Source organism: Rutidosis leptorrhynchoides, chromosome 1, assembly GCF_046630445.1.
Source record: "Rutidosis leptorrhynchoides isolate AG116_Rl617_1_P2 chromosome 1, CSIRO_AGI_Rlap_v1, whole genome shotgun sequence".
Classification (NCBI taxonomy): Eukaryota; Viridiplantae; Streptophyta; class Magnoliopsida; order Asterales; family Asteraceae; genus Rutidosis; species Rutidosis leptorrhynchoides.
The window spans coordinates 53,220,998-53,293,086 of NC_092333.1; the positions used below are offsets into that span (position 1 = coordinate 53,220,998).

General features: G+C 34.3%; 2 protein-coding genes across 2 annotated transcripts; one reads left to right on the forward strand and one right to left on the reverse strand.

Moving 5' to 3' along the window:
- The first annotated feature begins 23,348 nt into the window (after window positions 1–23,348).
- LOC139869431 (BTB/POZ domain-containing protein FBL11-like) lies at window positions 23,349–37,289 on the forward strand. Its single transcript, XM_071857769.1, has 20 exons — window positions 23,349–23,413; window positions 24,336–24,566; window positions 24,654–24,704; window positions 25,620–25,737; window positions 28,363–28,498; window positions 28,670–28,716; window positions 28,920–29,008; window positions 29,076–29,166; window positions 29,889–29,925; window positions 30,041–30,156; window positions 30,730–31,252; window positions 31,971–32,246; window positions 32,453–32,598; window positions 32,909–33,247; window positions 33,396–33,639; window positions 33,736–33,791; window positions 36,099–36,179; window positions 36,367–36,411; window positions 36,507–36,575; window positions 36,765–37,289. The coding sequence occupies exons 1-20, from the start codon at window positions 23,349–23,351 to the stop codon at window positions 36,936–36,938; spliced, it is 2,934 nt and encodes a 977-aa protein (XP_071713870.1). The 3' UTR covers window positions 36,939–37,289.
- An 11,282-nt stretch (window positions 37,290–48,571) lies between these two features.
- Window positions 48,572–49,267, reverse strand: LOC139869577 (secreted RxLR effector protein 161-like). The gene has a single exon (XM_071857778.1). The coding sequence runs from the start codon at window positions 49,265–49,267 to the stop codon at window positions 48,572–48,574; it is 696 nt and encodes a 231-aa protein (XP_071713879.1).
- Between the last annotated feature and the right edge of the window lie 22,822 nt (window positions 49,268–72,089).

Genomic DNA, 72,089 nt, shown 5'->3' on the forward strand with positions numbered 1-72,089 from the left:
CATAAAGTTGTTCATCGTAATGTGACCGAAACTCGGAATATCAAATAATCGTAGATCTCAACCTAGAGAACATATGTTGGTCAATAAATGTCTATCAAGCTAGGTCAGGTCATAGTGTATCACAATCCTAATGCTCGAGATCGACATACAAAAGTTATCCAAAGTTGTTTCAAAAGGTCAATTTTGACAATAGTTCAACAAAACGAGATGTACCTTATATAAGGATTCATTTACTCGGTTGGTAATATTCAAAAATTCAATTTATCAATCTTAGAAACAAGTTGTTTTAAATATTAATTGCAGATTCAAAAGCAATTCCAATTAACGTCAATCATAATTCAGTTGACCATATCTTTTGATTCGTTCATCGAAATTACGTGATTTCTAAATGAAAAGTTATTGATTTTTCGCCAGCTTTCCAAAAACATGCATATCATATACCTTTTATCAGTAATATATGTATTTAATTCATGATTCATCATAAACTGTTTAACGACGAAATTTAGCATACAAGCATGCATAAATATATATACTCGAGCACTAGACATGGATACACAATTAATATATAAAAGATAAAATATGAGTGCTTACGTATCAATATTGAGATTCAGTATTGTAGGAAAGTACGTAGACGTAACGGAGATGATAAACACTAGGTTTGATTCATAAATATACCCCCGAACATTACCCATAACCTCCTTAGCAATAACCTATAATTTCCTTAGCTTTATCCCGCTCGAAAACCATTTTGAAAGTGACACGCTCATAACCTCGTCGTAGTATTTTATGTATAATACTAATTAATAATATTAATAATAATAAGATTAATAATAATATTAATCTTAATAATAATAATAATAATAATAATAATAATTTATATAATATATATATATATATATATATATATATATATATATATATATATATATATATAAGAGAAGAGGTCGAGAGATAGATTGAGTAAAAAAAATGGCAGAAACGATCGAGCTTTATAATCAGACCCCATGCGATCGCATGGGGAATGTGAGGGAATTCCATGCGATCGCATGGATCCCTTTTCCAGCTCACATTGTTTTGATTTCTTCCTCGTCGACATAATATTATAATATAAATATAATAAATAATTTATATATTTAATTATATATTATATTAAATTCATGTACATAGTTGACTTGTAATTTTCATCCCGATAAGTCGTACGTTGTCACTCGACTTCTGTCCCGGTTTTGGTTTTTCGAACGTCCTTTCGTATACTGAGAAAACTTGCATTTTACGTTTTGGGATACGTACCTTTGTCAAAATATAGCCTTAAATTATCCCTAAACTATATCACTCGAAATATAATTTATACATTTGAGTGTTTTGGTCATTTACTTCTATAAATCATCGTCTCGCTATTTGTTAATATATATATATATATATATATATATATATATATATATATATATATATATATATATATATATATATATATATATATATATATATATATATAATATAGTATACATTTTCATTTTGAAATAGTGTTTTACTGTAGCAAAGTTTTTTTATACTGTAGCAAATAGTGATTTTTGAAAACACTGTAGCTTTTCGGGTTCTGTAGTAATTCGAAAATACTGTAGCAAATTAGTGTTTTACTGGTTCATCTTAAACGTTTTAGTTAACTTATCTAAATATTAATCGAATCAATTAATCGAATGTTAATATCGTTTACTAAATAACTTGAAATAATATATATATATATATATATATATATATATATATATATATATATATATATATATATATATATATATATATATATATATATATATATATATATATATATATATGCAAATTAAGTTATATATATATTGTTCGTGAATCTTCGAGAACAGTCAAAGAATAATTGATTACATGAATATAGTTCCAAAACTTTGAGACTCAACATTACAGACTTTGCTTATCGTGTCGAAAACATTAAATCATTTAAAGATAAAGTTTAAATTTGGTCAGAAATTTCCGGGTCATCACAGTACCTACCCGTTAAAGAAATTTTGTCCCGAAATTTAAGTGAGGTCGTCATGGCTAACAATAAAAATATTTTCATGACGAATATGAGTTGATAAATAGAATTTTATCACCGTTGAATAATATGGATAAAACAATCCGATTTCTCGAAGCGTATGAGAGAAGTTATCGTAAAAGAGTGAAATGAAAGAATAGAGATTCGTCTTAACTTTTGACGTAGTTACGATTGATTTTCGGAATTTAAGGAATAGAAAATCTTCATAATCTAAATAAGATTTGATTCTTCGAAATTTGCGAAAATTAGGATTTTCTTTGATTAAATGCGTAATCTGCCTCGATTGCTATGTCTGATATTTCGTTATAAATTGACCTCTTCCGTTTCATTATTTTCACCACTCCTATATCTTCTTCCTCATTTCATACTTCTAAAAGATTGTGAAATGCTTCATCCAGTTCTGATTCTTGATATACTCCTAACTTTCATATCTGTCATTCTTCTTTTTCATCTACCGCCAGAGGAAGTTATTTTCTTCTACTATTACCTTGGGGTTATAGTGTTTTTCATTCTCCCTTGTCTTTATATTGCTATACGCATTGATATACACGGTTTGTAAATTTTGGGGTTGTTATCGGGCTTATATTCTCCTTTATATTTCAGAGTTCCATGCTTTCAATTTCTCTTCCCGATTTTAAGTTAAGCGAATAATGATCCAGAATTCGTAGGTATACATTTCGAAATGAACATAGTTAATGTTCTAAGAAAGAAATTGTAATGACACGATCTTGATTTGTCAAATTACCAGAATATCTGGAAAAGACTGAATCATCAAGAACAGTATTTTCTTGATATATTTAGAGATTAAATAGAACGAAAGAGTTATGTAACATGGTTTATGATGAGGGTGTGATCTGTGAACCTTTGTCACGTTCCATTAGAAACTCAACATGACTTACTGTAATATAATCACTTTGATCAAGTGTCATTATATTATACTAACTCATGCTTCAGTTCCCAACATTACTTCAAAACATCCATTTTTTCGAATTTTTCAGATTTTAGAAACTAAAATAGTTTCTTTTATGATGTAACACATATAACGCGAAGAGGTAATGATTTCAGATAAGAATGGTTTCGAAAAATATCTTCAGAAATATGGAGGATATTTATAATGGGAGATACGATGATATCTTAGAATATTTAAGATAAGATGATGATGAAGAATATTGTCCGCAAAGTTTTTAGAGTAAGGAGCAAGGTATTCGCTAATGATTTCAGCAGACACTGAATCATTTGGATTCTTTGAAGGTAGATTTAGTCTTGTGATTTGTCCACAGCCTCCTTCATGGTCTGCTTAAACCATTTTTCAATTCCAAACCTTCTCTTTTTCTCAGCTTTACCACCATACTATTCTTTATCATCAAACTTTTGACTGTTAAAGTTGTTTACCGTTTTTGCTGCTTTATCAACATTGTTCCAATTTCAGAGAGCTAGTTCATAGTTTGGGATGTTTTTCAGAAACTTCACCTTCGAAGTATGTAAGTCTAGAAGATAGATGTTATCTATATATAACGGTTGTCGTAGAAAATGCTGCGAGGTTCAAAATACTGATTGCTAATTCCCGGTAGTTGGTATGGCAATTACCGTTATGAGATGTGGATGAGTACATGATAGGGTTTCAATGAGTATAAGAATTTTTCGGAAGGTCAAGGTTCAATGAAGTTGTTGGTAAATTTACTGCTAATGTGGTGGAACATAAAAGGTTCCCTGGTAACAAAAATGTATATGTCAAGGTTATAATAAGACTAATCTGAAAAGTCAAAATTGACTGGTTGGAAGTGGGGTAAAAGTGGATACTTTGAAAAAGAAATTGCAAGGTTACTTTCGGTAAAAACAACGCTAAAGGATCTTGCACAGTTTTGAAGTCAAAGTATAGCTTTGAAAGATGTAGTGATCTAAGAATGATGTCATCGGTTCAGAGTTATGACTTGGATTCTGCTCCGTCAATATCAGAATATGTAATTGAATTTGTATGAAAACGATTGTATATCGTTGTGAGCATTGTTAATAATTTTTGAATCAAAGTTGAAGAATGTACAGTATAATATATTAATTGTGAACTTATATATTTCCCGAGTATTTCCTACCCGTTAAAGATTTCACAATTAATATTCTGTACAAAAGAATTTTTATTACCGTCTTTATGAAAATATATGTATGTATATTTTCTTCAGACGCAATACAGATTTAATGAGTTAATAGCATATTAAGCTCATTTGATTTTCGGCTTGACTTAAAAATGATTAATCTCTAAAACATTAAAGATTACATAATCTTTGCGGAGTTTTTCACTAATGAAATCAACACTTCATTATTTATTCTTAGTGATATTCCTCGGTGAAGGATGTTGGTGCTCGTGGAATTTTTGTGAACCTTACAAGGCACATATGATGTTTTCTGGAAAGTTTCGTGTACATCAAAAATGAAAATGTAAAATCAATTATGTAATTGAATAATACACTTGGTTTATTATGAAATGAAATTCATTAAGTTGAAACAGAGATTATAGTTAACAATGGTTAAGTTGTTAAGGAAGGATGTACATCATTGCATATTAGTAATATGAACTAACCGAGTAGTACCTACCAGTTAATATTCACACGTAATAGCTTAGTACGAAAAGATTTATTTTGATTTCAAAATTCATATATATTAAATATACATAAAATTTCTTCAGGGGAAATGAGTTAATACTTCATCGGTTATTGTTGCTGGTATTTTCTTGATAACTACGGTGAATATGACATTGATGCTCGTGGGACAGATTGTGAAGTTGAGGTTTGCGATGCGGATGTTGTTGGTGGTGGTAATCGTACTATTGGTGTTGTTGTCGGTGGTACTGTTGATGCCGGTGATGCTGCTGGTGCTTGTAACCTTTGCACCATATTCTCTAAAGCCACTACCCGAGCGCGAAGCTCGTTGACTTCTTCTACCACACCGGGATGATTGGCGGTTCGGACGAGTGGATGAATAAGATCCAGAATTTGAGAGCGTATATGATTAGGACGAGATATTCTGGAGATGAGAGAGAAAATGGTATTACGAACAGGTTCACCGGTAAGCGCTTCAGGTTCTTCGCCAAGAGGGCAATCTGGTGGATGGAAGGGATCGTCTTCTTCTTGTCTCCAATAATTAAGTAGACTACGAACCCATCCCCAATTCATCCAGAATAGATGATGGCTAATTGGTTGATCCATTCCGGTTATACTGTCTTCGGAATTCAGGTGAATATCCATATCGGAATAGCTGTCAGAGTTTAAGGAATTTGAACTAGATACGGGATCCATCTTGTATAATTAGGGAGATGATTTTTTTTATACGAATTAGATTATAGAATTTAGTTTGGTATTCTTCAATACATAATTTACATATGTATATATAATACCAAATTCCATAAATCACGGAGAAATTTTCGGAAGATGTCAGAAAAAGTTTACAGTAACAGATACGCTAAGATATGAATTTTGTCTATACACTATTCATGCAATCAATGCAGTTCTTTATGTAGCTTGCTTTTATTATTTTCTTTAATTGAGGTGTTTACTGTATTGTGATTTGTTGTACACGTTGTCAAGAATTGTCCTAGTTCTAACTAACTTTAGATAATTGTTTGTTATGTACTTTGGTTTGTTATAGTTCTAAGAATTTTTTAACTTTTCATGCATTTTTAGTTGCACTTCATGTGGACAAGCGACAGATACTGGTCAAAGTCTGTGGTCAATTATCATGATACTTGAATGCTCTGCCCAATTTATGGTACTGTATTAGAAGATCTTATCCTTATTGTAGAGAATATAAGATTAAATTTCAAAATGTTTTAGCAACTTCCCCTTTTACATTTTGGTTGGTGTGCACCAACTAACTTCTCTCTTTGTTAACTTTGGATCTTAATTTTCATTTGTACTAATGTAAGATGGAATAAGGTGAAGACTTAAAAGGTTATTTTATACTACGTAACCTGTTATCTGTTGGAGATATGGAGAACTTTAAACAATTAGAGGGAAGATTCCAGGAAACTCACACGAAGCTTCCACGAAGTTGTTAGGAAACTCACATGTATCTTCCACGAAGTTGTTAGAAAACTCACATGTAGCTTCCACGAAGTTGTGAGGAAATTCACATGTAGCTTCCACGAAGCTGTCAGGAAACTCACATGTAGCCTCCATGAAGCTGTCAGGAAACTCACATGAAGCTTCAAGGAATTGTTTTTAGCTTACTCCTTAAATCATTCTATAAATAGACCCTCTTGTAACTCATTGTAAACACACCACAAATATTCAGTAAATACATTCTCTAGTTGGTCCATGGACTAAAGCAATCACAACGATTGCATATAACCACGTTATCTCTTGTGTCGATTTACATTTCTTGCATTTATAATCTTTCGTTCATTAAGTGGGTTAGTAATCTTGTAGAATTACTATCGGTGAGTGATCTTGTTGAATCACTTGCGTTGTTTTGGGTCCTAATATCCTTACAACTGGTATCAGAGCACAAGGTTTCTTTAAGAGAACGATGGCGGAAGACGGAAAGTTTAGAATCGATCGATTCGATGGGAGAGACTTTGGCTTTTGGAAGATGCAAATTGAAGATTACTTGTATCAAAAGAAGCTACACCAACCCTTGTTAGAGACCAAGCCTGAAAGCATGAACGATGCCGATTGGACGCTTTTGAATCGTCAAGCTTTGGGTGCGATTCGTCTTTCACTTGCTAAGAACGTTGCATACAACGTTGTGAATGAGAAGACGACATTTGCTTACTTGAAAGCACTCTCTAACATGTATGAGAAACCTACCGCTTCTAATAAGGTTTTTCTCATGCGATAATTGTTCAATACGAAGATGAAGGAAGGTATGAGTGCAACGGATCATATCAACGAGTTCAACAACATCATATCGAGGTTAGCATCGGTAGATATTGTGTTTGATGATGAGTTAAAGGCACTAATCTTGCTTTCATCATTACCGGAAAGTTGGTCGGGTACGGTTACCGCAATTAGTACCTCTACGGGAACTACTAAGCTAGTGTTTGAAGGAATAAGGGATTTGATTCTTGGTGAAGATACTCGTAGGAGAAACTCGGGGGAATCGACATCCGGTTCTTTGTTAAGTACCGACAACCGTGGTAGGAAATTTGATAGCGGTGAGAAGAAGGGTAGAAAGAAGTCTAAGAAGAGGTATCCATCGAAAGATAGAAGTGAAGCTGTTTGTTGGGGTTGCAATCAAAAAGGACACTTTCAAATGAATTGTAAAAATGGTCCGGCGAAAGGTGTGAACTTGACCGAGGAAGAAAGTGATGATGCACTTTTATGTAGTGTTGAAAATTCTATGGAGTCTTGGATTTTGGATTCGGGAGCTTCGTTTCATGCTACTCATGTCAAAAGCATGATGAAGAATTTTCGTTCATATCAAGGCAAGGTTAGATTGGTGGACGACAAACAACTCAATATAGAGGCCATTGGAGATGTTGTATTGAAGACTGCTCTTGGCTCTAATTTGACCTTGAAAAACGTAAGGTACATTCCTAAATTAAAAAGGAAACTTATTTTGGTTGGCCAATTAGATGATGAAGGTAACGCGGTTACTTTTGAAAAATGCCAATGGAAGGTGGTTAAGGGTAGTTGTGTCGTGGCTCGTGGACATAAAATGGGAACTCTTTATATGGTTGAAGTGTTTGATGAAGACACGGTGGTTGCTACGGTTAATGTTGAGTCCGAATCAACTCTATGGCACCGAAGACTCGGGCATATGAGTGAGAAGGGTATGAAGATGCTTGTTTCGAGTGGGAGAATTCCAGATTTGAAAAAGGTTGAACTTGAATTTTGCGAACCATGTGTATATGGGAAGCAAAAGAAGGTGACTTTTGGAAAATCGGGAAATGCTCCTAAGTTGAAGAAATTGGAGCTTGTTCATACGGATGTATTTGGTCCAACGAATGTAGAATCACATGGAGGTTCTCGCTATTATGTCACCTTCATTGACGACTCCACTCAAAAGGTATGGGTTTATTTTTTTAAAGCTAAATCTGATGTATTTAATACATTTGTGAAGTGGAAAGCTATGGTAGAAAATGAGACTAATTTGAAAGTCAAGTGCTTGAAGTCGAATAATGGAGGGGAATATGGTAGTCTTGAGTTTAAAGACCATTGTGCAAAGCTCGGTATTAGAATGTTGAAAACGGTACTGGAGACACCGCAACACAATGGGGTCGCCGAACGTATGAATCGTACGTTAAATGAAAGGGCTAAGAGTATGAGACTACATGCCAGTTTGCCTAAGATGTTTTGGGCAGATGCGGTTAATACGGCGGCTTATTTGATTAACAGGGGACCCTCAACACCGTTGGGTTTCCGAATTCCCAAGGAAGAATGGCAAGGTAAGAAGGTGAGTTATAATCACCTTAGGATCTTTGGGTGTAATGCTTATGTGAAGACCAAAGATGCGGATAGAGACAAGCTTGAAGCTAAGTCAAAGAAGTGTACTTTCATAGGTTACGGGTCGGATGAAATGGGTTATCTTTGATGGGATAACGAGGCTAGAAAAGTGATTCGTTCTCGTGATTTTACCTTTGATGAAGGTTCGGTTTATGGCAAACCGGAAATGGAGAGTCCTAAACCGGGTCATGTTACTTTTGATGATGTTTCTATTGATAATCTTGCAGGTTCTAGTGGGAGTACGGGTAACAATGAATTGCCAATTAACGGTGAGGCGTCAGAAAATGCTAATGATGGAAATGATTCGGAAAGCGGTGATGATTCCGAACATAGTGTGAGTTCTAGTGATGAGGAGGACACAAATAAAACCGCTCCAACCATTTCGGTTGCTCCTACACTAAGACGCTCGACTAGAGTGCCCAAACCTAATCCTAGGTATTCTCCATCAGCAAACTACTTGCTCTATACCGATAATGGTGAACCCGAAAGTTACTTTGAGGCAAGGAATACAAAAGAATCCATACAATGGGAGCTTGCCATGAAAGAAGAGATGGAGTCACTGGAGAAGAATAAAACTTGGTCACTAGTGAAGTTACCTCATGATAAAAGGGCATTGTAAAGTAAATGGGTGTATCGAATCAAGAATGAGTTGGATGGCAAGAAAAGGTACAAGGCTCGTTTGGTGGTTAAAGGCTTTCAACAAAAGAAAGGAGTTGACTACCAAGAGATATTTTTATCGGTGGTGAAGATGACTACTATTCGTTTGGTACTTTCTATGGTTGCATCCGAGGACTTACATCTAGAGCAACTAGATGTGAAGACCGCATTCTTACATGGTAACCTTGATGAAGAGATCTATATGAGGCAACCCGAGGGCTTTGAGGTAAAGGGTAAAGAGAAGTGGGTTTGTAAGCTAAAGAAAAGTTTGTATGGATTGAAGCAAGCACCTCGGCAATGGTACTTGAAGTTTGATGAGTTTATGAAGAAGATTGGTTTCTTAAGATGTGAAGCGGATCACTGTTGCTACTTGAAGAAATTCAAGTCTTCTTACATAATCTTATTGTTGTATGTTGATGACATGTTACTTGCAGGTTCCAACATGTCAGAAATCAACAAGTTGAAGGGATTACTTGTAGCGACTCGACAAAATCATCATTGACGGCGCCGTCTACTTAGGTCCCGTTACGTGGTCATAAGTCTTTAAAACAATGTTTGAACAAAAGTATGTCGCATTCATTTCAAAAGTAAAGATGTTTCAAGGTTTACAAGGTAGTTTGACAACTAGTTACATAACAAAGTTTAAAGTACAATTTAAACATATGCGACACAAATGAAAGTAGCCAAAAGATGCTCCACGTATGCATGTTTACTCGACATCCAAGCAAGTATCAAAAGAAATGAGCGGAAGATGTATCACACAAATGTTCAAGGACCTGAGAAAAACATAGAAATCTGTCAACGAAAATGTTGGTGAAATCATAGGTTTGAATAAGTAAGTACAAGTGAACCACAAGATTTGCAACAATGAATTAATAGTAATACATTCCAAAAGTTTGTTTCACGAGCACCCAATTATCAATGCTTAACATTCCTTCCATAGAACCCTATCACAATAGTGTTAGAGCATACACTATTTCTCGAAAATATATGTCATTCGTAAACGGTAGCGAACCGTTTAAATGAGGGTTTGTCAAACCCATATGGCCATATAACATAAGTTCTCGCTTACACCCGGCAAGTGTAACTAATGATAATCGAATTGAGGATTTTTGTTCAAACTCGTATGTAGAATGTTTGTTTTTCTGTACTTGTGTTCACTTAGTAAAAAGAAACGTTTATGTTTTCTCATCCCAAATGTAAGTGCAAAAGAGTAAAAGTGGGACTATGATCTCACCTTGAGCGCAAGAGCAAATAAGTACTTCGACGAGTAATGTGTGCAAAGAACAATGCTAGTCTTGACCTAAACAAATAGGTTGTATCAATAACGATAGTCACGATTGGTCAAAGATGTTCCATTAGTCCTATGGCTCGTTAAGACTCGATCATAATAGCATGTGAATCAAATTGTCATGTTTCATGCAAGGTACAAGTATAAAAGCATGTTAGAACGATTGCAGAAACATTTGGTTAAGTTTGAATAAAAGTCAACTTAGGTCGGGTCAAAGTCAACGAAAAAGTCAACACGTTCGGGTCGGGCCCCGAACTATTTTTCTGAGGTTTTTAATCATATATGAGCATGTTAGAACAAGTTACATGTGAATCGGAGGTCCATAGTATAGCAAACATTTTCCGTAAAATGACCAGCGAAGACAGAAGCCTGCCAGTGTATCTGGACGGCGTCCAGATTGTCTGGACGGCGTCCAGCTTTGAAGGCTGAGACGGCGTCCAAAGATCTGGACGGCGTCCAGCTTTGAAAACTGGGACGGCGTCCAAGGATCTGGACGGCGTCCAAGGATCTGGACGGCGTCCAGGTCCGTATTCAAGTCTGATGCAGAAAACTCCTAAGTACACGAACCAAAAACCAAACTAACACATTTTATGATCCGCAAACAACCAAAACATGTATCTTATATCATCGGAAAGGTATTTTGACGAGGAAAACGAATAGACACATTTCAACGAGTAATTCAACACTTACAACAACCCAAAACCGCATTAAATGTTCATAATCAAAGGTTCAAGTTCTAAAAACGCATTTCATGATTCGGGCAACCAATTTACATGTATGATATGCCGTTTCGAAGGTAATCAAACACACATTGCAACAAAACACTTATCAACAATATTTCATAGCATTTGATACATCAAAAGTTCATATAAAGCTTATCAAACCCTAACCAAAATCTCAAAACCAATAATCATGTTAATGTAAGGTTTTCATGTCTATCAACACACCAAAACGAAGCTAATGAAGTAACTAACACTTTGAACACACAACCATTAACATCTAAACACATTTCATCATCTAAAATCAAAGATTTAGCAAGCTCTTTTTCAAGTTCATGCTAGTTATGTCAATTCACAAGATCGAGCATACAAATCACATATACGACATCACAATGAGCCATAGACACTAATTAACACACCTTTAAGTCAAGAACACTAAAATTATGAAATTTAGAGTTTTTAGAAAGTTACCCAATCGAGATGAAATTAGTATCAAAACGTAGAGAATGAAGAGAGGATTCCAAATATGTAATTTGTTTTGATGTTAGCCTCCAAAATCGGATTTAGATGATGAATTAAGGATTGAATGTTGAGAGGATTTGGAAGTAGTAAAAGATGAGGATGAAAATGAATGGATGAAAGGGGTTTGACCCTTTGACCTAGTCAAGGGTTTGATCCCTTGTCAAGTTTAGTCCCTCAACTTTCGTTCGGGTGCGTGAATTACCTAAACGAGATAATTTAAAACGCGTATTAACAGGAGATGTTATAGTCATATAACGGACTTTAAATAATTAAACGGAAAAGTAAACGGAAAAAGGCGGGATGTTACATTACCTACTCCTTAAAAGAAATTTCGTCCCGAAATTTAAGTAGGCGTAGTAGTCGTTGTTTCTTCCTCGAAATCTTGCGTTTCCGGAGCCGGGAATAAGTGAGGGTATTTCCTTTGCATTTGATCTTGCCTTTCCCAAGTAAACTCGGGTCCCCGTTTGGCATTCCAACGGACTTTAACAATCGGAATTCGGCTTTGTTTCAATGTCTTGACGGAGGTGTCCACAATTTCAACCGGTTCCTCCACAAAATGAAGTTTGTCATCAATAGTAAGTTCCTCGAGAGGGATGACGATATCGGGTTCGGCAAGACACTTTTTCAAGTTAGATACATGGAAGGTAGGATGAACGGAGCTCAATTGAGGTGGAAGATCTAAACGATAAGCAACGGTTCCAATACGCTCCAAGATTTCGAAAGGACCAATATACCTTGGATTTAGCTTCCCGCGTTTCCCAAAACGGATTACACCTTTCCAAGGCGCGACTTTTAATATTACTCGGTCACCGACTTGAAATTCGAGGTCATTACATCGTTTATCGGTATAGCTCTTTTGACGAGTTCGGGCCGTCCTAAGCCTATCTCGGATTTGAACAATTTTCTCGGTGGTTTCGTGAATGAGTTCGGGTCCGGTGATTTGCACGTCGCCTACCTCGGCCCAACAAAGAGGTGAACAACATTTTTGGCCATATAGCGCTTCAAAAGGTGCGGCTTTAATACTCGCGTGATAACTATTGTTGTAAGAGAACTCGGCGAGAGGTAAGTGCTTGTCCCAAGCTTTTCCGAAATCAACCACGCAAGCTCGTAACATGTCCTCTAAGGTTTGAATTGTACGTTCGCTTTGTCCATCGGTTTGAGGATGATATGCGGTGCTCATGTCTAAACGCGTTCCCAATGCTTCTTGTAATGTACGCCAAAATCTAGAAACGAAACGGCCATCTCGGTCGGAGATAATCGATAAAGGTACACCGTGTCGGGCTACGATCTCCTTAATGTAAAGTTGTGCAAGTTTCTCCATTTTGTCCGTTTCTTTATTGGCAAGGAAGTGTGCGGATTTGGTGAGACGGTCAACAATAACCCAAATGGTATCATAACCGCCCGTCGTTTTTGGTAGTTTGGTGATAAAATCCATTGTTATTCTTTCCCACTTCTATTGCGGGATTTCGGGTTGTTGAAGTAGTCCGGACGGTCTTTGGTGTTCGGCTTTGACTTTGGAACATGTCAAACACTTGGAAACATAAGTAGCTACGTCCCTTTTGATGTTCGGCCACCAATATAGTTGTTTAAGGTCGTGGTACATCTTATTGGCACCGGGGTGAATCGAGTATCGTGACTTATGGGCTTCATCTAAAATAAGACTTTGTAGGTCCCCATATCTAGGCACCCAAATCCTTCCGGCGAAATATCGAAGTTCGGTCTCCCTAACTTCGAATCGAGAGACGAGAATATTCAAGAGCTCGTGTGAAACGTTTTCATCCTTGAGAGCCTCATCTTGGGCTACCCGAATTTGGCTATTAAGGTTGGTGTGAATGGTGATGGTTAAAGCTCGGACACGAAGAGGCACCGCTCTTTCCTTTCGACTTAAGGCATCGGCTACTATATTTGCCTTTCCCGAATGGTAACGAAGCTCACAATCGTAATCGTTCAAAGTTTCAATCCACCGTCGTTGTCTCATGTTTAGTTGCTTTTGATCGAAGATGTGTTGGAGGCTTTTGTGATTGGTAAAGATAGTACTCTTGGTTCCATAAAGATAGTGCCTCCACATTTTAAGTGCAAAGACAACGGCTCCGAGTTCGAGATCATGTGTCGTGTAGTTTCGTTCATGAATTTTGAGTTGTCGAGAAGCATAAGAAATGACTTTCGTTCGTTGCATCAACACACACCCAAAACCATGTTTCGAGGCGTCGCAATACACAACAAAATCGTCATTGCCTTCGGGAAGTGACAAGATAGGAGCGGTGGTTAGCTTTGTTTTCAAGATTTGAAATGCGGATTCTTGTTCGGTCGCCCAAATGAATTTCTTTCCCTTGTGAGTTAATGCAGTTAGAGGACGAGCAACTAAAGATAAATCCTTGATGAATCTACGGTAGTATCCGGCCAGACCCAAGAATTGACGAATGTGAGTAGGTGTTGTAGGAGTCTCCCATTTACTAATGGCTTCGATTTTCGATGGATCGACTTTAATACCTTGGTCACTTACAACATGACCAAGAAATTGAACTTCCTTCAACCAAAATTCACATTTGGAGAATTTGGCATAGAGTCGTTCTTGTCTCAAGAGTTCAAGCACAAGTCGGAGATGTTGTTCGTGTTCTTCTTCGCGTTTAGAATAGACCAAGATGTCATCGATGAACACAATAACGAATTTATCAAGATACGGTTTGCACACGCGGTTCATAAGATCCATGAACACCGTTGGTGCGTTAGTGAGACCAAATGGCATTACAAGAAATTCATAACTACCATAACGAGTTCGGAAAGCGGTTTTGGAGACATCTTCCCCCTTAACCCTTAATTGATGATAACCCGAGCGGAGATCGATTTTTGAATATACACAAGACCCTTGTAGTTGATCAAAGAGGTCATCGATACGAGGAACAGGATATCGGTTCTTAACCGTCAATTTGTTTAGTTCACGATAATCAATGCACATTCGTAGGGATCCGTCTTTCTTTTTAACAAACAAAATCGGAGCGCCCCATGGTGAATGGCTAGGTTGGATAAAACCACGGTCAAGTAGTTCTTGGATTTAACTTTGCAATTCTTGCATTTCGGATGGAGCAAGTCTATATGGTGCACGAGCTACGGGTGCGGCTCCCGAAATAAGATTGATTTGGAATTCAACCGGTCGATGAGGTGGAAGACCCGGCAATTCGTCAGGAAATACATCGGAAAAGCCACTAACAATTGGCACATCATCGATGTGCTTCTCATCGGACTCGACTTTCTTAACGTGAGCAAGGATCGCAAAACAACCCTTACGGAGTAGTTTTCTAACTTTAATGCATGAAACAAGGTTGAGTCCGGTGCAACTCTTATCGCCATAGACGATCAAAGGTTCACCATTCTCGATAGGAATTCGAATTGCGTTAAGATCACAAAGGATGTGAGATTTCGTTTTAGCTAGCCAATTCATACCGATTATTACATCAAAGCTTCCTAGTTCCATGGGTATCAAGTCAATTTCAAACTCGTTACCCAAAATGTTTATCGTACACCCCCGGTAATATATGTCGGCACTCAATAGTTTCCCGTTGGCCACTTCAATGGTATAAGTGGTATCTAGTGGGAGTGGTGGAGTGCTAAAAGAATGAATCAAAGTCTTGGATACAAAGCATTTATCGGCACCCGAATCGAATAAACAAGTAACATAAGTGTTGTTTAGAAGAAACGTACCCGTGACTAATTCATTATCATCTCGGGCTTCCTCGGTGTTGATGTTGAAAGCTCGGCCGCGCGTATTGGGGTTATCTTTCCTCTTCAGGCATGCATTTCTATAATGGCCTGTTTGGCCACATTCATAACAAGTGCCCGTTTTTGGTGCATTGGGCCCCTTTCGAGCGATGGGGGCAACACTTTTACACTCATTGGCCTTATGACCAACTCCTTGGCACCGGTGACAAATTAACTTGCCACATTCACCAAAGTGATGTTTGTTGCATTTGTTGCAAAGAGGTAGGTTCCCGGCATAACCCTTATTGCCGTCGGAGGTGTAAGGCTTCTTAGCAAAGTTGTTGTTGCTTGATTAGGAGGGTTCCCACTTTCTTTTGTTGCCGCCCGATTTATCCTCGGCTTTAGGTGCCGGAACTATGATTTCGTCAACCGTTTCGATCAATTGGTGGGCCATGTTCAAAGCTTGTTGTAGGTTAGCGGGTTTGGATGACATCACCCCTTGTTTGATGCTATTTGGAAGACCATACATATAAAGTTCGACCCTTTGAGATTCGGGGTTCACGAGGTTTGGACACATCAGGGATAGTTCGGCGAATCGTTGATTATAGGCCTTGAGATCGTTTCCGACCGCCTCTAAGGTTCTTAGCTCTTGTTCGAGCTTTCGGGTTTCTTCGCGAGGGAAATATTCGACAATCATCTTTTCCCTCAAGTCGGCCCAAGAGAGGGCGTGAGCTTCATCGGTACCCACCGATTGTACATAGGTGTTCCATCACGTGAGGGCGATACCGGCAAAGGTGTGGGTGGAATATTTGACTTTATCTTGGTCTCGATAATCGCTTATGCTAAAAACGGCTTCCGTTTGTTCGAACCATCGAGTGAGTACAACCAGTCTCCCGGTTCCATCAAAAGTGTGAGGTTTGCACCCCATGAAGGCTTTGTAGGAGCACCCTTCGCTTGAGTTACCGGCCCCTTGATTGTTGTTGTTGTGGTTGTTGTTATTGTTGGAGGAGTGATCGGCCATGGCCGCTTCCACGGCGGTGGCTATCATTCGTTGTAGAGCTTGTTCGGGAGTCTCATGGCGTGGCACACGACGAGGAGGCATTGTTCCTTCAAAACACAAGAATACCGTTGATTAGTATTTTCAATAATACTAATCATGATATGGAAATAGGATAGAGAGAAAAATTTTCCTTGACTCGCCTTAAATTCTTTGTGTCATAATGTCGGAACTTTCATATGAGTCACCGTAATATAATCCCGGAAATTATATTACCCTAATTCATATGTGCATCCGACATTACTTCACTAAGTCAAGGTAGCGCGTCAATCAAATTAAACAACGTGAGATTAAGATGAAATAAAAGTAGATATGAGTAGAAACGTTCGAGTATAATGCACAAGTAGTCAAGTAATTCCTACTTCAAGTCTATATGCTGGTTGTAGTCTAGACTCACTAATGTACCCTATGACTCGGGGTTGACACCAATGAACTCTAAATCCCTACAACCAACGCTCTGATACCATCTGTAGCGACCCGAAAAAATCGTCATTGACGGCGCCGTCTACTTAGGTCCCGTTACGTGGTCATAAGTCTTTAAAACAACGTTTGAACAAAAGTATGTCGCATTCATTTCAAAAGTAAAGATGTTTCAAGGTTTACAAGGTAGTTTGACAACTAGTTACATAACAAAGTTTAAAGTACAATTTAAACATATGCGACACAAATGAAAGTAGCCAAAAGACGCTCCACGTATGCATGTTTACTCGACATCCAAGCAAGTATCAAAAGAAATGAGCGGAAGCATGTATCACACAAATGTTCAAGGACCTGAGAAAAACATAGAAATCTGTCAACGAAAACGTTGGTGAAATCATAGGTTTGAATAAGTAAGTACAAGTGAACCACAAGATTTGCAACAATGAATTAATAGTAATACATTCCAAAAGTTTGTTTCACGAGCACCCAATTATCAATACTTAACATTCCTTCCATAGAACCCCATCACAATAGTGTTAGAACATACACTGTTTCTCGAAAATATATTTCATTCGTAAACGGTAGCGAACCGTTTAAATGAGGGTTTGTCAAACCCATATGGCCATATAACATAAGTTCTCGCTTACACCCGGCAAGTGTAACTAATGATAATCGAATTGAGGATTTTTGTTCAAACTCGTATGTAGAATGTTTGTTTTCCTGTACTTGTGTTCACTTAGTAAAAAGAAACGTTTATGTTTTCTCATCCCAAATGTAAGTGCAAAAGAGTAAAAGTGGGACTATGATCTCACCTTGAGCGCAAGAGCAAATAAGTACTTCGACGAGTAACGTGTGCAAAGAACAATGCTAGTCTTGACCTAAACAAATAGGTTGTATCAATAACGATAGTCACGATTGGTCAAAGATGTTCAATTAGTCATATGGCTCATTAAGACTCGATCATAATAGCATGTGAATCAAATTGTCATGTTTCATGCAAGGTACAAGTATAAAAGCATGTTAGAACGATTGCAGAAACATTTGGTTAAGTTTGATTAAAAGTCAACTTAGGTCGGGTCAAAGTCAACGAAAAAGTCAACACGTTCGGGTCGGGTCCCGAACTATTTTTTTGAGGTTTTTAATCATATATGAGCATGTTAGAACAAGTTACATGTGAATCGGAGGTCCATAGTATAGCAAACATTTTCCGTAAAATGATCAGCGAAGACAGAAGCCTGCCAGTGTATCTGGACGGCGTCCAGATTGTCTGGACGGCGTCCAGCTTTGAAGGCTGAGACGGCGTCCAAAGATCTGGACGGCGTCCAGCTTTGAAAACTGGGACGACGTCCAAGGATCTGGATGGCGTCCAGGTCCGTATTCAAGTCTGATGCAGAAAACTCCTAAGTGCACGAACCAAAAACCAAACTAACACATTTTATGATCCGCAAACAACCAAAACATGTATCTTATATCATCGGAAAGGTATTTTGACGAGGAAAATGAATAGACACATTTCAACGAGTAATTCAACACTTACAACAACCCAAAACCGCATTAAACGTTCATAATCAAAGGTTCAAGTTCTAAAAACGCATTTCATGATTCGGGCAACCAATTTACATGTATGATATGCCATTTCGAAGGTAATCAAACACACATTGCAACAAAACACTTATCAACAATATTTCATACCATTTGATACATCAAAAGTTCATATAAAGCTTATCAAACCCTAACCAAAATCTCAAAACCAATAATCATGTTAATGTAAGGTTTTCATGTCAATCAACACACCAAAACGAAGCTAATGAAGTAACTAACACTTTGAACACACAACCATTAACATCTAAACACATTTCATCATCCAAAATCAAAGATTTAGCAAGCTCTTTTTCAAGTTCATGCTAGTTATGTCAATTCACAAGATCGAGCATACAAATCACATATACGACATCACAATGAGCCATAGACACTAATTAACACACCTTTAAGTCAAGAACACTAAAATTATGAAATTTAGAGTTTTTAGAAAGTTACCCAATCGAGATGAAATTAGTATCAAAACGTAGAGAATGAAGAGAGGATTCCAAATATGTAATTTGTTTTGATGTTAGCCTCCAAAATCGGATTTAGATGATGAATTAAGGATTGAATGTTGAGAGGATTTGGAAGTAGTAAAAGATGAGGATGAAAATGAATGGATGAAAGGGGTTTGACCCTTTGACCTAGTCAAGGGTTTGATCCCTTGTCAAGTTTAGTCCCTCAACTTTCGTTCGGGTGCGTGAATTACCTAAACGAGATAATTTAAAACGCGTATTAACAGGAGATGTTATAGTCATATAACAGACTTTAAATAATTAAACGGAAAAGTAAACGAAAAAAGGCGGGATGTTACATTACTTTCCCATGAGTTCGAGATGAAAGATCTTGGTGGTGCTAGGCAAATACTTGGCATGAGTATTGTGCGTGATCGTGTGAAGGGTACTCTATACTTGTCTCAATCCAAATATATTGAGAAAGTTATAGAGAGGTTCAATATGGAGAATTCAAAGGCTCGTTCTATGCCTTTGGGTAGTACGATTAAGTTATCGAAAAGTCAATCACCAAATACGGTAAAATACAAAATGGATATGGAAAAGGTTCCATATGCATCGGCCGTGGGTAGTATTATGTATGCCATCGTTTGTACAAGACCCGATATTGCTCAAGCAGTGGGAGTTGTAAGTCGTTATATGTCTAATCCGGGGAAAGAGCATTGGGAAGCGGTCAAATGGTTGCTTCGTTATTTGAAAGGTACTTCTAATATGGGATTGTGTTTCTCCAAAAACAATCTCATACTTAGGGGTTATGCGGATGCTGATTCGGGTGGATGTGATGATTCGGGGAAAAGCACTACGGGTTATGTTTTCACAATAGGGAAGACGACAGTTAGTTGGATGTCTCGACTACAAAAGAGTGTTGCTTTATCAACCACCGAAGCCGAATATATGGCTATTGCAGAAGCTTCTAAAGAGCTTGTTTGGTTGAAAAACTTCTTAGGTGAGTTGGGTAAAAGACAAGACTATTGCGTCTTGAATTGTGATAATCAAAGTGCGGTTCATCTTGGGAAGAATCCGGTGTTTCATAGTCGTACGAAACACATCAAGATAAGGTATCATTTTATTCGACAACATATAAATGATGGTACTTTATTATTGGAGAAAATCCTTGGTACGAAGAATCCTGCTGATATGTTTACTAAGGTTGTTACGACAGAGAAATTGAGGTATTGCATTACCTCAATTGGTCTTCTAATGAATTGATGAGAGAAGACCCCAACTAGAGAATTAGAGAGTTAATGTTTCAATTCTAACAAGTAGTGTTGTGACAATCGCTCCAAATCCATATGGACGAACACGTCATTCATTGATTTCATTGCGAGGTATTTGACCTCTATGTGATACGTTTTGTAACATTGCATTCGTTTGAAAAGGTATTTCATAAATGAATATATAAATTCCAGGTTTTTTTACATCTGATGATTCCTACGTATAGACAATCACCATTTAAATGGTTTACAATAATACATCTGTTGACAATACAGTCAAAATAAGATACATGGTAATGGTTTGATGAATGCAAGTTTCTTGTATATAGCATGTATGACTCCAAGCACATAACTTGTATCACGTATGAGCAAACAGCGGAAGACTTCTAGAAACCTGAGAATAAACATGCTTCAAGTGTCAACACAAAGGTTGGTGAGTTCATAGTTTTAATATTACACATAATCCGTATATCAATGTGGATTACAAAAGTTCAGTTGTTTTATTCAAAACGTTTATCATTATGTTTTAAATAAAAGGTGGATCACAAGATTTCAGTTGTTTCATCCAAAACGTTTATCAATCGGTTCTACAAAGTTGAGCACCCTGGTAACTAAACTTTAACGTATATATAATTTGTACCCTTTGTATAATCATCTTAATAATACACGCAAACCAACGTGTACGCTTCTCAAATAGCATACGTCCGTTAAAAGGCTAGTGCTCTAGCTCGGACGGGGATATCAAGCCCTATGGATCCATATACTACTACTCGCGCCCACCAGTTCTTATAACTGGCAGTTACTAGTTACCAAAGCTAAGGGATTTTCGGTTTAAACTCAGTGTAGAATTTAGTATGTACTTGTATCCATTGCGTTTAAAATAAAGTGCATGTATTCTCAGGCCAAAAATATATATTGCAAAAGCAATTAAAAAAGGGATCAATGAAACTCACACATATAAATATTGTATATCGGTTAATAAAGCATTTGCATGTATTCTCAGCCCAAAAATGTAGAGAGTAAAAGGGATCATATGAAACTCACTCAAATCAGTTTTAGTTTTTGTATTCATTTTATAAAACAGCGCATGTATTCTCAGTCCCAAAAATATATATAAAAAGGGAGTAATGAAACTCACTGTCTAATATTGATATACAATATTGCAGGAAAGCACGTAGACGCATCGGAGATGATAAACACGAGGTTTGATTCACAAAAAATACCCCCGAACATTACCCATAACCTCCTTGGCAATAACCCATAATTTCCTTAGCTCTAGCTTGCTCGAAAACTCATTTTGAAAATTACTTGGACAGCACTCCGTCGTAATATTTGATGTACATTATTATTTTTGTATCGCAAAAATAATAACACTAATAATAAAAAATAAATAATAAGATTAATAATAATCTTATTAATAATAATAATAATAATAATAATAATAATAATATAAATAATAAATAAAATAAATACGGAGTAATATGTATCTGTGTGTTTTTTTTTTTTCTTTACTCGGCAGAAAATGTTGCAATTTATAGAACCTGGCCTGAAATCTGGAGTCATGCGACTCGCATGGAAATGGCCTTCTGGCCATGCGACTCGCATGAGGACCAGGGACAGCTCACATTGTTTTGGCTCCTAGCTTGTCGACATAATATAAAATAAATATAAATATAATATATATAATTTAAATTAATTAATTATATATTATATTAAATTCACGTGCATAGTTGACTTGTAATTTTTGTTCCGATAAGTCGTACGTTGTCACTCGACTTATGTCCCGGTTCCGGTTTTTCGAACGCCCTTTCGTACGCTGAGAAAACTTGTACTTTACGTTTCGTGAATCGTACCTTTGTCAAAATATAGTCTTAAATCATCCATAAAATATACCACTGTAGCAAAGTTACTGTAGCAAAGTCAATTTTTACTGTAGCAATTCACTGTAGCAAAGTCAATTTCACTGTAGCAAATAGTGATTTTCAAAAACACTGTAGCATTTTGGGTACTGTAGCAATTTGAAATGTTACTATCGTTTACTAAATAACTTGAAATTATATATATGTATATATCTTTTTAATATATATAAATCAGTTTTTAAATACACATTGGAAGTTATTTATAAATAAATTTTAATAATAAATATTTCAACTTATCATATATATTCAAATAGATATTTAAACCAATAAGTTTAATGTACGGTATCAAATAATTAATACATTGTTACCTTTTCAAGTTATAGTATATATGTATCTATTTACATATAATTGTTCGCGAATCGTCGAAAACAACCGAAAGGTATTTAAATATATAAAAGTAGTTCAAAAATTTTGAGATTCAGTTTTACAGACTTTGCTTATCGTGTCGAAAATGTTAATCATACAAAGATTAAGTTTAAATTTGGTCAGAAATTTCCGGGTCATCACAAGTGTTGAAGACCTTGTATCGAAAGTCTGCTCATCCGAAGTATGTGTTGAGTGTGTGTGTCCCAAATGGAGTTTGGCGGTATAATGGTGGTTTAACGTTCTTGGTTAGATCGTTGATATTTTGGGTTGACGAAGGTTGGGTTTGTTCAAAGTCTACAAGTGGAAGATTGTTGGAGATATGGAGAACTTTAAACAATTAGAGGGAAGATTCCAGGAAACTCACACGAAACTTCCACGAAGTTGTTAGGAAACTCACATGTATCTTCCACGAAGTTGTTAGAAAACTCACATGTAGCTTCCACGAAGTTGTGAGGAAATTCACATGTAGCTTCCACGAAGCTGTCAGGAAACTCACATGTAGCCTCCATGAAGCTGTCAGGAAACTCACATGAAGATTCAAGGAATTGTTTTTAGCTTACTCCTTAAATCATTCTATAAATAGACCCTCTTGTAACTCATTGTAAACACACCACAAATATTCAGTAAATACATTCTCTAGTTGGTCCGTGGACTAAAGCAATCACAACGATTGCATATAACCACGTTATCTCTTGTGTCGATTTACATTTCTTGCATTTATAATCTTTCGTTCATTAAGTGGGTTAGTAATCTTGTAGAATTACTATCGGTGAGTGATCTTGTTGAATCACTTGCGTTGTTTTGGGTCCTAATATCCTTACATTATCAGACCATTTGTAGTGGTTCAAAGAAACGCCAAGCAACGCAGACGTGGCAGCAAAGAAACGCCACAATGTCACGTATCGGTGCGTTTCTTTCACGCGTTTCTGAGTCGTTTGTTGGAATGAGACGCAACAAGTAACGGCCGTTTCTTTGTTTTTATTATTTTAAATATATTATTTTTATCTCTTTTTAATACTTACTCAATTATATTTTAACACATCATCACGATACTCCTAACGAACATCAAAATCAACACCAAAAACCAACACCACCACTACTCCACCTAAAAAAAAACATGTTCTAGTCACTAAAAAGTGCAAAAAACAAGAAACACGAGTAAAAAATGCCACTCACCATTACGAGTGGTCTCAACGAGGCCTAATGGTTATGCATTTTGATGTAAAAGTCTTATGTTTATGGTTGAATCACACTTTTAGGGTGAGAATGGTTATGCATTTTGATGTAAAAGTCTTATGTTTATGGTTGAATCACACTTTTAGGGTGAGTAGAGAAAGGTCGAAAACAATTACGAAAACACGTGAATTGTACATTTTTTTTTTTTCATTTATTACTCATTCAACGGAGGACTCGGGTCCCTCCTCCTAAACCCATTTGACATTCAAGAACGGATACACACCACCTTTATTCAACATAAATTTACTTCTGGGGTTAAGTTGTTTATCAAATGAATTTTGAAAGTTGGTTGTTCAATAAAAGAATGTAACCAAATGATTATAAACTCGCGCTGATAGAATGATGTGAAGAAATGATAACACAATCCATTAATTAAGAATGATCAAGAACCGGGATTTCAATTTCATGACTATATACATGAACAGTGGTCAAAATATGTTAAATTGACTTGTTATTTGGAATGGATTGTAAAAGGCAAATCAATCAATCAATCAAGAATGAAATATAGGAAGTCGAAAGAACTCACGATAGTCTAATCTAAATCACACAGTCACTCCACTCATAAGTCATAACACAAACTACCTGAACAAAACACCCACCCTTTTATTTTATTTTATTTTATTTTATTTTATTTTATAATCAGTCTATCCACTAGTAATCAACGGCAGTCCATGGCTGTACCTCACGGCAACGACGATGTGTTTATGATTATCAATTGCGTAAATAATCACGACCCTAACCCTAACCCTAACCCTAACCCTAACCCTCATCAATCTGATGATATTATCATCATATCAACATCAAATGTTCACAATTGGGACTTATCTTCAATCCTCCAACACAGAAGTATTAAAATTAAAACTCATAAAAACAGGCAAGTTCGTTTGTTTGTTTACTTCTCATACAATATGGTGAAGTGATCACCTTATGTTTTCTTGTTTATTTGTTTGCCTTTTTACAGGCTAATTGAACAGTCATCCTATTTCCATGGACTCCTTTCAGGCAATTTCAGGTCATTCACCATCTTATACTCTTATTTAGCCTAGGGTTTATATTTATACATACATATATTTGTGCTTTAATTAGTAGTCCAGTAAACTGTTTAAGTGCTACGCAATATGCATCAGTAGTGTGTACACACAAATAATAGACAACAGTCTTCTTGTAATTGCTTTGCCATAGTGGTGATTTTGCATTTAACATGTATATCAAGAGAATATAAAGTAATAGTCATAGTCATTATATTTACACAAAAATTATGACATGATTATTCAGATCAATTTATTTTTTTAATACAGTTAAAAAGAAAAGTAATAGTTATATGCTAGTACACCCGAAAGTAATCGTTGCAACTTCCGTCCAATAATAAGTGTCCTGTTTGACTTTTCAAGGTCTTACTTCTACAATTTTGACTTTCAATATTTTTGTTTGTGTTATATAATATTTGATGATACTTATATCCTTGAAAACACATTTTAAAACCGAATCCATTCATATAAGTTTCATCAAATACTACATAACACAAATAAAAATATTTGAAGTCAAAATTTTGAAAGTAAGACTTTAAAAAGTCAAATAGGACACTTATTATGGGACGGAGGGAGTACTAAGTATTTGATAGGATCTAAGGAGTATGTTATAGTCTAGTCGTTGCTGGCTAAGATATATTCTTGCTGCATGTTAATAACCTACTCACTCTATTTGTGACAAATTTGATCTTCAAAGAGTTATATATGCTATAATAATGTCAAAAGGTAACTCTTTATAGTAGAATGTAGCCAGCATTGTTTTGCCACCCTACTCATGGTTATCGTAAGACATGTTTACTTAGCCTTTTATATGGTTCGGTTGCATATCAGCATGTGTCATTTTATTTAAGTATGAGTCATTTTTATATAGTTCGGTTACATTTTGTATTTGTTATCAGTGATCCAGATGTTGAAGTCTTAGTTCGGTGGAATCAGTCAACATTTTTGAGTCTCTTGGCTTTGATATTTGGTTCTCCGGTGGAGGTCACCTCGGAAAATTTTCTTTCTATATTTGAGGTATGAATGTGATTATTTTCCAGGCAACTAAGATATTTTCTGCCTTTATAGTTGCTTTTCTTTTTACCTTATCATACTTTATGCTTACATCATCCCCTTTTTGTCTTCCCCTTAATTGGAGTGTTAGACATTGATATTAAAACTCGTAGCACTAGCGGAACAAAGTAAAATATTATTTCTAGCGGTGTTGGCTTACTTGCAATTATCTTATACTCAGCCCAAGGATTGCCAAACCAAGACCTTTGAATGAAGACTTATATGAATTAGTCTGTTGTTTACACGGGTGAGGGTATTATAAATACTCTCGGTTTTGAGAGGAGTCAGATATGATTTTAGTGTGTTTTTTGTGAGTCGGCTGTAAAGCTTGGGCAGTAAGATTGCATATGATCGTGCATCTTCTCTTATTGTTATCTTCTACATTTGAATCAATTGATTAAAAGTTCCATTTCCACTATACAAGTTTTTAATCACTGTTCTTCTCACTACTACATAATCAATTACATATCTCATCCATATCAATGGTTCTATTGTCACTTACCCTATCCTCTCCAACAATGGTGGATTCCGATCAAACCTTCATCACCACCCATTTCCAAGAACAAATTGATGTTCATGATGTAAAAATAAAGCAGCTATCTTCTCAAATGAAGGAGATGACCACCACCGTTCTTTCCATAAAGAAACTTCTTAGTGAACTCCCAAAATTAATAGAGATGATGATTGTTACTGGACTTCAAAATCAAGGAAATAACCCACCACGAGGTTGTTCCTCACCTTACTCTTCCATACGAAAATCAGAAGATTTCCTTCATGGAATTCTTAAATATATTGAGAAGATGATTGCTGTTGGAATCTCGAACTAAGAAAAATTAATTAGCTGCTAGTTTTTTTTTCGAATAAGTAATTGCATTCTCCAGTCACTTTGCAGTTGCCGGCAGTTGCCGCTTCTGTTACTCTAACAATCCAATAGTAATGTTTTTTTTGGCTTTTAGATGAAGAACTAAACGTTTTATTTTCATTCATTAAAAAAACTAGTAAGTTTTAGTCACATTGAGTAATGAATGATGTAGATAAGCATACGATTAGAGATTGACTAGCCGAAAGTTGTTGCAGTAACAGAGGAGATGGGTGGCATCAGAAGAACATAACTCGATATTTGATAGCCATAAAATGAAACGCTCAACATCCTTTTCCCAATTCAACTGATGTAATAACCAACAATTCGCCACAACAAAAAATAACATGTTATATTTACAAAACGATCAAGAGTGAAAAATAAAACACACACCACGAGCGATGAATACAACCAAACCAAGCTCATATTCCTTATTTCACATCAATTACAAATAATTGAAAACAATAATGGTTAATTAGAAAATAAATAAATAAAAAATAACAGCTAAAGAAAATTAACAATAATAATAGCTAAACAAGTATGGTTAATTATATGCACTTACGAAAGGGTTATCAACATATTGACAACAATTTGCAAAAGAAAACAAAAGAAAAATTACGTACACACAATAATATAATAGTAATAATGATAATAAAATAAACCTTATGTTTTCCTTGAGACAATTGTTCAGTATGCAAGACCAATAAGCAGATAACTCTTTAGTTCCTTCAGCTACCATTTGACATTTGTTTCTTTAGCACCAAACTTGATCACTTTTTCCTTTTCTTCCGGTCCATAATTGAATTGAATTTTTTGAATTAAATTGAATTTTTTGAATTGAATTCAATTTAAGAAATTCAATATTATTCAATTTAATTTATTATACAAAATTCAATTATATTGTGGATCGAAGCAAAGGAAAATGCAGTCAAGTTTGGTGCCAAAGAAACAAATGTTAATAGTAGTTGAAGGAAGTAAGAGTTATCAGCTAATTGGCCCTGCATACTGAACCACCGTCTAAAAAAATATCAACTTTATTTTATTTTTATTATTATTATTGTATGTGTGCGATTTTTCTTTTGCTTTTCTTTTTGCTGATTGTTTTGTCGATATGTTGAAGAACAGTGCATATAATTAACCATACTTGTTTAGCTTATTTTTCTTTAGCTATTATTTTTGTTTTGTTTTATTTTCTAATTAACCTTACTTGATTTGAATTATTTGTAAATGTTGCGTTCTTGGGGGTATGAGCTTGCTTTGGTTGTATTCATCGCTCGTGGTGTGTGTGTTTTATTTTTCACTCTTTTGTTGATCTTGTAAATATAACATGTGTTCATTTGGTAATATAACATGTGTTAAGAACAATGATTAATAACTTGTAGAATGGATATGGAACTTTTATTCAAATATAGAAGATAACAATAAGAGAAGATGCACAATCATCGGCAATCTTTCTGCCCTAGCTTTACAGCCGATTCACAAAACACACACTAAAATCATGATCCTCCTCTCACCCTAACCTACAATATTTATAATACCCTCACACGTATAAACAACACACTAATTTATACGAGTCTTCATTCATGGGCTTGGGTTGGCAATCCTTTGGCTGAATACTGAATGTAATGGACCGTTCTATATAACATATCCATAGATTCCCAAAAATATATTTAACATGTTACACAGTTTGTATAGGGTATGATAGTGTTTTTTTTTTTTTTTTTGGGCAGGGTGCACTTTATTTTGGCATGGATACGATTCTCTCTGATTGTAAGATGTGGCTGATTAAGACGATATCAGATAACAAAGTTCCTTTGATACAACTTAACGATCTTGTCAATATCTGGGAATTCGGGTCTGAAAATGGTGAGTCTACTGCTAAGAAGCAGGTTTCTTCTAGTACATTATGCACATGCAAGTATAAAAAAGCAACTCTGTATCTTTAAGAACTTAGACTACCTGGATGGCTAGATTCCAGTATCCAATTGATATTGATACTTCGATAGAAATGATAAGCTGAAGTATTATGCATTGCAGTGAACTATCTTCATGAACTATGTACAAGTTACCTTGCAAAGAACTTTGTACGTATATTACTTGACTTGACTCAATATAATTCAACAATTTTCTTCTTAAATGATATTCTTTGAGATTAATTTAATTTAGTGATGTTAACAACTCAGACAATAGGGCTGGTTTGTTCGCCTAGTTTAAAAAGTAAAGCCTCATTTAATCAATCATCTTGAACTACTTATATTGATTGATTGAAGAAGGCTTGTTTGTGCAGATGTGGACCATATCTCAAAGCTCTTTTGGTGATGTCCCACTTGATTTGTTGCTTTCTACTGTAAAGCATCCCCATTTGACTGTTGATAGGTTGGTTTATATTTGCAATGATCTTACTGTTTCAAAGTATATACACTTACGTTACTGATATTTTCAGCGAAAGACATCTTTGTGCTTCGCTTCTGGCTTGGATTGCTGCTAACAAACAACGGTATGATGAAGATACATGTATCAACCTTCTAAAGCAGGTACATAGTAACAGCTTAATAAATTTTAGAAACACGTATGGTGTTTATTATTGTTTCACTCTTGCTTATTGGTTCTGTTCTGCTAGTTGATTATCTGACCAGTTTTGTATACAGCATTTGATCCCAGGCTATCAATTTGCTTTCATGAGCTCAAAATAGTCTTCTGCTCTCTACATTTTAACATATTTGTTGACAATGTGCATCTTTTATGAATTATAATTTATAACCATTGTCTTTGAGTTCCCTTTTCTTCTTTATTTCTTGTTTCATTTATAATTTAGAGTTTCCTTTTGCGGTTACCTTTTTACATGATCGTTAAAAACGTATTGTTTCTAATACGTGTTCACATGTAACACATCTTTTCATTTCAGTAAATAGTCCTGTTGTCTAATTGTTATCACATGCTTTGGTCGGAGAAACCATAATCAGAAGTTTTTAACACGTATCTTATTATGTTAACCTAGAAACCTTCTAAAGTGACGGCCTATTCTATCATTGTCACATGGCAAAATCATGTTGCCTACTAAAGGAACTAATGGTTGGTAGACACTCAATCTAATTTTGTAAAGTAACGTTATTGATCACTTCTGTATGATGAATGATAGCATATAGTTTTGAAAGTGAACCTGTATATGTTGACTAACATCAACCAGTGATATAATTCATTAATTCGGGGCACTATTATATGTTTCTTGATGCACCCACCTTTTCTGTGGTTTCAGATCCGTATTAGTCTTCTGCCACTGTGGTTTACTGTTGGTATGTTCAAAACTTCCCATGTTGTTTACCTATTATCTTATTTTGGTCAACGCTTATGGGAATAGTCAACTGTAGATCTGTTTGCAAGATTGATCGAATTCAATACATTTTGTAGGAAAAAACGTTTATCAGTCCTTATCCCTGCTGAAGCAACCTTTTACATATCGTGAGGATGTATTTGAAGATTGTGACTTGCTTAATTTAAAAATTCGTTTGACAGAGTTCTCTCAGGTGTGATTGGCTAGGGCTTTGTTTTGTGTTTTTAGTAGTTCATGTGGTTATAAAATATATCATCATCATTCATCCACAAATTGTTAATTTGTTGAAATGACCTGATATATGCTAATAATATATATCAATCTTCAACCTTCATAAATTTGTGCATGCTATATGAAAACGGTGGGAAATGTAACATTCAGTAAAACAACTGTCTAATAATGTGCAAAGACTTGTAAAAGTCTCAGTCAAACACCCCACACCCAACCCGATGATCAACTATTATAAGTTTATGGTTCTGACATCGGGGAAATATATAGAAATCAAATTACCATCAAAGTCGTCACAATACAATGTTGCAGCTGTTTCACTATTTAGAAAAAGGGATGATATGCTTTACTTTAGTGGTAACATTATTGGTTGCAATTCTACTCCATTATATATATATATTTATATATATATATATATATATATATATATATATATATATATATATATATATATATATATATATATATATATATATATATATATATATATTTGTGTGTTCCTAATTATTGCCTAATGTAAACATTCTCTTGTTTTCAGAAATTGGATCTCTCGGGTTGTCCGCAGATAAAACCGACGACTCTTCACCTGTCCGCACTTACATATTCTCCTGGCATCGAACCACTGTTGAGAAAAAGAATTGAGCAACTAGTTATCAATCATGACCATATTGCTGTTAAAAATGCATGGGAAATGTGCCAGATGTCAACATTTGAAGCAGTGAATGAGATAGATATTTCAAATTGTCCCATGCTACATCTCGAAGTTGCTATCGAGTGGTTCAGCAAGTTGTTTCCATCTTTAAGAACATTTAAGGCAACTAATCATTTGAATTTCAGAACAACAAAATTGTTGCAGTTGGTGAAGAGTTGTCCTTTACTTTGTGATATTAACTTGGCTGTGGATATCACTCCAATAATACCAACTCGAGTTTCAGTAGTATCCTCATTTGGGTCTGTGGACCCCAGTGGTCCACCGTTACCTGTTTCGTGGTCTTCTATGTCTAATTCATTTCCATCCAATATTTCAAAGCTAACACTCGATGGGCGGAATGATATCAGTGGTACAACCCTATTTCTATCGTTACTAGCGAACAAATTGAGAATTCATTTTATAGAAAGTTTCATGGTTATTTATTTATAAAAAAGTGCATGTTAATTAATTGTATATACTTATGCTGAGCAAAGTTTGTATAACTACAATGATGAATAAGAGATAGGCAATATGGGTGTCAAGCAGGTAGGGAAGGGGGTCAAAATGGGCATTCTTATAAAGTTTCGAAAAAATTGGGGTAGGGCGGTATCACCAGAGAACTCTTTTTAATATGGTTATAGTTTGTTTATTGTTTATTACACTGTTCATCTAAATTACTAAAGTAATTCATGAGGTTTTATTACTTTGCCCATACTGAACTGTTTGGTGCCTTTGACTCATCACATTTCTATCTATTAGAAAAATTATTATAGGATTCTTTGACCTGTTTGGGATCAGAAGTTACCCAAATAGACCCCATTCAGAAGTAACTAGGTTGAAATTTGCCACCTCTAGTAATGTTCTTCTTATGTCTATTCTTTTAAGGGCCTGTACGTAAAATTTAACTCAGATTAATAAAATCTGTTTGCTTTTGCGTTTGTTGCATCTGTCACTATTCGGTTCTTCCCGTGTCTATTCATTTAAGGGTCTATAAATGAAGTTTAACTCGGATTTGTTAAATCTGCTTTTTCATTTGTTGCATTTGTCATTATTTGGTTATATATTTTGTTCGTGTTATTTTGTGGCAGATTATGCTCTCCGAAGTATATCTGATATATGTCGTTCCTTAACGTATCTAAGCATTAGAGGGTGCATTTCCATTAGTGATACTGGTATATCTTATCTTATATGCAAATGTTTGAAGCTGAACTCGATTGTGGCATGTGACACTTTTTTTGGACAAGAATCAATTCTGGCTCTTTGTTCTTCAAATGCTGGTTGTGATCATACTTCTTCCGAACCGAATGGAAAGAACGGTCCCCGAGGTTCTAATCTTCAAATGCTGTATATCGGCGGCTGCAAAGGTCCGTTAGTCATCGCTTATCTTGTTATAATTGCTAATCTAATCTAATTATTAAGTGAATACGAATTGATATAATCGATATGTATATATTGGCCGTCTATTCACTTGTTAGCACGTGCTTAGTATATATATATATCTTAAATAAATTTTATGATATCTTTCATACATTCTGAGTTCAGATAAAAAGTTATTTTCCTGTTTAAGTAGGCATCAACATGACTTCTTTTTCCAAGCTTATGTCTCAAACGTACAAATTGAAGAATCTTTGTTTGAGGGAAACTGAAGTGGTTGATAACTGCCTTTTAAATTTCTCTGGTTCTTCATTAGAGGATCTTGATGTTTCCAATACCAAGGTATGTATATATATTGTTAATTATTAAGGAAAGCTATATTTTTTTAGGTAGTAGGTTTAGGTTTATTTTGTGGGCTTAATTAATTTATGCTTTTAAATTGTACAAGTTATGTAAACTAACCTTACCTCCTTTCCAAAGTTACTATAGGTTGATAGCACAAAATTTTTCCGTATGTTTAGTTTATCTTTTGGATTATGTGTCATCAAATGAAAAATGTGAATTTCTATTAACTCCTCTATAAGATGTTACAAATTATCATTTTGTGTTTTTGTTACCAATAAATATACATTGTTTGTTGTACTGATTTCAGGTTTCTACTGCTGCTGTGGCTCATGTTATTGCCAGAAATTCTGGTTTGAAATGTTTAAAAGCACGAGGGTGTAACAATTTGCATCTGCATGAAAGTAAAACTGAAGGGGAACTTTTTTTGGACAAAAACTTTTACTTTGACCTTGGAAAATCCTGCTGCAGATTGGAAGAAATTAGTGTTGGGTGGGGATTTTCATACTCGTCTTTAGAAGATTTGAAGCCTTCCGTTTCATTGCTTAAATCAATAGATGTTGGCTTAGGTGGATTTTTAGGCTATGATGGGCTGAAATTGCTACCTTCAATTTGTCCTTTATTGGAGTCGATAGTTCTGTATTTTCAGGTATACATGAAGTAGTATCTTTTAATGATTGAAAGAAGTTGTTGTTTTTGTAATATTCTCTATACATATATCCACACGTTTATTTATTGTGCATAGATAACATAGACTATGTATAAGCACATTTATAGTTATGTTTTGAATTTGGCAGGTGATATCTGATGATCTCATAGTAAATTTGCTGGAATCCTTAAGACACCTGAAATCATTTGTGTTGTGTCATTGTCTTGGTGAGACGTCTTCATTGATATTCAAAGTCAGTATGCCAAATTTGAGGAAATTGAGACTCGAAAGAGTATCACCATGGATGAACAATGATGATTTAATTACCCTTTGTCAGAATTGTGACAACTTAACTGAGCTCTCATTGGTGGGATGCAGACTTCTGAATTCAGGTTTGTATTCGTCATGTTTTTTTTGTTTTTGTTTTTTTTTATATAACATGTTAAGCGTATTAATAAATCGTCATGTTTTCCCTTTTGTACATGTAGAATCATTGAAGGTCATTTCAAGTGGTTGGCCAGGCTTAATCTCTATCCATCTAGAGGTTTGCAACTACTAGCACTTTCTTTGTAAATTCTGTACCAAAATAATATATATATATATATATATATATATATATATATATATATATATATATATATATATATATATATATATATATATATATATATTATTTTGGTACAGAATTTACAAAGAAAGTGCTAGTAGTTGCAAACCTCTAGATGGATAGAGATTAAGCCTGGCCAACCACTACTATTATTTGTATTATTAATTATAAAACTATTAACTATTACTTACTACTATTATTATTATTATTAGTATTATTATTATATTATTATTATGTAGGTTTATTATTACTACTATTACTAGTTGACGAGTAGGTTTGGTATTTGGCGTATGTATGTAGGTTTGTTTGTATGTATGTATGCATGCATGGTATGTACGTATTTATGGATGTATGTATATAGGTTTGGTAGTGTAGGCTTTTATGTCTACGTATGTATGTCTTGCCTATGCATGTATGTTAGGTTGTTTTTGTAGGTATATATGTTTGTTTCGACTATGTATGTATGCTTGTTTTTGTTTGTTTTGTTGGTGTATGTATGTAGGTTTGGTTTCTTGTAGGTTTGTAGCTTTGTTTATGTACGGATGTTTGTTGGCATGTATATAGGTTTACGGTTTTTTTTTTTTTTTTTTTTTTTTTTTTGTGTGTGTGTGTGTGTGTGTGGGGGGGGGGGGGCGCGTGTGTGCGTATCGTTCGGTGCACCCTGGGGTCATTATGGCTGAGGACGATCTTTCTTTGCTCCTGAGCTTGATTGGTATTCTTCTAGTTGTGTGTCTTCAGGGATGTCTACCGTAATGATGCATGAGTGGTGTCTGGTGTGTTACCGGTGGTTGGCCCCTTGCTTGCGCAACAACGCCCACCTGGCATGCCTTTCGTGTTTCTGTTTTCAAGGCCCCTTGGCTCTATTTATTGAGGCAACACCAAACGTCGATTAAGTGGCGTCTTGACTGCCGCTTAGAGCCTAAATTGATTTTCAGGCAGACTTTTAAACCCATGAAAATCTGATTCTACCATTTTCATGGCGTCTTAATTTTATTTTATTTTTATTTTCTTTTTATTTTTATTTTTATTTGTATTTTCTTTTTTATTTTTATTTTTATCCTTACTATTTTTTTTTTTTTTTCTTTCTTAGTTTTTATTTAAAAAAAAAACAAATTTCCTACTTTTTGGCCGGAGGTCCACTCGGAAGCAATCTCTTTATCCGTCGAATAAAGACAGTGATGACTTTCTCTACTTTTCTGGGTGGTGAAATGACCTGTTTTTATTCTCGGGTAGGGGAAGGATTGTCTACATCTCACCTCCCCCATACACCACTCAAGTGGTATTGGGTTTTGTTATTGTTGTTATTGTTGTATATATATATATATATATATATATATATATATATAGGGGTAGGATCAAGAGGGAAGTAACCAATCGGGGGAAAGCGGGGGAGGCAAAAACTTTTTTTTTTTTTTTTTTTTTTGAAAAAACTTTGTTCACGAACATTATAGATGAGATGAAAATATGAACATTTAGTAGAGACACTTTGTGATAAATGTTTTTATTTTGGCGGGAAAACGCTCGAAGAAGTAATATATAACAATTATCGTGTTTTTCGAGCGTATGTTGAGGTTTTAGCTATTGTGGTTTAGATATTAGGGTTTATAGGGTTTAGATATTAGGGTTTATAGGGTTTAGATATTAGGGTTTAGAAATTTAGGGTTTAGGGTTTAGATTTAGGATTTAGATTGAGTTTTTAACACGAACGGTTTAGAGTTTAGGGTTTAGGGTTTAGGGTTTAGGGTTTGGTGTTTTGGGTTTATGGAATAAACCCAAAACACCAAACCCTAAACCCTAAACTCTAAATCGGGCTAAATTTTACTTCACAAAACATGGAAAAAAAACGTTCATATTCTTCACGAACAATATTATCTTGAATGTTATTTTTGTCGATCGTTTTTCCGCCTAAATAATGACATTCATCACGAAGTGTCTCTTCTAAATGTTCATATTTTCGTGTGATCTTGATGCCGGAAAAAAAAAATTCCAAAAAAACGAAAAAAAAAAAAAAAAATTTTGCTTCCCCCCGCTTCCCCCGATTGGTTACTTCCCCATTGATCCTGCCCCTATATATATATATATATATATATATATATATATATATATATATATATATATATATATATATATATATATATATATATATATATATATATATATATATATAAACAAATTAGTTTCATAAAAATTGTTGATTTATTTCTGCAAATAGTAGAAACGATAAAGATCTTAATACTTTTCTAGGAGTGTGGAGAAATCACCAGCGACGGCGTTGCGCCTCTTTTTGATTGTCGTGCTCTTGAAGATGTCTTGTTGCGCCACAATGTGAGCCTTCTGCACTATATATAATTATATATGTATATAGCAACAACAATATCAAATATCAAATAATAATAATAATTGTAGCCTTATATATTAATTATTAACGAATTTGGAAATCATTACAATTCCGTCGCAAATATCTATTTATAGGACCTTCCGCTAACTATAACTTTTATAATTTTAATTGCAGGGTTCTGGGATTCAGAAATGCTTTATAAGGGATGCTGTCACAAAGGTATATGTGGGGCCCCCTATTTATCACCATCATCTTTTTCTATGCTATATTATATTATAGTATGGATATTTTACGTGTGGTTATGTTAAATACAGTTGCCAATGCTTCGAAAAATCACCCTCGACATATGTGATTCAGAGGATCGAGATTTTGACAATCCAGTGGTAAGACACTAAACTTTAAAAAAATTTATATATACGTTTCAACCTAACGTACCTGAAGTACTGAACAGTGTGTGCTCGTGTTGAAGATAGAATAACATATGAGTTTTATCATATGGCTAATAATTATTATTTCCTTCTAGGTTCTAATAGGAATAATATGAGATCTGTTGTTGACTTGTTGGTTTTCAGTTTGAAGATAGGCAGTTTTTAAGCTATGTGAAAATCTCAAGATGTAAAACTCCTCGGAGATGCACTTTCAATCTGCAACATGTTGGGGGTTCCAGGTCGGCACACAAGGAAACTTTGGTTCTTGTTTGGGATAGCAAACACCTGACCAAAACTCTAGTGAGGGAAAGAATCTAGCATGCATTTTCAGAGAAAAAATGTAAGATAATTCAAGCCTGCCTCGCCAATATTACGTGGAAACCCAGCTAGAAGAGTGCTCTATCAACTGCGTCTTTATTCTCAGTTCATTGATCCATTATTCCTGGCCGTTGACATATCTTGTAATGCTCTTCTTCTGTTCTATATCTGTATTATTTGGTGAGAACCTGATAGGTTCATGTTTAAAGGTGTTTGTGTCTTTTATTTGTATCGTTACGAATTGGATTCTGTGTATATTTATGTGCTATAACATGTAACAAAATGCTAAAAATAGAAACTTTATGCTAAAGAGGATTACAAATAACGGGTCCAAAACCCGGACCCGAACCGGCCGGATCGCCATTTAGTTACTAACTAGCGGGTAAATGTGTTTCCTCATGGGTATTCGGGTCCCCATTTACTTACGAACTTTCAGGTAAACAAGTTTTTTCACGGGTATTCGAGTCTTTTTTTTGGGTATGCGGGCTGGGGGTATATGAAATCGGGTGTTTTTCGAGTATACGAGTCGGGTAATCGGGATTGTGTCTAAAGCGATACCCTGATCCAGACCCGTAGAAAAGTTTAAAACCATTCCCATACCAGCCCTAGACCAATTTACCCGGCCCAAAAATACCGAGTTTCGGGTTTCTCCATCGGGTACGAGTTTTTTTGTCATCCCTTCGTCTAGTTGAGAGGGTTTGCCGTTGTCCAATAATACCACCTGCACCACCATATTGGTATTTGCCGTAATATATACACTAATCATATTACTTTCAATTAGGGGTGCACAAAACCCGGTTCCGGTTAAACAAAATAAAATGGTTTAAAAAAGCACGTTTTTTTCGGTTCCGGTTTTTCGGAGTCGATTTTTTTGGTTGTTTTCGCGGACGGTTTTTTCGTTTCTGAACCGGTTCAGTTTTTTTGGTTATTTATCCCGATTCGAGTTTGGATTCTTTCCGGATTCGATTTTCACCAATTATATATTACCGGTTATATATTACTAGTTCGATTTGATAATGTCTGAACAACGTACAATAATATAAACAATATAATCATAAGTTATAACGCTTAAACAACTGTAAATAACACAAATAATTATCAACATATTTTATTTAATAAATACAATCATATATGCACTCAAAAATTTTGGTTTAAAATATGCACTATGGGCAACTTAGTATATAGTAACATATTACATACCTATATCAGTTTAACCCAACCAAAAGAAAATAGCATATGAATACCTTTAATCTATCTATCTATCTATTCTATACACACTTATAAATCAAGGAAGTGAGTTCTAGGTGTCGGCTCCTCATTAAACGCTTCCTACATGTTCATTTTTAATTGGTTCATAAAATTAAAGGCTGATGACATGGAATCCCATGCGGCCAAAATTTGAAATCAATTAACCCTAAGACCACTCCCTATAGTTCATTACCCGTTCATTACCCGTCATTACCCGTAACTAACCATAGGCAAGAGGTAGTTACCCGCTTTAGTAACCCGCATCCACCATCAATTTAACGGAAGTTTTAAGTTTAGTTATAGGAATTGTGGGTTCAGTTACTTTTTATTGTTGAACTTGATGCTTTATTGCTTGTACGTTGTATATTAAGAGGAGTATTGTTTAATTATGAGCAAGGTTGCAAAAATCGTAAAAATCGGCCGAGTTCTCGCCGAGAAATCGTTTTAGAGTTGCTGCCGAGTTCTCGTTTTGAAATCGGCTTAAAATTGGTCAACGGCCTGTTTAATCGGTCAACGACCAATAAATTGAGTTTCTCGGCCAAAAATCGGTCAAATCTCGGTCAAACCGTCAAATCTCGTTCAATCTCGGGTATCATAAAAATTATCCCAAAATTCAACGAAAGTCAACCACTGAGAACTCCCTGAGTTCTTCCTGAGTTCTCCGAGAACTCCTAGAAATGGTCCCGCCGAGAACTCCTCGAGTTCCGATTTCTTCGACCTTGATTATGAGTTAGTTATAGGATATTAGTGTTGATGTGGCGCTGATGTGGAAGGTTATGAGGATAATAGTGCCTAAATCCGTTTCAAACGCCATTTCAAGACGCAAACTTTCTCTTCCATCGTTTGCTCAATCAAATCCCCAAATTCTTCGCTAGTTTCTTTCACCTTCGATTTCTCCATCTTTTACTTTCTTCCATCTTCAATTTCTTGGTGTGTTTTTTATTAATTGGCCTGGTGCTGCTATCGTTAACTGCTTACATTATTATTATTATTATTTTTTTTGAACGGCAAGCTTGCATCAGTCCGGACCGAAGCCTAGTCATCATTTGCGCACACACACATGTTCGGGCAGGAAACCCAAACCACACTCAGGGGATCCGACCCTTAAACCATCCCATACGGGGCAGGCGGACCGGACCTTAGTCCCAGAGCGGGTCGGTAAAACCTTTCCTTTGTGCCACCTTCAAGGAATTTCTTTCAAATAATATACTTTGTAGGTGATGAGGCTCGAACCTGAGACCTCTAGTGTAAATGAGTGAATATGAAACACTTTAATTGTATACTCTTTTAATTCTGCCACTGAACTTCAATTTTTTTTTTTTTTTTTTCCAGTTGTTTTGATCGCTGCTAATGATTCTTTATAGTATGAACTAAAGCTATTCGCGAGATTTAACAGTCCCCCTGGCTTAAGGTAACTTTATTCTTATGGTTTTCCTCGATTTCAAGGTCTTTATCTGATATTGTTTGTTCCTGATGTGTTGATGATGACGGATTTAAAATGCACTCGGAAAGGTTACATTTACATCTCATTTTTAATCTTCTCTAAACGATTTTTTTGGCACAGGTGTGAGTAACCTAAAGTTTTTATAACATGTTCTGCTTCTTCCACGTGTCCTGTAGCGGTTTTAAAAACACATAACCCGATTATAAAGGTACATGATTGAAGGAGGCGATGGAAGAATCCGGTGGAAGCGAGCATCTGCTGAAATACCTGAATACAATTTTCTTCTCGATCGTAGATTATAAAGGTACATGATTTGTTCGTCGTTTTATCAATTCAGGGTTTGAATTCACAGACATTTATCAATTCAGTTTTTTAGGTTCAAATTTCAAAACAGATCGATGAAACAGATCGTTGTTTATGAAAGGGATATGTTACATTTGTAAACACCGTCACACCTATATTTCCTATCGTCATGATATGGTTTCAAAGGTTTAGTTCTTTCGTTCTTAACCTGCTTCTATTTCTATCTAACTTATCAACCTTAATAATGATCAGATTATTCTTTTTTTTTATTATTGTCATTGTTTTTTTGACAATACACTGGATCAATGTCTATTAGTTTGTGATATAACTCAATTCGAAGTGGGCTCAAGAACTGTAATATAGATTTTGTTGTACAACAATATACATGTTGTTGTCTTTGATTTTTTTTTTTTTTTTTAACTCTTTATTAGTCTTTTTTAGTTTATATAATTCTTAAAGTAATATGGGTGGTGAGTAAGATATGAATTATTCTAGGAGCATAAACATGGCTGGGTGTTTAATACAACAAAGAAAGGACGCGTGCTGAGGGGTGACGATAACACATAAAACATTTGTGCACTCAGGTTTCGTGTCTATTATGGATCTTAGTGCTACTTTATATGTTTTGAACTCTTCATATTGTTGTACTATGCATCAAGTGAATGTTCTTTCAGTAATCGTGTTTGTTGTTAGTATTGGTCAAAAGAAAAGTCAATGTATTAAGATTTCTAAGGATGGTTATTTAATCATGTTTTCAAGTGCAAGTATTGGTCAAACAGAAAAAGTCAACAAATTCATATAGTCTGAAGTGTTGGTATTTGTCAAACAGAAAAGTCAACAAATTAATTGTGTTTGTTGTTAGTATTGGTCAAACAGAAAAGTACTCAAGTCAATTCAGTTGGATGAATTCTTTAACTCTTTAATTCATTGTGTTTGGTGGTAGTTTGACTATTTATGAAGTCAAACAGAAAATTTTATGGAAATTCATTGCAGTTTTTAAAACTCACTTTATCAAACAAAAAATTCATTGTAGTTTGTAAAACATAGTTGAATAAATAGTAGTTTGACCATTTATGAAGTCTTTAAGTCAATTCATTATAGTTTGCATATTATGAAGTCTTTTTGGATGAATGGTAGTGTGACTATTTAAAGTCAGTTAACATGAATGGCGATTTGAACCTTTTTTTGGTTGAAACTGAACTGATTATTTATGTTTTTTGCAAAACAGATTGATTTGAACCATTTACCATAAAAATGTGCTGAAGTCAAAGTATGAGGCTATCTGAAAGAGCATGAACAATTATGGTCAATACTTAGCAGTTGATCAAGTAACATCTCTTTACATAACAAAGGTATGCAAGTAGACTCAATATTTGTAAAAGTCAACTGTTGAAGTGTTTATATGTTTAACTATTTTTAGGCTTATGTCATACCTTTATGTGTTCAATCTATGATATACAATCTGATTATTTCTTGGTTACGATCTTAATATGTAATCTACTTTTTTCTACTGTGATATACAACATATGATTTTCTTCAGAAGATGTGACGGATTTATAAAACATGTATGCAAAATTTTCTACCCGCTTTATACTACTTTCAAAGATTTATCGACTGCTTCATGTTTCCTGTTTCGTGACAGATGTGGATTGCCAATATTTGGTTAAAGTGGTCATTTGGTATTGTGAAACACTGCCTGCAGACGAAACTAGGTAAAACACGATCTAACAGGCTTGAGATTAGTTATTACTCCGTATTACTAAATTTTTAACCTTTTCATTACAGATGAAAGCTACAACCATTAACTATTGGGATGGAAGCACCTGAGGTACATGAAGTTGAAGAAAAAACCATACATCAAACTGACAAGAATAAAACAATTAAATATTAAATTATTGTCTCATAACCCCTTATCAAGGTCAGAAAATATTAAATTTGGGTTGGTTAATTGTAATGGTGGCTGGTAGCTATGGAGGTGAATATGATTGTATGAAATCCAATAATTATCACCACCCTTGAGTTTTAATCATGTAGAGAATGTGATATGTAAGCTTCAGGATATTGATTATAGAAGGAATTGAAGTTATGTTGAATATTGTCTATACGGGCCGTAATTATGTCAGGATATTGATTATAATATCATTGAAGTTATGTTGAATATTGTCTGAACCTGGCAATTGGGTCGTGTCAGGTCGGGGTTGGGTCAGGTTCAAAGATCCCGAGTCCATAAAATGATGTTTAATTGTTTCCCATATGTAACATGTTTAATTGTTTGGTTTTCTGTAATTTATTTGTTTTTGATGACACGATGCAACTTTGCTTGGTTCAGGAATAGTATTCATTTTAGAGCAGGTATAGAGAGTCATGGCCTGTGACGGCGGTTAGGGCTGCCGGAAGAGATGGTGTTCCTGGTGATGTGTTGTTGGAGTTGTTGTATGTCGGTGATCGGGCTATGTTGTTGCCTGGTGGTAGGGGGAACGCTTCGTTTAAATCGGGAACTAATAAGGTGCCTAGGATTGCCGATAATGGAGAAGAAGGTCCTGAAATGTGAGTTCTGCTTAACTTATGTAATAATATGAACTTTGTTGTGTATGATTTCAGATCAAAATTGATTGTGACTGATGTTTGTTACCAGGTGGTTTGAATTAGAGCTTAAATTGGTTGCAGATATTGGAATAGTGGGTGCTCCAAATGCGGTAGAAAAAGCACTCTTTAAGTGTTATTAGTGTTGCTCAGCCAAACATTGCAAATTACCCATTTACAACATAACTTCCCAATTTGGGTGTGGTTTCATTTGATTACGATGCTTCGATTGTTGTAGCGGATCTTCCGGGTTTACTTGAAGGTGCTCACCGAGGTTTTGGTTTGGGCCATGAGTTTCTTAGGCATACCGAAAGATGTTCAGCTATGGTATATTTCTTTTTGATAACAAATTACAATGTCTATATACGTTTTGAAATAAATTATTGTGAATTAATGGTTGAATGATGGAAATGGAGGCTTTAGGTACACATTGTTGATGGCTGTACATACAATAAATGTAAAGATTTTGTTCAAATTAATAGTTATATATTTTACTACGTGTTTGTAGATGTGGCTTGAAATGATACTGACATCTACTTATTTTTGCAATAGATACATGGACTTCGATGGAAGGTTTCAGCATGTGCTTGAGGCATGCTGTGTTAACAAGTCACTGATAAAACGTGGCGTCAAGGAAGGTGATACAGGCATCATTGGAGAGGTATAATTATTGTGAAACGGATTTGACTGTAATCTTCAACCCTTTGAAAATAAATTAGAAGAAAAAAAGATATGAATAACTAACTAGTCACATCATTTTAATTTCCTGGTAGATTTAAACTGTATGTGAAAAATGGGTCGATTTGGTTTATAATACTTGGCAAAAAAGGTTTCCTTCGATTGTTATTATTAAAAAAAAAAATGTTGGGTCATTATTCTGATTATACTTTTGTGATAATAAACTACCTCTATTTCTTAAGGAAAGGTCTTAGAATGACTATGTTTTTTTTGTAAACATATAAGTCGGTCATTTTTTTCCTGATTGTTTGAATGTGTATTACTATGTTTGTTTTTTGTTTTAATTGTTTGAATGTGTATGACTATGGATTGTATACTCAGTTTTCTAATAATGAGAGTCAATAAAGGTGGATTGGTCAAGATGTTGGTATTTTTGTATTTCTCTGTTCTTGGATCATCAATTAATGATGCCAAGTGCATTAGGGATGTCCAACATGTTGTGGTATATTAGTAGGGTTTTTATTTTCTTTCACAATGTAATTCACCATCCTTTCGTGCATAGTTGGTCATAGGCTTAAGAATGTTGGATTAAACACCAAATTCTTACATTCTTCAACTGGAATCTAATTGCTTATTGTACTGCTTATTGTTACATCGGATGGTAGTATTGATGCTTTTTTTAGAACATAGTATTGATGGTAGTCTTAACTGTCCAATTTGATCCCTTGGCCCGTTTGGACTACATAGTGTCAAAACGGGTATTTCTTGGTTTGTACACGTCCACAATGTCATGTTAGGTGTATTGGCAGGTTTTCGTATCTTAAAAACGAGTCTTGAATAACAATAAATTGTTTTTGGCTTGCGGTAGGATATTAGAAAACATAAAGATTTCATGTTTTAAGGTTTAGGCTATTTCGGAAATTATTAACATTGTTGTAAGGTGTTGTAGCAAAAGGTTTTAGCAAAGTGGCTCTTTTGTGAAATGAAGAATGTAGTAATTTAGCTCTGAAACGGGATCGATTTCTTGCTGTAAGTAGTTAAAATCCTAATAGAAATTATGACTTTCCTCATGATGCTTGATTTTTTGGTAGATTTCAGTGATATTGCTAAAACCTACCATTTGAATATCTATTTTCATCGTCACTCGAATCAATCTCAAAAAAGCAAGGCTTGAATCAGGTATATTCATTAGGTAAGAATGTTGGTGAGTATTCAGTTTTTAAGACCTATCTGCTTCTCATGAATCCCTATACTTAAACTTTCAATTTAAACAGTTCATTTAGACAGTAGTTTTTCTGGTTGGGTCTCTTCTTATCTTGTGATATACTTTGATTTCATCACCATCATTTTATAAATATATTAAAAGCTTAGCTTTTATAAGGTCAGTTCTATTGTCTAAATCTGCACTTAGTGATATGACTCTTATCACGTCTTATATAAGTAAAAAAAAAAAAAAAAAAATCTCATATTTGTTATACATAAAGTTACTATGTTTACATATAAAATCTTAAATCTTTAATTTTTACTAAACGGTTACATAATGATCATATGTGGTTACAATGCACTTACAAGTGAATGACCCAAGATTGTACATAATTGTTAATAAAAATATCAGTTGCCATTCAAATAAAAAGTATAAATACAACAAGTAAATTAAGAGAGTTGGACCTTATTATATCTCCATATGTTTGTGAGGCGGTATCGGGTACTAAACGGAAAAATACCGGTATTGTATTGAAAGTACCGTATTCAAAATTTTTAAATATATAAGTAACGATTACCGTACCGATTTTAGCTGTACGGTACGCGTTCGGTACGGTAGCGGTTCGGTTTCGGGAATTCATGTACCAATGCTCATCCCTAGTGCAAGGATCCACACCTTAACATAAATGCATAACAAATTTCGAGCTCTATTAGAACTCATTACGTAAGATAAACGAAAATAAAAAAAAATAGAATAAAATATTACCTTTGAATGAGGGTGTGCTTGGTTGGGGGTATTAGGGGATGAGGAATGGGAAAGGTAATCATTAAAGGTGGTTGGTTAGATATAATGGGAATAATCATTATAGAGTTTAGGGTAATGAAGCATTCCTCTACAAATTAATTGAGTGTAATGGGATTGAGGGAAGTGGGTAATGAAAATAATAGTTCGTAACTTCCTAAATGGTATGTAACCGTCTGTTCCACTTTTTTCGTTTTTCAAATTTAACAATTATTAACTTGTTCTTTATTTGTAAATTGTATCGAAATGATCACATATCAAGCAAATAAATATTATCTTTTTTCACTGTCATGATTGCTTTATTCTTAGCAGAAGAAAAGAATCTACATCATTTATCGTTACTTTTTGGCATCGTATCGAAAACCAAAGGCCATAACAACAAAATATTTTAAATATATTATATACGTTTATAATCAATTTATTGGATGTGTTGCTTTATAATTTTGTAAAGTTAAAACTCAAAATAAGTTATACATTTTCTAGTAGACCGAAGATATAATATGTATTAAAATGTTTTTCGAAAGCATCATTATTATTTATTGAAAAAATTACTCGTAGGTGTTAATTCATAATATCCTTTTGAAACAAGCAACAAGAATGCAATGGTTATATTCATTCCATTGTCTTAGTATTCCCATTGCCATTAGCATTCCCATTCCTTAAGATTAACCAAGCACACCCTGAGTTTTGAGAGGTCGGAAATGAGAAAGAAATGAAGAAAATGAATATTTGGTTGATGAATATCATATAGTTCCAGAAAATTTATTTAAAGAACTGATACATTATTCGAAAAAATCTAGAAAATCTCATAAACTTTTATCCGAGATTTGATCAAAAATTTTAACCCGACCATCCGCAAACAACAACGCAAATTGCAAATATGAGCTTGTGCTAGTTGTCTATCATGTTATTAGCGAACTATGTAGATATTTTATTATTGGCCGAGTAGTATTGGACATGTTGAGGCTTCATTTTGCAATGAGAGGTAATATTTTCACTTATGTTTTTCATTCATCTACCGTTATTTCATATATATTTTTTTTCAAAAAATATCTTTCAATATAAAAATAATAAATAAATAAATAAATATTATCAAAAGAAAATTGTGTAATAAATGTGTTTGGATGAAACTAGCTGGAGTTGGTAGTTGAATGTAGAGCTTATGACTTGAGCTTGTAAATAGAGCTTATTTTTAAGCTTGAAGTTTAAATATATTACTTTTTATAAGTGTTTGGTAAAATAGATTTAAATATATTACTTTTTATAAGTGTTTGGTAAAATAGATGGAGCGGAGCTTATAACAATAAATTAACTAAAGAAGACAACTTAGTATATACTTCGTATTAAATAATTATACTAAGGAAAGTTATACAATTTAACAAGCTTGGAGGTTATTTTTTAAGTTTGTTTGAAGGAGTTTTTTTGAAATAATTGTGCCGTTGGTCCCTCCATTTTACCCCAAAAAGCTAACAGCGTCCCTCAAGTTTTTTTTTTGACTTTCAGCATCCCTCTATTTTACAACTTTGAGATACAGAGTCCCTCCGTCAACTTTTCGTTAAAAAGTCCGTTAACTCCTATCATGTGACTTGCATGTGAGGTTAAAGTCGTCTTTTTAACCTCCTTCTTCATTAAACTCGTGTTCTTCCCCAACATTGCAAACCCTAATTTAAAAAAACATCTATCTGGAACTTGTTTAAAAAAAACATCAAATAGATCTGAGATTCAGTAAATCCGATATTCAGTAACTCGTTCTAAACAAATCGATTTAAATTTTCGGACTGTAGCAGTAGCAGCTCGAAGAACACGATGAACAACTCAATTGGTGATTTTGGATTTAAGGCTGTTTTACATTATAATTACAACATGAAACGTGTTGTAAATCATAAGTAGAAACTTTGTGAATCCTCAATTTTAACATAAACAACAACAGTAACTCGAATTTCATGAAGAACAATGAGTTGACTTTTTGATTTTAAAACTTTGACTCGCGAATTCGAACTCATTTTGAAGAATTGAAGGCTGAAACTTTACAGATAGTTTGAGTAAAAGATTCCTAACAACTCTACATTTTTAGATTTTGAAATTTGATACGAAATCGAGATTTTGATTTAATGAACTCAAGAACAGAAGTACGAGCCTGTTTTCTTTAAATTTCTGTTTAATTTTCGAATTGCAGTAGTAGTTCCATAATGTAAACAGATAGGATAGATAACAGAATTTGTACATATCTGATTTATTATGTTTAATATTACTAATAAATATAAATATATTAATAATTAAAATACTCTTAATATTATTATTAATAATAAAAATACTAATAATAATAATAATAGAAATAATAATAATAATAATAATAATAATAATAATAATAATAATAATAATAATAATAATAATAATAATAATAATAATAATAATAATAATAAGATTCTCATTTTTTGCACCGGTGGTCCCTCGATTTTAGTGAAGAAGAGAGTAAAAAGACGAATTTACCCTCACATGCAAGGCACATGGCATGACTTAAAGGACTTTTTTAACAGAAAGTTAACGGAGGGACGCGTAATCAAAAAATGTGATAATTGAGGGACGCTGAAAGCCAAAAAAAAAACTTGAGGGACGCTGTTAGCTTTTTGGAGTAAAATGGAGGGACCAACGGCACAATTATTTCAGTTTTTTTTTAAGTTATATTTTTTTCATAAACTATACTTTTATTCTAGTTAACAAACAAAGCTTAAGAATTTATAAACTTTTAAAAATCATAAGCTTTACTATTTTTAAACTGATTACTCGGTATAACATACCATCCAAACACACCCAATATATTATTTAAGGTTAATTTAAAACATGAGTTTAGAGAGAGATACCTAAAACCGTTTTTCTCTCTATCAAAATTAATCTCGACCCAAATATATATTTATATAATTATAATTGACGATTTGTATATTGGAATTGGAATCATAATAATAATAATCCAGTTTCTTTTGGATTGGAAGCAAAAGAGAAATCAATAAAATATGGTGGATTGTGAGAAGAAACAAGTGGTGTAAAATAATTAATAACTTGCTAGAATAGAAGTTTAGTAAACAAAATATGAACAAAGAATGTACAAACTTGAAGTGTATTGTAAATGGTTTTCCTTAGTTTCAAAGGTTACATACTACCTCTTTAAATTCAAGAGAAATATTAAATGCATAATAAATGCAAACCAACTATACCTAAGAAACATTAAATGCTAGATATAAAAGAGATATCCTATAATCTCTATATTAAATGCAAGATATCTTAGAGAAATGCAAAATCTCTATATTAAATGCAAGATATCTTAGAGATATGCAAAAATCTCTACAAAATATATCTTGTGACAATAGAATCCATTTAATTAGATTGCACTAATATTTTAACACTCCCCCTTAGTGCAAACTCTCGATCAATAATCCCCAACGTTTCTCGAAATTCCATGAACTTGGTTTTCATTAGAGCTTTAGTAAAGATGTCGGCTACTTGAGCATTTGTCCTTATGTTTGCTAGCTCGATTTCCCCGCTAAGAACCTTTTCACGAATAAAATGATATCTCATTTCTATATGCTTAGTACGGGCATAAAACACGGGATTCGAAGCAAGCTTGATTGCACTTTCGTTGTCACATTTCAATTTGACAACATAATCTACTTTTTCAAGTATGTCACCAATCAATCTTCTTAACCAAATACATTCTTGAGCCGCCATTGTTGCAGCTATGTATTCTGCTTCCGTGCTAGACAAAGCAACAACATCTTGCTTCTTGCTACACCATGAAATAACCGCGGAACCCATGTTAAAACAGTAACCCGAAGTTGAATGGCGATCATTTGCGTCTCCCATCCAATCTGCATCCACGAAACCATTTAACAAAACATCATCACACTTCTTGTACCACAAACCGTGACCCATTGATCCTTTCACATAACGAAGGATCCTTTTTGCTGCATCAAGATGAACATTAGTTAGACATTGCATAAATTGAGAAACAATGCCAACCGAGTAAGAAATTTCCGGCCTTGTGATGGTTAGATAGATCAAACTCCCAACCATTTATCGGAACAACTTCACATCCTTGAGCTCTTTTCCTTGATCTTTCATTATTTTGAGGTTTGGTTCCATTGGAGTAGTCATTGGCTTTGACTCCCCCATGTTGAAACGTTCCAAGAGACTTCTTGCATAACCCCTTTGAGAGATAAAGTACCCGTTTTCTAATTTATCGACTTTCAAGCCAAGAAAACATCCAATATCCCCCAGATTCTTCATTTCAAAACGAACCGAAAGATCATCACTTAAACGAGAGATTTCTGACTCGTTTCCTCCGGTGATAATCATGTCATCAACATATAATAATACCAAAACATGGAAACCTGGTTCTTTCTTTACAAACAAACTAGAATCCGCATCAGAAATCTTAAAACCACAAAAGACAAGGTATTGTGCAACCTTACCGTACCAAGCTCTTGGAGCTTGTTTCAAGCCATAAAGAGCTTTCTTCAACCGGCACACATATTCTGGAAATTGATTTGAAATGAACCCAATAGGTTGTTCCATGAACACCTCACGATCAAGCTCTCCATATAGAAAAGTATTCTTCACATCAAGTTGCCACAATTTCCACCCTTTGTAAGCCGCTAATGAGATTATTGTTCTCACCGTTACCATTTTAGCCACGGGGCTAAAAGTTTCCTCATAATCAAGCCCATAACTTTGACAAAAAGCCACGAGCCACCAACCGAGCCTTGAACCTATTAATGGTTCCATCCGAGTTCTTCTTCAAACGGTAGACCCATTTGCAAGTATGTGACAACCCGGAAATTTCCAATCAAATTTAAACTTTAATCTTTATATGTTTCCGACATGATAAGCAATATTTGTTAAGTTAAATTGCAAGAATTTTAAACTATGTTCATACATTCATTCAACCTCGACCATGTTCCAACGATTCATGAACCATTAAACGAATATGATTATATATGTATATGTGTATATATATTATAACTTGAAACGTAAACAAAATATTAGATTAAATATTTTATATGATTGTATCTGTTTCAAAATATTTATCAATGGAATTAGAAGATAAGATCAAATGATTGAATTATCAGATATATTGAATTATGATTACAAGTCTCTGTTGAAAGGCCCACGTTGATTTGAGAAATCTTTCCGTTTTAACAATATTCGGAAAATGGTAAAGTGATTTATAAATAAGAACAAATTGTCAATCATTGAGAACTAGACAAAGGATAGTGGAAGATTGAATCTCATAAAGACTCGATTGATCTATTTAGTTTCAAACGTACAAAAACGTTTTCAGTTTAAAAAGAACTTTATTATTAAAATGTATATAACTTTTATAAATATCTAGAACCACTTTTGACAACTCATTACTTAACTAGTATGATAAAGATAACGATATTTATATTTTATTTTATTAAATATATATAACGATTTAAATTAATATTATATATATTTATACGCGTATTATACGTACATGGTTTTATACTTTTACTATACTTAAACTTTACCTTTACTTTATTTTTACTTTACTTTAACTTTAATAATTCACTTTAATAATTAATACTTTAATAATTCACTTTAATAATTCATACTTTAATAATTCACTTTAATAATTCATACTTTAATAATTCACTTTAATAATTCATACTTTAATAATTCATACTTTAATAATTCACTTTAATAATTCAAAAATCTATTATAAATAGAATTCAATAGGTTTCATTATTTCATAGAAACTTGAAAATATTTTTCTCTAAACTCTCTCAATCGATTTACATATATATATTTACTCCGTATTATTTCAAGATATTATTAGTATACATAAAATATTACGACGGAGTGCTGTCCGAGTGATTTCGAAATTGTTTTTCGAGTCGGATAGGATTAAGGAAATTATGGGTTATAGCTATGGAGGTAATTGAGTATGGTTCATGGGTATGCTCGTGAGGTCAATATAGTGTTTATCATTTCCGTTGCGTCTACGTACCTTTCCTGCAATATTGAATCTCAATATTGATACGTGAGTACTCATAATTTAACTTTTACATACTAATAGTGTATCCCTGACTAGTGCTCGAGTATTTAGGATTATGCATGCTTGTACTTTTGATATTGCCCTTAGACAGGTTAGGTTGAATATTGAATTAGTTACACTTGCGGTGGAGATAAGGTATAAGATATGCATGTCCTTGGAAAGCTAGCGAAAAATTAAGGACTTTTCCTTTAGATATCGAATGGTTTCGATGAACGGATTAGAAGTTATAATCAATTGAATTTTCTATATTTTTATTAAAAATGATTATTATTATCGTCGTTTTTATCGTCGTTCTAGTTTTATCTTATTATTATCATTATTATTATCTTTATCAATAAAAGGGATTTATCATTAAAAATTGTTATTTTTTTTTATTATTACTATCGTTATTATCGTTAAAGTTATAATTAGTATTATTATTATTATTATCCAATTATTATTATTATTATTATTATTATTATTATTATTATTATTATTAGTATTATTATTATTATCATTATTAATATATATATCATCATTTAAAAATGGATATTGTCATTGTTATTATTATTATTACTATATTATCATTAAGATAATTATTAGTATTATCGTTAAAAATGTTATAGTAACTATCATTATTAATATTAGTGTAATTAAAACAAATATTTGTAACACCTAATTATTTTGATTACTATTATTATCATTATTATGAACACGATATAAAAGACGATTAAAAGCTATTAAACGAAACGATTAGGAAATAATGAGTAAGAGTATCATGATGAAATTAAAATATTATAAGATATTGATTTAGATAAAATTATCGTTCTTATTATTTTTATCATTACTATTATTATTAAAAATATCGTTAGTATTAAAACTATCATTTTAACAAAAATTATCATTTTAATAGAAATGTCATTGTTACTATAAAATATCATTATTATTATTATTTTAAATAGAATTATTATTTTAAAGATAATATTAAAAATTATAGTAAATATTAAAGTTATCATAATTAGAATTATCGTTTTATCATAATGTCACCTTAGTAATTATAAATATTGATATTTTTATAATTATTATTATTATTACAAAATAATACAACTTTTACTTACTATCATTATAGAAATTATTTTATCAAATAAATATGTGATACAAACATATTTTACTACGTGTAATAACTTACTTTAATAATACCTATCATATTATCTTTATGATATTAAATGAACCCTATAAATTTTATTACTTAATATATATAAAAGTATATTATATTATATAAATTTAATATAAAATTTTATTTATTAATAAATAAATTATATTATTTACTCTAATAAATCTTTTAAAAATATAAAATGACGATATTTAAACTATATATTAATCATGTATAGATTTTTGGAAATTATTTTGAGTCAAATTTACTTTTGTTGACTTTTGCATATTAGTCTCGAGCATTAGGATTGCGGTACACTATGACTTGGCCTAATTTGTTAGACAAATATTGACCAACACATAATTATATATAATTAATTTAGGTTCGTGAATCCGAGGCCAACCTTGCACTTGTTCAATGACGTTATATGTATTTTTACTACGAAATACAGTATGGTGAGTTTCATTTACCTTTTTACTCTTTATATTTTTGGGCTGAGAATACATGCGCAACTTTTATAACTGTTTTACGAAATAGACACAAGTAATCGAAATTACGTTCTATGGTTGAATGATCGAAACTGAATATGCCCCTTTTTATTAAGTGTGGTAATCTAAGAATTAGGGAACAGACACCCTAATTGACGCGAACTCTAAAGATAGATCTATCGGGCCCAACAAGCCCCATCCAAAGTACCGGATGCTTTAGTACTTCGAAATTTATATCATGTCCGAAGGAGGATCCCGGAATGATAGGGGATATTCTTATATGTATCTAGTTAATGTCGGTTACCAGGTGTTCACCATATGAATGATTATTTTTGTCTCTATGCATGGGACGTATATTTATGAGAACTGGAAATGAAATTCTTGTGGTCTATTAAAATGATGGAAATAAATGATTATGATAAACTAATGAACTCACCAACCTTTTGGTTGACACTTTAAAGCATGTTTATTCTCAGGTGTTAAAGAAATCTTCCGCTGTGCATTTGCTCATTTTAAAGATATTACTTGGAGTCTTTCATAGCATATTTCGAAGAACGTTGCATTCGAGTCATTGAGTTCATCAAAGATTATTATTAAATCAATTTATAGTTGGATAGTGGATATTATGAAATGGTATGCATGCCTGTCAATTTTCGATGTAAAGAAATTTTGTCTTTTAAAAACGAATGCAATGTTTGTAAAATGTATCATATAGAGGTCAAATACCTCGCAATGTAATCAACTATTGTGAATCGTTTATAATGTATATGAACGGGTCATTTCAAAGTAACTGGTTTACATGCTTCTGGTTTCTTGACAAGCTCCCAAGTTTCATTCTTTTCCAATGCATCAATCTCCTCTTGAATTGCTTTTCTCCAATCCGGAGAATCTTTAGCTTCTTCATAACATGTTGGTTCTTCAGTTAAGCCACCTGAAAAGAAACAAGTTGTGACTGTGTTCACCTCATAGTCACTTAGATGTTTTGGTTGTCTTTTTTCTCTTGTTGACCTTCTAACTTGAGTTGGTACTTCTTCAATAGGCATCTCTTCTAGATTTTAAGAAACACCATCATTCTCACTTTCTTCTTGAGTGTCGAAGCTAGAAAACATAAATTTGTAATCTCTATTTTCTTCACCATTTTTGCTTGATTCAGAAAATTGAGAAGACACTTCATCAAATACCACATCTCTTGAAGTGGTAAACTTCTTTGTTTCTTGATCCATACACCTCCAACCTTTCCTGTGAGAATCATAACCAACAAAAATACACTTTCGAGCTTTTGGGTCAAGTTTGGTTCGGTTAGATTTTGGAACATGAACATAACAAATAGAACCAAACACCCTAAAATAGCTTACATTAGGCTTTTCACCATAAGCTAGCTCAAAAGATGATTTTTGTGTATCTGGCCAAGATGGTAACCGATTAGACACATGACAAGCACATTGAAGTGCTTCCGCCCATAGCTCCCTAGGCAGCCCCTTATCATGTAACCAAGATAAGCATATTGAAACAAGGTAAGCAATCTTTCTTTCTGAAACCCCATTTTGTTGTGGAGTATCCGGATAAGTCATTTGGCGAGAAATACCATTTGTTTTACAATAAGTAAATAAATCATTTGACATGAATTCTCCACCATTATCACTCCTAAGAGCTTTTACCTTTCTCCCAAATTCTGATTCTACCGCTTCTTTGAACTCTATGAACTTTGATAAGGCTTCACTTTTCTCCTTTAGAAATTTCACCCCAAGTAAACCGAGAATAGTCATCAATTAACAACATGACATAGAAATTACCGCCATAACTTGGTGTTTTTGTTGGCCCCATCAAGTCCGTATGAATCAAGTCAAGCAAACCTTGTTTTCGATTTGTTGACTTCTTATATGGAAGTCGGTGTGACTTTCCATATTGACATCCTTGGCATATTACTTCCTCACGAACATTCTTTAATTGAGGAATTCCATCAACTAGTTTATGTGAGAATATCTTTTGCAACATTTGATATCCCACATGGCCTAGTCTAGCATGCCAAATAGCTCCGTTGTCTGTTTGACTTGTTTTCTTCACATAAGCCTCACCTGCGAACAACACAAACAAATAGCCTTTCTTTTCTCCCGTGAAAAGAACATCACCCACAATCTCCTTGACATTCTCAAGGACTTTCACATCCGTTGGACCAAAAAGAACATATTTTCTAGATTCGGTAATTTGAGGTACCGAAACTATATTCTTGGTCAATTCAGGAACAAGATAAACATCTTCCAAAGTAAAAGTATTATTATTAACATCAATAATAGCATTACCTTCCTTTTTAACCGGATGAGTTGAGTTGTCGGCCGTGATTACAACTCGATTTTGATTGTGATCTCTAACGTCATGAAGAAGAGTTCCATCATTGGTCACATGATGAGAGCAACCCGAATCAATAATCCATTGATTCTTCTTAACAACCGTATCAACGGTAAAACATTGCTCCCATTTGACTTCATCATCATCGTTGCTTGAACAAGCCACGTTTGCTTTTGTGACTTTAGAACGACAATATTTCTTGATGTGACCAACCTTCCCGCACTTGTAACATGTGGGAGGTTTCTATTCATAGTTACTGTAAGACCCGAATATTTATTTTGTATACTTGTTTATAAAAGACATACGAGAACGGGCTTCGTTTAATATTTATATTTAGTTAAAAAGCAAAAGAACCTGAAACTGACTACTTGCGCGCCGCGCGGGTCTGGTGCGCGCCGCGCCGAATCGCGCTGACAGAATCCTTTGTTTTAAATTGGTTTAAATGAAGGGTATTTGGGTAATTTCACTTGGGGCCGGATTTGTGAGCCACATTGGCTGGTTTGGATCAGTTTTGGATCATTTTCACATCCATTCATCACTCCCAACTATCTAGAGAGAGAGAGAGAGATTCTAGAGAGAGATTTAGGGTTTTGGTGAAGAAGGAGGCCGAATTGATCAAAAGCTCGAGTTCTAAAGTTGTTTCTTTCGTTCCTAGCTACGTTGTGGTGGTATTGGTAAGCTCAAACTCCGAATTTCATTTATTGGATTTGTTATTCAAGTTAGGGTTTTGAGTTAGTTTGATGAAAAACCCCTTTAGATGATGAAATGGGTTTAGTGATGCTAGTAATTGGGTTTATTGTTAATTGTTGGTGGATTTTGGGTTGGTGAACTAATTGGTCATGTTTAGGACTTGAAATTGAGTTTAATCACTTAAGTTAGTGATTAAGGAAGTATTGAAACCCATTTAAGGTTAATTGGTTGACTAATTGTGACTTTGGGTCAAATTAGGGTTTGGTGGTGATTATGACCCATTTGGCGATTTAATGAGGTTTATAAACTTGAATGGATTAAGTTGAAGTATAAAACCAAGTTAAATGTGTTTTGGTGTCAAAACTTGTAAATGGTGAGATTTTGACTTAATGGGTCAAAATTAGGGTTTAAGTGTCAAAATGGGTATGACACGTGTTTAACACTTGAGTTCGGGTTTAATTGGCGTATTAGGACCATTCTCACTTGTGTTAGTGATTATTGGTTAGTTTTGGGCACGGTTTGTGCTTGGAAGTGCTTTTGGGTCGAAATTGCACTAAGTGACGAATTGGGTTGATTTGTAAATCCACTCTAAGCGTATTGTTGTAATTGTGATAATGGAATAGGTACTTTCCATTGGCGAGTTGCGGATTACTTGGAAGCATTCTTCAAGACTTCAAGGTGAGTGATATTATCCTATGTACATATGTATGTGTAGGATGGGTGCGGGTCGGGTGGAGTGATTCTCGGCTATAGAGCTCACTTCACATGTAGGTGGACTTGATGGACTTTTGTATAAGTCCAATTGGCACGGTTGTGCGTTTGGTTGACCATCTTTGGCGAAGTACACGTTCGTGTGTACATTATCACATGTGATTGTGATTTGGATGTTGTAGCCCCGATGTGGTGGATTTTATAATCCCGTGACCGTGGGTTTGAGTTGGAGATGTGAATCGCGTGTGGTTTCGGATTCACGATGACGCGTGTGGTTTCGATCATCTTATCAAATGAATCTCGTGTAGTTCGGATTCATGGTGACTCGTGTAGTTCGGTCATCTTATTGAGGTAGTAATCTCGTGTGGTTTCGGATTACTAAGGCTCGTGTAGTTCGGCCAACCTCGATGTTGTGAAGATAGTAATCTCGTGTGGTTTCGGATTTACCAAGGCTCGTGTAGTTCGGCCAATCTTCATTGTGGTATTTGGTTCTCGGTATTGGGTTAAGGTGTTAACCTTGTTCGTTTATATTGTTATATATTAATGTATTGTTGTGTTGTAGCTAACCCTCCGAGTGTAGCTATTTGGCGTTGTTCACATCGTCGTTGGTGAACTTATATTGTTATTGTATCTTTAGCTCGTTGCTTAGAGATCGTACGGTATGCTTAGTGTAGTGCCTTATATGGATGCCTCGGTATGTGGTATTTGTTATTTTGTGGCGTGTCCATTTTATACATATATATGTATGTAGTATATTATCATTCACTAAGCGTTAGCTTACCCTCTCGTTGTTGACTCTTTTTATAGATTGCATGCGGATGGTGGCTCGGGTAAGCGCGAGGATTAGAGGACTTGCATAGTTTGCGTAGAAGGCTTGCTTTTGGATTTATTAGGATTGGGTAGCGTATCCCCAATCGCCATGCTCGGCTTTGTTTTGTATTAAAAGTCTTATGGTCGAAAATTGTATTTTGATACTTAAAGGGTAATTTGGGTCGATGTGGGCCCCGCTTCGTAAACTAAAATTTATTAATGGAACGCGCTAGTTTTCATATATTGAACATGCGGTTAAAAGCGTTACGCCTAAATATGTCGGGAACTAGTCAAACATTTTTGCGTTTAAAGACTTTCCGGACAGTCAGGTTTGGCGCGCCGCGCCAGGTGGCAGTTCAGCAAAAAAAAAAATATTTTGTAAATTTAACGCGGTTTAATGCAGGTTGGTTTGGGTTGTTACAAGTGGTATCAGAGCATGGTCTAAGGGATTTAGGTGACTTGAGATAGGTGCCTAGACTTAGACTTGTGTGTGCTTAAATTGTTGCGGGACTTGTAGGATTACGGGTCGGAATGGGTTTGGTTAGTGCCTTGGCTATAGGTTGACTAACGTTTATATTAGTAATGCGGATATTATTAATATGTTGTTGTGTTGTGATAATAATTCTCGCGTGTGTTTGTACCGCGTAGAATTTTGGCTGTGTTTGTGTATATCATCGAGCGAGACGGTCGTTGTACTAACGAGTCGATGCGGCATGTGTGCGTAATAAGAACTTGCAAACCTTATTACGGGTGCAAATCGTGTCTAACAAGTGATGTACAACGAGTGTTTAGCAAGATGGGGCGGTGTGGTGCGTATGGTTTTATACGTTCATGGACTAATCGTTTTGCATTCTTTAGAATGGCGACTCGAAACGAGATCGAGACGAATGACGAGGAGTTTAATACTAGAGTTGCGGCCGCCATTGCAGAGCAAATGGGTGCGTTGGAAGAAAGAATGGATAGGAAGTATTCCGAATTTCGGGGTAGTGGTGAAATGGAGCGTTATCTTAAGAGCTTCATGAGGACTAAACCCCCGATGTATGACGGAAAGCCGGATCCTTTGATAAGCACGACTTGGATTTCGGACGTCGAAGGGTGTTTCCGTACTATTGATTGCCCTCCTGAGAGAAAGACGAGACTCGCTACGAGTTTGTTGCGGGGTAGGGCAAGGGATTGGTTGGATGGTAAGATTGATCTTGTTGGTGGCGAGACGTTTATGGCTTTATCGTGGGACGACTTTAAGGAGGAATTCTTCGAGGAGTTCCGGACTTCGGCCGATTTGTGGGAATTGCGTAATGAGTTGCAAAATGTGCGACAAGGATCTATGGATTTGAGTACTCTCAAGACGACCTTTATGGCGAAGGCTCGTTTTTGTCCGGAGTATTTGGGGAATGATCGTTTGTTGATGGGAGATTTCTATCGGACCTTGAGTGATGACTTGAAAAGTAAAATTAGCCGGGGTCAAGCGAAATTGTTTTCAGAATTATTCGACTTGGCTAGAGGTTTCGAGTCGTATTCACGATCGAAAAAGGGTAAACCTTCAAGTGAGCGAAGGGTCATTTCTTATGGTGCTCCGAGTAAGAGGGCTAAGGGTCCGAGTGTGAGCACGGGTGGTATGCGAACGGGTATGTTGGATTCTAGTGCGGCTAGATGTTACAATTGTGGCGTGAGGGGTCACAAGTCTTGGGAATGTTCGGTACCAAAGGGTGATGGTATGGTGTGCTTCAATTGCCAAAAAGAAGGACATCGTAAGTCAGAATGTCCCAAGTTAGCGGGGACGGGTGCGGCCAGGAGACGTTAAGGTACGTTTAATTTTGATAAATATGTCTTTTGATTATTTATTAAATGCCGTTTGAGTTTGAGTTGCGTGCCTTTGTTGTGAATTGATAATGCTAAAAACGAACATATATTTCATAGCATTATTCCTCAAGAAAGACAAGCTTTTAGTTGCAATTGTTCTATTTACAAGTGATATTCGTTTAAATAATAAAAGGTGAAGACAAAAGACAGATTCGACGAATTGAAGACGCAAACGACCAAAAAGCTCAAAAGTACAAAAGACAATCAAAAAGGTTCCAATTATTGATAAGAAACGTCTCGAAATTACAAGAGTACAAGATTCAAAACGCAAAGTACAAGATATTAAATTGTACGCAAGGACATTCGAAAATCCAGAACCGGGACCAGAGTCAACTCTTAACGCTCGACGCAACGGACTAAAAATTACAAGTTAACTAGGCATATAAATATAATATAATATATAATTAATTATATTAATTATATATATATATTATATATATATTATAAAACCGTTGGCAGAGAAAGACTCCAAGGGTGTGAGCTGTAAATTCATTCTCCGCGACTCGCGGAGTTTGAAGAGGATTTTGCCGCGAGTCGCGGAGCCCCAAAAATCAACTCTGCCTATAAAGCAAACCGAATTCTGATAAAAAATTCATATTCTATTTCTCTCTTCTCTCATATATACGTAAAATATATATATATAATTTATATTTTAATTTTAATTTTAATTATAATTCTAATAATAAGGGTATGTTAGCGAATGTTGTAAGGATGTAAGTCGAAATTCTGTCCGTGTAACGCTACGCTATTTTTAATCATTGTAAGTTATGTTCAACCTTTTTATATTAATGTCTCGTAGCTAAGTTATTATTATGCTTATTTAAAACGAAGTAATCATGATGTTGGGCTAATTACTAAAATTGGGTAATTGGGCTTTGTACCATAATTGGGGTTTGGACAAAAGAACGACACTTGTGGAAATTAGACTATGGGCTATTAATGGGCTTTATATTTGTTTAACTAAATGATAGTTTGTTAATGTTAATATAAAGATTTACAATTGGGCGTCCCTATAAATTACCATATACACTCAATCGGACACGATGGGCGGGGTATTTATATGTACGAATAATCGTTCATTTAACCGGACACGGGAATGGATTAATAGCCACTAGAATAATTAAAACAGGGGTGAAATTACATTCAAGGGTAATTGGTGTAATTGTTAACAAAGTAGTAAAACCTTGGTTTACACGCAGTCGATAACCTAGTGTATTCATTAAACAAAGTATTAAAACCTTGTTACAATTCGAATCCCCAATTAGTTGGAATATTTAACTTCGGGTATAATAATAATTTGACGAGGACACTCGCACTTTATATTTATGACTGATGGACTGTTATGGACAAAAACCAGACGGACAGATTAAATAATCCAGGACAAAGGACAATTAACCCATGGGCATAAAACTAAAATCAACACGTCAAACATCATAATTACGGAAGTTTAAATAAGCATAATTCTTTTATTTCATATTTAATTTCCTTTATTTTATATTTAATTGCACTTCTAATTATCGCATTTTTATTGTTATTATATTGCATTTTTAATTATCGTACTTTTTAATTATCGCAAGTTTATTTTATCGCACTTTTATTATTCGCAATTTCATTATTGTTATTTACTTTACGCTTTAAATTAATTCTTTTATTTATTTAATATTTTACATTAGGTTTTAACTGCGACTAAAGTCTTAAAATCGACAAACCGGTCATTAAACGGTAAAAACCCCCCTTTATAATAATAATATTACTTATATATATGTTTGTATTTTTATAAAAGTAAACTAATATAGCGTTACGCTTTGTTTAAAGATTTCCCTGTGGAACGAACCGGACTTACTAAAAACTACACTACTGTACGATTAGGTACACTGCCTATAAGTGTTGTAGCAAGGTTTAAGTATATCCATTCTATAAATAATAAATATCTTGTGTAAAATTGTATCGTATTTAATAGTTTTTCCTAGTAAAATATAAACTATTTCATATACACCTCGCATAACATCAAGTATTTTTGGCGCCGCTGCCGGGGAAATAACATCTCTTAAAAGCCGGAAGCGCAACGCTAATATAAAAAAAAAAGATTTTTTGTTTACTTTTATTAAAATTCGTTTTTGTAAAAATACGTTTTAATTATTCAAAAATATAAAAAGAAAAACAAAAATATAAGCATTTTTAAGATTTTGTTAAATATTTAAGTTTTATAAGTTTCTTTATCTTTATTTTAGTTTATAATAATATAAATTTTATTAAATATCTTTTATTTATAGAAAAAAACAGAAAACAGAAAAAGAAAAAAAAAACGCGTAAAAATTTCAAACTGCTCCAGATCTGAAATTCTGAACCCCGCGACTCGCGGGGTTTGAAGCATTAAATACCGCGACTCGCGGAGACTTTCTGACACGCGAACAGGAAGCCCTAATTCAGCATTAATTACGGATTATTATTAATTATTATTATTATTTAACCCTAATTATTATTATTATTATTAGTTTTATTTTTACTTTTACTTTTTATTTAATTTATGTATTTAGTATTAATTAGTTTTATTAAATTGTAAAATTAGTAGTTTTATTAAATAAAAAAATATAAAAATAATATTTTTATAAAAATTGTACTTTTTAGCGTAATATTTGTATTTTTAGCTCATATTTAATTTTAAACTTAGTTTTTGCTATAGTGATTTTTACTCCTAGATTTTTAGGCTTTGCCGTAGAATTCCTTAAGTGCTTTTTCTTTAGACTAAGATTTAGATACTTTAAAATTTTGCGACGCCTTTTTAAGTTTTAGTTTCTTTTTAAGTTATTTCCATTTGGGATTTAGTTTTTCCTGTAAGCTTTAATATTTTTAGACCTTTTACTATGTATCAATTATCATTCCAATTAGTAATTTCAATTTGTGATTATAATTTTAAGTTAGTTGTAGTAATAAGGTTAGGTTAGTCAAGTATTTTTAAGTTTTTATAAGTTTCTTTTATTTTTCCGTCACCTTTTATTTTTCAACCATTTTTCTTTTTCGACCTTTTTCGACGAACTCTTTTTCTTTCTTATTTCTCGCTATTCTAGTTTTAGGACATAGATTTTTATTCTACTTCTTATCTAAATTTCTTAAAATTACGAAAATTTATTTTGAGTGGTTAAATTAATAGACATCAAAATTTTCTGGTTCGTAGTAATAGTTGGATTTGTACGTGGACCGGGTTATTGGAGCCAAACAGTCCTCAATTATATTGAGACCAAACGAATCCTGCCCCTCTGCTGCATCTTTTGGCTATTCGAAACGTGGGCAAAATCAGAAAAGTCTATTGATTGGATAACTTATTATAATTTTTCTTTCTTTTTTAAAAACTAATAGGATATTCAGTGAATGCACCGAGCAAGACGTTCACCACCTTTTGTACGTTCACCACCTGTAACTAGATCAAGACATTTAGCAAATATAACCGCCGTTGATTTTTCTTTAGAATCGTCATCCAGTCGACCAAGTACTTCAGTTCAAATTTCCGATAATCCATTTTTTGAACCCGACATCACAATTGAGAATCCGGAAAATATTCAGGAACGGTTCATAGATCCTGAACCATTAAACTTTCCTCCGGAGCCACCAATCATTCAAACAGAGATTGTTGAGGAACGAACCATTAAATCAGAATCATCTAGTGATACCGATTCAACAAATTCAATTATGGAGAATCTGGAACCTTTAAGTATGGAAGACCGAATGAGAGCTAAACGCACTGGCCAAGGTCACGCAATTACTCATCCAGACATTAATGCGCCAGATTATGAAATCAAAGGACAAATTCTACACATGGTGACTAATCAATGCCAATTTAGTGGTGCACCGAAGGAAGATCCAAATGAACATCTACGTACCTTTAATAGGATCTGCACACTATTTAAAATCCGAGAAGTTGAGGATGAACAGATATATCTCATGTTATTTCCCTGGACTTTAAAGGGAGAAGCCAAAGATTGGTTGGAATCGTTACCTGAAGGGGCGATTGATACATGGGACGTTTTAGTTGACAAATTTCTTAAACAATTCTTTCCTGCATCTAAAGCCGTAAGACTTCAAGCAGAAATTGTTACGTTCACACAGAAACCAAATGAAACTCTATATGAGGCGTGGACAAGATATGGAAAGTTGTTAAGAGGATGTCCGCAACATGGTTTAGACACCTGTCAAATAGTACAAATATTCTACCAAGGATGCGACATCACTACAAGAAAAGACATAGATATAGCAGCTGGTGGTTCTATTATGAAGAAAACCGAAACTGATGCTTACAAAATTATTGATAACACTGCTTCCCACTCACATGAGTGGCACCAAGAAAAAGATATCATTAGATCATCTAAAGCAGCTAGAGCCGATTCTAGTCATGACTTAGATTCCATTTTCGCAAAGATAGATGCTGTGGAGAGACGAATGGAAAAGATGACTAAAGATATTCACTCAATACGAATTAGTTGTGAGCAGTGTGGAGGACCACATTTGACAAAAGATTGTCTCAGTATTGAATTAACAATGGAACAAAGAGAGAATATTTCATACATAAACCAAAGGCCTGGAAATAATTATCAGAATAATTATCAACCGCCAAGACCGATTTACAATCAAAACCAGAATTATAACCGAAATATTCCATACAACAACCAACAAGGTCCTAGCAATCAACAAATATCCAATAATACTTACAATCAGCAAAGACCGAATTTTCAAAACAAACCACCACAACAAACCGATGATAAAAAACCGAATTTAGAAGATATGATGACGAAGCTAGTTGAAACTCAAACGCAGTTTTTCACATCTCAAAAACAAACTAATGAACAAAATGCTCAAGCATTTAGAAATCAACAAGCTTCTATTCAAAATCTGGAACAAGAAGTAAGTAACCTAGCAAGGTTAATAGGTGAAAGAAAACCGGGAAGTCTACCTAGTGATACAAATGCTAACCCCCGAAATGAAACAGCTAAAGCCATTACCACAAGAAGTGGTACAACACTTAAACCACCTGAAATACCTGTAACTTCTGATGAAACTATTCCTACTCCACAAGAACCACAACCTGATCAAGATAAGGAAAAAGAACCGGTAGTTGAAAAGGTTAATGAAGATAACACAGTTAAGGATAAACCTTATGTTAAACCATACCAACCACCACTTCCTTACCCGAGTAAAATGAAGAAAGAGAAACTTGAAGCCGAGCAATCCAAATTCTTGGATATGTTTAAACAGATAAATGTAAATCTTCCTTTCATTGATGTGATTTCAGGAATGCCAAGATATGCTAAATTCTTGAAAGATCTAATCTCAAATAGAAAGAAAATGGAAGAACTCTCGGCTGTTACTATGAATGCTAATTGTTCAGCAGTGCTGTTGAATAAGATACCAGAAAAACTATCTGATCCAGGAAGTTTCACAATTCCATGTTTTCTGGGTAGTCTTAGTTCAATAGAAGCATTGGCAGACTTAGGTGCTAGTATAAATCTAATGCCGTATTCACTATACGCTAAACTAGACCTTGGAGAATTAAAACCAACCAGAATAAGCATACAACTAGCCGATAGATCAATAAAATATCCTAGAGGGATAATGGAGAACATGCTAGTTAAAGTTGGTACTTTAGTATTTCCAGTAGATTTTGTTGTTTTGGACATGGAAGAAGATTCTCAAGTTCCTCTCATATTAGGAAGACCATTCTTAAACACGGCTAAAGCAATGATAGACGTGTTCGGTAAGAAATTGACCCTAAGTATAGAGGACGAGAGTGTTACCTTTTCAGTTGATAGAGCAATGCAACAACCACAATCTGTAGATGATACATGTTATTATATTCAAACTATAGATGCACATGCAGAATTATTAGAAGAATTTCCAGAATTACAAGGAACAGGAGAATGTTCTTTAGGAGAAGGTAATGAACCAATTGATGAAGCTGAAATGTTAGCTACACTTATAGCTAATGGATATGAACCAACAACAGAAGAAATTCAAATGCTAAAAGAAGAAGACAGATATCGATATAAATCATCGATAGAAGAACCTCCGAAATTAGAGTTAAAGCCACTTCCAAACCATTTGGAATACGCTTATGTACATGGCGAATCTGAATTACCTGTAATAATATCGTCTTCTCTTACTGAAAATGAGAAATCACAACTCATTTCTGTGTTGAAAGCTCATAAACCAGCCATTGCATGGAAGATTCATGATATTAAAGGAATAAGTCCTTCGTATTGCACACATAAAATCCTTATGGAAGAAGGTCATAAAACGTATGTGCAACGCCAACGAAGACTAAATCCTAATATGCAAGATGTAGTTAAGAAAGAGATTATTAAACTGCTAGATGCAGGTTTAATTTATCCAATCTCTGATAGTCCATGGGTAAGCCCAGTTCAATGCGTACCTAAGAAGGGTGGCATGACTGTCATCACAAATGAGAAAAATGAGCTTATTCCTACTAGGACTGTAACAGGATGGCGTGTATGTATTGATTATAGAAAATTAAATGACGCCACCAGAAAAGATCACTTTCCCTTACCTTTCATAGATCAAATGTTGGAAAGATTAGCCGGAAATAGTTACTATTGTTTTCTAGATGAATTTTCCGGATATTTTCAAATTCCAATAGCACCCGAAGACCAAGAGAAAACCACATTCACGTGCCCTTATGGTACTTTTGCTTACAAACGCATGCCATTTGGACTTTGTAACGCCCCTGCAACCTTTCAAAGGTGTATGATGGCGATTTTTCACGACATGATAGTAGAATGCATGGAAGTATTCATGGATGACTTTTCAGTCTTCGGTGATACATTTAAATCATGTCTAGTTAATCTGGAACGAATGCTAATTAGATGCGAAAAATCAAATCTAGTACTTAATTGGGAGAAATGCCATTTCATGGTTAAAGAAGGCATCGTTCTTGGACATAAAATTTCAAAAGAAGGAATTGAAGTGGATAGAGCTAAAGTAGATGTAATTGCTAAACTTCCACATCCCACCAATGTTAGAGGAGTTAGGAGTTTTCTAGGGCATGCCGGTTTTTACCGACGTTTCATAAAAGATTTTTCTAAAATTGCCACTCCTATGAATAAACTCCTAGAAAAGGATGCGCCATTCATCTTTTCAGATGAATGTATCAAATCTTTTAATATTCTTAAAGAAAAACTCACTAATGCACCGATCATGATAACACCAAATTGGAATCTACCATTTGAACTAATGTGCGATGCAAGTGATTTTGCAATGGGAGCCGTTTTAGGACAAAGGATTGAAAAACGATTTCAACCTATATATTATGCTAGTAAGACATTACAAGGAGCACAAACAAACTATACAACTACTGAAAAAGAACTCCTTGCTATTGTCTTTGCTTTTGACAAATTTCGATCATATCTCGTTCTAGCAAAAACGGTGGTCTATACCGACCATTCTGCTCTTAGATACCTATTTTCAAAACAAGATGCTAAACCAAGATTAATCCGTTGGATCTTACTCTTACAAGAGTTTGATATTGAAATCCGAGATAAAAGAGGAGCAGAAAATCTCGCCGCTGATCATCTTTCTCGTCTTGAAAATCCCGAATTAGAAGTTCTAAATGAATCAGCCATACAAGACAACTTTCCTGATGAATATCTATTGAAGATAGATTATAAAGAAATCCCATGGTTTGCAGACTATGCAAACTACTTAGTTTGTGGATTCCTTGAAAAAGGATTATCGTACCAAAGACGAAAGAAATTCTTCAGTGATATAAAACACTATTTCTGGGAAGATCCACATCTGTTTAAAAGTTGTCCCGATGGAATAATACGCCGATGTGTATTTGGAGATGAAGCTAGTAAAATATTAAACCATTGTCACACAGGACCAACAGGAGGGCATTATGGACCTCAACTAACAGCTAGAAAAGTTTATGAAGCTGGATTCTATTGGCCTAAAATTTACAAAGACGCACACCTTCTTTGCAAATCCTGTGATGCATGTCAAAGGGCCGGAAAAATAAGTCAACGTGATGAAATGCCACAAAATGTCATCCAAGTATGTGAAGTATTTGACATTTGGGGTATTGACTTTATGGGTCCATTTCCAAAATCTCATAATAATCTATATATACTCGTAGCCATTGATTATGTATCTAAATGGGCGGAAGCACAAGCTCTCCCAACTAACGATGCACGAGTTGTAGTCAACTTTTTAAAACGTCTTTTTGCAAGGTTTGGAACACCGAAAGCTTTAATAAGTGATCGGGGTACTCATTTCTGTAATAATCAACTTGAGAAAGTTCTTAAAAGATATGGAGTAACTCATAAAATCTCCACCGCATATCATCCACAAACAAGTGGACAAGTTGAAAATACAAACCGAGCTTTAAAACGTATTCTAGAGAAAACCGTAGGATCAAATCCGAAGGAATGGTCCATTAAATTGGAGGATGCACTCTGGGCTTTTAGAACAGCCTACAAAACTCCAATTGGAACCACACCTTTTAGACTCGTTTATGGAAAAGCATGTCATCTTCCAGTAGAAATTGAACACAAAGCATTTTGGGCTTTGAAAACATGTAATCTTGATTTACATGAAGCCGGACATCTACGATTAAGTCAACTAAACGAATTAGAAGAATTAAGACATAAAGCATACGAAAATTCGTTAATCTATAAGGAAAGAACGAAGAAATGGCATGATAAAAGAATCAGAAGTTCAAAAGAATTTAAAGAAGGAGACAGAGTTCTTCTTTTCAATTCACGATTCAAGCTATTTCCTGGAAAATTGAAATCAAGATGGTCTGGACCATTCATAGTCAAAAGAGTTTTCCCATACGGAACGATAGAATTAATAAATTCAAATGGGATTGAATTTAAAGTTAATGGTCACAGAGTTAAACATTACATACATGGTCCGATGGAAGTCGACAACGAAGTTAATCACAATTTCGACACCACAGCTAACTAAGTGTGGGGAGAATCAAGTCTTTAAAGGATAATATGTATTTCTGTTAGAGTTAGATTGTCTGTTTTCGTGTAGTTCTCGAAAATGGAACCCGAATGGTCTTTCCCTAGCAGACCCTAAAGAACTAGTCTTCTCCCCCCATTCTGAATTTTTATTTTTTTTAGGTTTTTACGAAATGAAGACTGCCTGTGAACTAAACCATGGTCTAATGCTACACGCTTTGATCACTAAACGTAATAATGACATACTACCGAGTGAAATAGTATCAGTAATAAGAGAAAGAATGGACGGAGTTAGAAAAGAATCCATATGCGAAGATAATAAGTTACAATTTGGTAAAGGAAAATCAAAATCCGCAGCGAAAAGAAGAGCACGACACCTAGAAAGATGTCACAAATGCGGAAAATGGTCACATGGAGGTAAATGTTCAAATAATCAAACCTATTCAAATACCGAATTTGTTACTTTATGCAGAGACGGACCGTTCATATGTTTAGAAGAAAAGATACTGAATGCTCGAGGTTATGCCTATGTAGCCATGGAAAACCAATTAAACCAACTATCTTATGAATGGGATAGATCATATAACTAAGAAATCTATTTCACAGGTATGTCTGTACAGTTTTTATTTTTATTTTTATTTTTAACCTTTTGATAATAAACGCTAATTTGTTCGCTAAAAAGTATTAAATTGGTATTAAATAAAATTAGGTTTGGCGACCGAAATTATTGATATCATTCAAAAATTTATTACATCACTGCGAAATTTAACGTTTATTCTTAAGGTATAAATATCTTTAAACAATCAACCCAAAATATTTCAAAAATTCGTCATGAGTTAAATTAGGTCTTTGAACCGAAATTACTTTACCGAAAAGAGGGGCGCATATTTTTGATAATATTTGATTGATTAAAGTGGGTTAAAAAAAAAAAAGATTTTTAATTTTATTTTTACCATATTTTTAAAATTAATATTTAAATCTTAAATTAATATTGTAAACTTTGTAAAAACAATATATTTAAAATTGTAAATATTTGAAAAATTAATATAAGTTTGATATGAATTTATAAATTTTTAAATTAAGTTTGGTGTGAATTTTTAATTTTTAAAATATAAATTCTTAATTTTATGCATTTTAAATTTTAAGTTTGGTGTGAATTTTTAATATTAATTTTGAATTTTATATTTAAGTTGTGTGAATTTAAAAACAAAAAATTTACTTTATCTCATTAAGTTAAGAATATGATTTTTAAAATTCGTCGTAAGTTGAAGACTAGGTCTTTGAACCGAAATTGCTTTACCCGAGGGAGGGACGAGAACTTTTATTATCATTATTTTTAATCTTATTGAATTAGAGTATGCCAAAAACATTGAAAAAAAAACCCAAAAATCTTAGCTTTTAAAACAATCGCTACAAAAAGACAAATTTTAAAATTTTGTCGAAGGACAGACTAGGACATCGATCCGAAACGACCTCGTCCTAAATAACAAGGGAAACAAAATTTTAAAATTAATTACTTAATTGTTTTAATAAGTTAATGATTATAAAAAAAAAAAAAAAAAAAAAAAAAAACACACCAAACTCCGCGACTCGCGGAGTTTGGAGCCTAAATCACCGCGACTCGCGGAGGGGTCGGAAATCAGAAAAAAAAATATAGAGCTGCAACAGCTCAGTTTCACACACCCAAAACAGAATTCTGCACGAAAAAACTCCGAAAAACCACCCAAAAACACCCCCAAAATCACAATTTTTAACCGTTAATCACCAAATTTTTTGCTAAAATCATGTTGAGAAGGATGCTATCTAAGAATTACTCAAGAAAAACGGTAAATTTCTACACCTAAACACCATTTAATTCGAAATTTGGTGTTCTTGAGCTATTTTTTTCCCCAAATTGATTTTGATGCTTTTTAGTGTAATTAGGCTTAAATTGTTTATGTATTATGCTTGTATAACCTAGATTGATGCTGTTTAACATGATTAGAAGCCTTAAACTTCAAATTTTGAATAATCTAGGGTTTGTGTTCTTGAGCAAATTTGGGGCTTTTTGATATAAACAGGTTATGACCGATTTTTGTCATGAATTGTTGCTAAAATAAGTAGTGTAACATGTCTAGGTAGTTAAATGATTCAAACTTTGAGCCTAAACATGATTTTGAGAATTAAAGTGGACTTTTTCAAGTCTAAAATTCATGAACTTGATTTTTGAAAGATAATGCCATTTGAGACTTGTTTAATTGCTAGTAATGATTATTTTGACATGTTATTTGAGTTGAATGCTTATAAACTTGGCGAACATTTTCGTATATGCTTATTTGAAAAAGTGTAGATTTGATAAAAATGTGAAAATGAGCTTAAGTTTGATATAAATTGATAATGTCATTGTAATTATTTTGATTGATGATTTTGCTGACACTAATGCATATTTGGATGCACAAAAATTGTGTTTGATGTGTTTTGCAGAATGAAAGGGGTGAATCTTCATCCCAAGCCCGCAATGCTCCTGCTGAGAATTTGGAACAACAGGAGGTGGATAACTACTACAAGCAGGATATACCTCATCCAGTCATGACCTTTTCCGATATGCACTTGGAAGAGTTGCACCCGAACTTGAGATTTGACAGACTTTGGATGGATTATCCAAAATATCAACGGGGTTTGCATACTCTTCATTCTAAGGTTGTTGAGGTACCAAGGGTCATAGAATGGGGACCCTTAGAAGCTGTAGAATTGGCCGGGCCAATTAGGGAATTACTTGTACAGAGGTATGGTAATTCTTCTTTTAATGACTGGGTATGTTTATTCACCATACGTAGACCTGTATATAAAGTATGGTGTGAAGAATTATTATGTAGTATAGAGTTGAATGATCGGGTAGCTAGTTTAACCGATCGCTCTTTTATTAGATTTTTGTTAGGCAGTTCGATGCGCCACATGTCTTTACTGGACATGGCTCAGGCTTTACGTATATATAGGCCTGAGGAGTTAGCGTCTGCCGATTGTAGAGGATTGATACTAAACGGTAGAAAGATAGATGAGAATTTTGATACACACGGTGTGTGGAGTCAAATGACAAGCCATCACCGTTTCAAAGGGGGAAATTACTCTTATTTGGATATAGATAGAGCCGAATTAAGAGTGATACATAGGTTTTTAGCTAATTCGATTACACAAAGGGGTAAGAACAAAGAAAAAGTAAATGAACAGGATTTGTTTTACCATATGTGTATTCGAGACCCACAAAGCGCTGTAAGTATACCATATTGTGTGGGTTATTATTTATCAGCTATGGTTCGGGGGATGCGACCACATAGCATAATAGGAGGTGGTATTTTTATTACTTTGATTGGTGAATATCTCGGTGTGGATATAAGTCGGGGGGGATTATTACTAGAAGAGCCGGAACCCCGCGATACTATAGGTTTAAATGTATACCATGGTGCGAAAGTTTTGAAGAGGCGAAATAACGCCGCAGTACGATACCATGGTAGACATCCACAGGTGGAGAGAAACCAGCAGCAAGGTAATGTAGGAGGGGGGAATGAGATGCAAGAAATGCATAGGTTTATAGCTTCTCAGGAATACGAAAATGCTAGACAGAGAGCATTTGAAGATTGGCAAGTTCATCAGAACCAAATCATAGCTCATTGCCAACATATAGGTAGAAACTATATTCCTACACCGAAACCCATCTTCCCTCCTTGGTCTATAGAGATGCAGCCACCATATCCTACGTATGACCCTGCCGAAGCATTCTATAGCACCTATGGTTATGCCTGGAACCCCTATTGGTACCAATATCATCCTT

Coding starts and splice junctions, on each gene's coding strand:
- LOC139869577 (XM_071857778.1), bottom strand. CDS start 49,267: ATGGTTGGGAGTTTGATCTATCTAACCATCACAAGGCCGGAAATTTCT.
- LOC139869431 (XM_071857769.1), top strand. CDS start 23,349: ATGTCACGTATCGGTGCGTTTCTTTCACGCGTTTCTGAGTCGTTTGTT. Junction 32,599..32,908: donor TTGATGTTTCCAATACCAAG/GTATGTATATAT, acceptor TACTGATTTCAG/GTTTCTACTGCTGCTGTGGC. Junction 36,412..36,506: donor TAAGGGATGCTGTCACAAAG/GTATATGTGGGG, acceptor TGTTAAATACAG/TTGCCAATGCTTCGAAAAAT.